The sequence below is a fragment of the Schistocerca serialis genome, chromosome 10 (assembly GCF_023864345.2).
Source record: "Schistocerca serialis cubense isolate TAMUIC-IGC-003099 chromosome 10, iqSchSeri2.2, whole genome shotgun sequence".
NCBI lineage: Eukaryota > Metazoa > Arthropoda > Insecta > Orthoptera > Acrididae > Schistocerca > Schistocerca serialis.
The window spans coordinates 176,948,020-177,020,108 of record NC_064647.1 but is presented as its reverse complement, the minus strand read 5'-3'; the positions used below and the strand labels follow the sequence as shown (position 1 = coordinate 177,020,108).

Here is a 72,089-nt window from a genome sequence, read left to right as displayed (position 1 = left end):
AGAAATGAGAAGAGTGAGAAGCTTAACATCAGGATTAATGGTCACAAAGTAGATGAAGTTAAGGAATCTTATAGCTAGTCAGTAGAATATCCAGTGACGGACGGGGCAAGGAGTACGTCAAAAGCAGGCTAGAAATGGCGAAAAGGGCATTCCTGGCCAAGAGAAGTTTACTATCAAATATTGGCCCTAATTTCAGGAAGAAATTTCTGAGAATGTATGTTTGAAATACAGCATTGTATGGCGCTGAAACATGGATTGTGGGAAAACTGGAACAGAACAGAATTGAAACATTTGAGATGTGGTGCTACAGACGAATGTTGAAAATTTGATGGACTGATAAGCCAAGGAATGAGGAGGTTCTGTGCAGAATCGGAGAGGAAAGGAATATGTGGAAAACACTGATAAGGAGAAGGGACAGGACGATAGAACATCTGTTAAGACGTGAGGGAATGTCTTCCATGGTAACAGAGGGAGCTGTAGAGGGAGAAAACCATAGACTAAGACAGAGATTGAAATACATCCAGCAAATAATTGAGGATGTAGGTTGCAAGTGCTACTCTGAAACGAAGAGGTTAACACAGGAGAGGAATCCGTGGCGGTCAGCATCAAACCACTCAGAAGACCGATAACCAGAAAACACAAAACACATACAAGTGCAGTCATGAACTTCACTTGTTTTTTATACATTTTTCCAAGAGCTGACGAAAGCAATTCACATCTCTACTTAACAAAGTGGAATGTTTTGTTGACTAATGTCATTTCAATTTACTGGAAACTTGATAATCATTACCAACTTTTTCACCACACAAAAAAATGATAATTAATTATGGGTTAATTAGCTTTTGAACTAAAGGATGTACCACTTCATGCAACAAACTTAACCATACTGGAAAAAAATAGTTCACTGACACTGAAACAGAAAACACTGGTGTATCAAACACAATATTCACACAGCTGCAGAATACAGCTATGATAAAACTGAACTGAAATTGATATTTTAAACAGCAACCATGTATGCAATTATATAAAACGTAATAGTCAGCCAACAGGTTGCTTACAACTTAGAAATACATTAACCAGGTTTCGATAGTTCCAAGACTATCTTCATCAAAATGATAAAAGTTACATGGAAGTACATAAAACTTTTAAATTTCAACAACAGTGCTCTCATCAAATGACATTTTAGTGTTCGATTAGTCAAGGATGAAAACCATAATAAAAAAGACAGACAGTTATAACAGAATGATAAAATCTTGGTTGCAAGTGGCAGCACACATTAAATGCTGTAGCTGGCTAAGTCTGGCACATAAACAGCTCAAGAGGTATTAATGTGTGATGAATTTAGGATATTAGGTAGTAAATGTTGGAATAAAAATAATTTTGGTCTTATTATGATAGATATGGCAAGAAACATTAGTGAAGGTAAATATAGAGAAAAGATCAAGAATTTTTTAAATGTTTAACACAAATATTGAGTGTAAATGTTAAACATAAACATTTAATATAACACTGACTATAAATGTTAAACATAGACATTGAACATAAACTTTAAACATAAACATGGAACAGACAGCTTAAAAAATAAATATAAGTGAAAGGATGTTAGAATTTATTAATCATATTGAAGATTGTTTTGGATCTAGACCTGTTGGACAATTTAAATTTGTTGGAAAATTATAGACAATTTAAAATTGTTGTAAAATTACCAGTAAAATTCAATGGCGATAAATTAAAACTGATGAATAAGAATATGAAAGAACAGATGGATTAATAAAACTTTTAACTAGAAACACATAACTATGGATGATTTAGGAACAAAATTTGATACATTTACAAAATGATACAAGAATTTTTTCCGATTCAAATGTTGTATATAACGAAAAAAATTCGAATAAAATAAAATCAAGCAAAGGTTTTAAATATAATACTTTGACTAGAACAATTTTTGAAGAAAATTTTCCTAGTTTTTCATAAATAAATCATGATGATTCATTTGAAGAAGTTTGTGAAAGCTTTGTAAAAAATATTCAGAAAAATCAGTCGAATATATGTGGATGAATGTTGTTAGAGATTTTATTCATAGATTAACAGTAATTCATGGTGAAGCATTAGCAGTAAATAAAAATTACCACAATGAAAAATGTTGGAAGCTGGCAAACATTAAAAAACATGTTTAGCAATTTAATTTGATTTTAGAATAATTTACCACATACATTTTGGGAAAGTTAAAAACATGTAAAAGGTTTAATTAATACTTTAATTAAGAAATTACAATTTGCAATGCATTTCTTTCTTTCTTTCTTTGACTACTGCCTTTATCTCGCTATGTGTGCAGGGTCCTCAGGGTTAAGTATGGATTTGGCATAGTTAATGTGGCTGGATGCCCTTCCTGTCGCCAACAATTTGAAATGCATTTAACTATCTATAATTATTGTATTCCAGGGACAAAAGATAAGGGAAAAATCCATTAGATGAAAAATGTGAAGACCATGATATTTTTATAGAGAATATAAAATTAAAAAAAGACATGCTACAGATAAAAAACTTCAATTGCACTGCCAAATTAAGAATGTGCGCAAATGATTCTTCATTAAGAGAAAATATTACTGCAACTGCAGTAAATATTGACATTGAAGAATTAGTAAAACAGTTAAAAATTTATCATTTTCTTTGTGTTTTAAAGAGTGATGAATTACCTAAGGAACCAAAAAATTTAGAATGTGGAATCATAAATTTAGATACCTCCAATTATTTTGTAACTCATTGGATTTCTTATTATAAAAATGAAGATATAAACTTTGTTTTTGATTCATATGCAGGAAGTATACCTCAACAACTCATTTACTATTTGGGAAAAAGTTATCTTTACTACATTATTGGGAGGACACAAAATTTCGATGACATAATCTGTGGTCATTTGTGTTTGTCTTAAAACTACTGTGTATGACTTATAAGAGTTATATTTTAAATTTATGAAGTTGACATTTTTGGAAATAAATTCATTAGCCATTCTGTAAAATTAAAAGATTTTCAATTATTTGATCCAGAAATTAATAATGATTTAATTTCAAAAATCAAACATATTAAATCCTCCTTAGCATCATAAATATTTCATATAATTGAACAACTACAGACAGAATTAAATAACGTTTTTGAAGTGCTAAATATTATACTGAACAGTTAATATTAATTGATTATTTGGATGCACTTAGAAAAGTAAGTCTTGTAGAATTTAAAAAACTACATGCAAATTTGCTAACAGTTTTTCAAAAGTATTATTCCAAGAAAGATACTGAGTAAGGTTTAAGTGATTATTACCAAAAAACTAATTTAACTCCATACTTAAATTATTTAAATATCTTAGTTATAAAAAGTATGGTAAACAAATTATTGAATTTAATTTTATGCTTGCAGGTGTACAAAAACTTCACAATTTAAGAATATGATTCTCTTCTTAAAAAAGTTCTTGTTGTTGATGATAACATAAGCAGATATTTGATATTTAATGATTTCGATACTCTGAAGAGTTTGGGTGACAAACTTTCTAAAACAGCTCCTGAAATATGAGGAAGAAATAGTTTGAAATTCAAATTTTCTAGCTGTAATATTAAAATGTTCTGTTAAAACTGTGCCAGCAGATGTAAAGGTAAATGTATCTGGTGAAATAAGTTAACTATATTTTATTCTCTATAAATGAAGAGTGAAAATCATATTTACTATTTGAAATGGAAAAATTTACTGAAACACTTCATCCTGATACATTAACGACTTAAATGGAACACAAAGAATTAAGGGAATTTGTTCAATTTGAAACACTATAACGAGTAAAATAATTAAAAAACTTTTGGAGTTGAAGGTCTAAATATCGTGAACAAATTATTATTGATTACACATTAAAATAATTAGAAAAAAATTTGAAAGAAGAAATATAATTCCTTTTTGAATGACTATCTATGGCAGTCTGATTTAATCGAAATGGGTTCTCATTATCTGAAAGGAATATCGAAAGTAAATAAGGATGTAAATATTTATTAACTGATCTGGAAGTTCTTAAAACTTTGCTTGGGAAATTCCAGTTCAAGACAAAACAGGTAAAAATATAGTTGATTCTTTCAAAAAAATTTTAATTTGAGAAAACTAAAAGAATTTAGAAACAGATAATAGTAAAGAATTTTATAATAAAGTATTAACAACAAAATTTAACATTAGTGAATATGTAACTTTTATTGAATTAAAAGCTACTGTTGCGTGATATATTAGAACATTAAAAAAATGTGGAAGAACTAATAAATTATAAATGGGTTCACTTGATTTCTAAATTAATTGATGATTATAATAACACACAACAATAAATAATAAAAATGTGAACGGAAGATGTAAATGAAGCAACAGAAAAAATATGCTGGAAGACTCTTTGTGTAACAAATTTATTACATACTAAACCGAAATAAAGGTGACAAAGTAAGAATAAGTAAAGTTACTAGATTTTCAAAAACAATACACAGCAAATAGATCAACAGAAATTTTTGAAATTGGAGTTGTTATTCATTCTAATCTGATAACATACAAATTAAAAGATTTACATGTCATACAAATATAAGAAAATTTTCATGAACAAGAACAATTGAAAGTTTTTTTCACATGTTTGTCTAGTTCAAAAAAATTAAAGAAGGAATGTAATAAATATAGTTTTAAATGGTTAGTTTTTGATAATTCACAATTGAGTAAATAAAAATAATATAATTGTATAGCTTTTTTCATTACTTAATAATTATGGTTTTTAGAAATCACCAAATCAGAGAAGTGTAAATTTTTTATTAATAAAAACTTTCTGTATAAATCGAGCTAATTCAGAACCTTTATACATGTTTATTATTAAATACAATTTTCATTGTGGTTATTGTTTTAGTAACGAAGGAAGAGTGTATTTTGATATTCAAATGAATAAAAAATGTATTTAATATAAAACTCATTTGAGGTTTTTTAAATTGAGATGATAGAATCTTATATTTTTAATATGTATGTAATACACAAAAGAATTGTGATTAATGTCATTTAAGATTTGATTGTAAATGAAACTAGGAAATTTAATTTTGTATTTAAAAAACGTTTGTTAGTTTCTTTATATCTTTACAAACCTCTCCTGATGAATATTCAATATTCATACAAATTATTCTTATAGTGCCAGTGGCAAATAATGCTTAAATTTTTTCATTCATTCATATGTCTAAACTGAAATTGGTACATAAATAATTCTTAAAAATTCTTTTCAATTTGGATGTATATTTCTGCCAATATCTATTGGACTTTGCATATTTGTAATTGTATTGAAGTATGATAAAATTCATAATGAAACTCATGCAATCTTAAAATAACTAAGTTGCGTTTAGATTTTCATCACTTAAATAAGGAAGAACATGTGGTAATAATGTATTTTTTCGTTCTTTTGTTTATTATTCCAACTTTGATTTTATTTGTCTTTTCCAACTAAGTTATTCTCTCTTTTATTTTATATTGATCATGTTTTCTAATGGATGGTAAAATTTCTTCATGAACACAATAGTGACAATTTTCTGCAAATGGCATTTTGGATTTCGTACTAAAGAACACAAGCCAGGTTCGTTAATAAATTTGCATGTGAATGATTATTTTTAAGTAGCATGATTTCAGTGGTACTAAAGTTTTATATGTTTCATAATATCTTGATTTAAAATATTTTAATGACATTTCTTGGACGTTCATATACTAAAATATCATCAACTAGATTTGCATCAACCAAAAGATTTTTTTTGTTATGATTACTACTACTTGTTTGTTATTAAATTTACGTTTATTTTTTTAAATACTTACACAGCTTCATTTATATATTAAACAATTTATTATCCTCATCATTGTTTAATTTCATTTATTTTAACATATTTCCATTTTATAATTTCATTAAATTTTTTCCATATTAATGAAAGCGAAATGAAATGATTTGCATGATTGGTCCAGTGTGCAATCAAAAAAGCGAATTCATAAACAAGTTAAAATAACAAGACATAATTTGCCTTCAAAATCTGGTTTGTAAAGTTTGTAGAAGAAAGAAACAAAAAACTTCTTCATAATTGGCATATTAAAAGATTTATTTGAGAGAAATTAAAAATTCTTCCAATTATGATCATACCTGTGATCATTGAATAGAAGTGATATTAGCTTAAAAATATAAAAAGATCATAAAATAGTAGATTTTTTTGGCAAATTTTTTGTAAATTTTATATGCAAAGACTTAAATAATCAACATAATATGGAAAAATATTAAAAATTATTTAATTTTATTGAAGCTTCTGTTAATTGTTTAATTTTCTTAAAATTTAATTTGATCTTCATTTTGATTTAATTTATAATGATGATGTATTAATTCCATTTTGTAATACAGCATGTTTATCATCACTGAAATTAACACAATTATATTACATTTGACTGAATATAATGAATTTTTAAATTATCTTATCAAATTTATTTTTCTACATTGTTTTGTTTTATCAGTTAAACAATTTTTATAATTAGTGAAAGTAATTTCGTCTTTCACACAGATTTCTGAACTGGTTTAGATGTTTTCTCTTCCTTTCTCCAACTTTCTATGCATACATTTTTAATTTTAAAAGTAAGTGATCTAACATAATTTATTACACTTTTTTTATCTTTCATTTTTCCTACAACTTTCTTAATTACTTGAATAATTTCATTTAGATTATCCTTTGGATATTCACTTGTAGTGATTTTGTTTATCATTGATTTCATATCTTCATATAAATCTTCACTTCTTATAGTGTAAATGAAAGATTCTGTGTCCATATAATGTAAATCCACCAGAACCATGGACCTTGCTGTTGGTTGCGAGGCTTGCATGGCCCAGTGATACAGATAGCCGTACCGTAGGTGGAACCACAACGGAGGGGTATCTGTTGAGACGCCAGACAAATGTGTGTTTCCTGAAGAGGGGCAGCAGCCTTTTCAGTAGTTGCAGGGGCAACAGTCTGGATGATTGACTGATCTAGCCTTGTAACGCTTTCCAAAACGGCCTTACTGTGCTGGTACTGCGAATGGCTGAAGACAAGGGGAAACTACATCCGCAATTTTGCCTGAGGGCATGCAGCTTTACTGTATGGTTAAATGATGATGGCGTCCTCTTGGGTAAAATATTCCGGAGGTAAATTAGTCCCCCATTCTGATCTCCGGGTGGGGACTATTCAGGAGGATGTCGTTATCAGGAGAAAGAAAACTGGCGTTTTACGAATCAGAGCGCGGAATATCAGATCCCTTAATCGGGCAGGTAGGTTAGAAAATTTAAAAAGGAAAATGGACAGGTTAAAGTTAGATATAGTGGGAATTAGTGAAGTTTGGTGGCAGGAGGACAAAGACTTTTGGTCAGGTGAATACAGGGTTATAAATACTAAATCAAATAGCGGTAATGCAGGAGTCGGTTTAATAATGAATAAAAAATGGGAGTGCGGGTAAGCTACTACAAACAGCATAGTGCACACATTATTGTGGCCAAGATAGATACGGAGCCGACGCCTACTACAGTAGTACAAGATTATATGCCAACCAGCTCTGCAGATGAGTAAGAATTTGAAGAAATGTATTATGAGATAAAAGAAATTAATCAGATAGTGAAGGGAGGCGAAAATTTAATAGTCATGGGTGACTGGAATTTGGTAACAGGAAAAGGGAGAGAAGGAAATGTAGTAGGTGAATATGGATTGGGGCTAAGAAATGAAAGAGGAAGCCGCCTGATACAATTTTGCACAGAGCACAACTTAATCATAGCTAACACTTGGTTCAAAAATCATAAAAGAAGGTTGTATACATGGAAGAAGCCTGGAGATACTGACAGGTTTCAGATACGCTATATAATGGTAAGACAGAGATTTATCTCACTAGGGGTAAGATAGATACTGCCTACAGGAAAATTAGAGATCTTTGGAGAAAAGAGAACCATTTGTATGAATATCAAGAGCTCAGATGGAAAATCCAGTTTTAAGCAAAGAAGGGAAAGTAGAAAGGTGGAAGGAGTATATAGAGGGTCTATACAAGGGCAATTTACTTGAGGACAACATTATGGAAATGGAAGAGGATGTAGATGAAGATGAAATGGGACATACGATACTGCGTGAAGAGTTTGACAGACCACTGAAAGACCTGAGTCGAAACAAGGCCCCGAGAGTAGACAACATTCGATTAGAACTACTGACGGCCTTGGGAGAGCCACTCCTGACAAAACTATACCATCTGGTGAGCACAATGTATGAGACAGGCGAAATACCCTCAGACTTCAAGAAGAATATAATAATTCCAATCCCAAAGAGAGCAGGTGCTGACAGATGTGAAATTTACCGAACTATCAGTTTAATTAGTCACTGCTGCAAAATACTAACGTGAATTCTGTACAGACGAATGGAAAAAGTGGTAGAAGCGATCTCGGGGAAGATCAGTTTGGATACCGTAGAAATATTGGAACGCGTGAGGCAATACTGACCCTACGACTTATCTTAGAAGAAAGATTAAGGAAAGGCAAACCTACGTTTCTAGCATTTGTAGACTTAGAGAAAGATTTTGACAATGTTGCCTGGAATACTCTCTTTCAAATTCTGAAGGTGGCACGGGTAAAATACAGGGAGCGAAAGTGTATTTACAATTTGTGCAGAAACCAGATGGCAGTTATAAGAGTCGAGGGGCATGAAAGGGAAGCCGTGGTTGGGAAGGGAGTAAGACAGGGTTGTAGCCTCTCGACGATGTTATTCAATCTGTACATTGAGCAAGCTGTAAGGGAAACAAGAGAAAAATTCGGAGTAGGTATTAAAATCCATGGAGAAGAAATAAAAACTTCGAGGTTCGCCGATGACATTGTAATTCTGTCAGAGACAGCAAAGGACTTGGAAGAGCAGTTGAACGGAATGGACAGTGTCTTGAAGGGAGGATATAAGATGAAGATCAACAAAAGCAAAACGAGGATAATGGAATGTAGTCGAATTAAGTCGGGTGACGCTGAGGGAATTAGATTAGGAAATGAGACACTTAAAGTAGTAAAGGAGTTTTGCTATTTGGGGAGCAAAATAACTGATGATGGTCGAAGCAGAGAGGATATGAAATGTAGACTGGCAATGGCAAGGAAAGTGTTTCTGAAGAAGAGAAATTTGTTAAAATCGAGTATAGATTTAAGTGTCAGGAAGTCGTTTCTTAAAGTATTTGTATGTAGCGCAGCCATGTATGGAAGTGAGACATGTACGATAACTAGTTTAGACAAGAAGATAATAGAAACTTTCGAAATGTGGTGCTACAGAAGAATGCTGAAGATTTGATGGGTAGATCATATAACTAATGAGGTAGTACTGAACAGGATTGGGGAGAAGAGAAGTTCGTGGCACAACTTGACTAGAAGAAGGGACCGGTTGGTAGGACATGTTCTAAGGCATGAAGGGATCACCAATTTAGTATTGGAGGGAAGCGTGGAGGGTAAAAATCGTAGAAGCAGACCAAGAGATTAATAAACTAAACATATTCAGAAGGATGTAGGTTGCAGTAGGTACTGGGAGATGAAGAAGCTTGCTCAGGATAGAGTAGCATGGAGAGCTGCATCAAACCAGTCTCAGGACTGAAGACCACAACAACAACAATATAATGCAAATCAATATTTTCATCATACACTGTGGTTCCTAAAATTGTAGTAAAATTAATATATTTTTATCTACAATTCTCTTTCCAATATATAGGTTTATTGGACATTATTTTAATCTTCATCACATGAAATGCTACTAAGTTTTCTGAAAACTCAGTAGTATGTTCATAATTTGGATTTAAAATATAATTCATATATTTTCCTGGATCTTGCTATTATTTTAATACTTTGTCTATCTCTAATGTTGTTCACTGTTTTTCCAAACACTGAATTATTCATTACGCTTTAGGAATCTATTTCAAGCCTGTTAGCTGTCTTTTTTCTCAAATCTGTATTGAAAATCAATATATTTTTTCAACCAATTTGATTGTTCAAATGATAAGGTTCTATAATTATTCTTTAATTTTAATGCAAGATGTAAACATTGTTTACTATTTCTATACCATAACAGGTATTTTTCTCTATTACCTATAATCGTTAGTATTATATTTCTGTATGTGAATCATGTAATTTTCTTGGATATTCTAAATCAACTTCCAAAATTAAGCCATATTTAAAATCATCTCACATTTAAAATATTTTTACAGGATTACAACATTTTGGTCCAACCTATTTTTTATTTTTAAATAGTATAAACTGAGACATTGCGCAACCCTATAAATTATTTGCATCTAAATATGCAGTATAATTTGAGTTTTATTTTGGCTCGAAAGTTTTCATAAGTTTATTATTTGATTTTGCATACATTTTAATACTTTGGGAAATTCCATCTCTAATTTCTCTTTCAAGAAATAAAATCGTATCATAATCATGTAATAAATCGAATTCAATTTTTGTCCTTTTAAAAACAGAATTCCAAGATAATCCTGGAACTGTAAAGTACCAAGATAGATGAAGTTTTTCAGATTTAATACATATATCTCTTAAATTTTCGAAAATATCTGCTAAAATTAATACTTAGTTTTATTATAAAATTTTGTACATTCATCTAAATTTTTAATGTTGAATTTATTCCAAATTGTTTTTGTTCTTTCATAATCTTCATCAGAAATATTATCTTTGTTAAATTTTAAATAAATTCATTTTTGAGGTACTTAAGTTTCTTGAAATTTTTCTTCAGAATCCATATATGCATAAGGGTAAACTCCTTTTTAATTAATAAATCTAATTATTTACCTTAAAAATATTTATCTGTTCCTCTAAATTGTTCTTATGTAAGACTGGGAGATATTTTATCGATACTTGAAGCCATAAATTTTAATGTATCAGAAACTCTTTAAGTTAATCCGTCTGCAAAGTGTTTACTACAAGAAATATATTTTTGTTTCATATTTCATATTATTATATTTTCCAATTTCTTAATAAACGAATGAACATTGTATTTTGTTAAGTTATGAATATAAGCATTTATAAATTTAGGAGTTTGGTTATTAAGAATATAGCCTTCATGTGCACTTCCTCAATGTGTTCCTGGTAAACGGCCAAGTTCTTTTTCATTCTTTTCACCAAAAGTAATTTCTTCCCAAATATAACAAGTTTCTGAATTTTTAAAATTATTTAAATCTTCTTTAGTAATTTTCATACAATTATTTCTTTTGTATATATTACCAGTTTCGCTTTATTCTTCTTTTAACATCTCAACGAATTACTTTGTTGCATCTTTACCTATATAAGCGCCTGGATTTTTAAAATATCCTTTAGGTTATTAAATATTGGTAAATGTTTTTGATATTTGGTAATACAAGATGTTTCACGATTAGGGTGACAAGTTTGAATATCTTTTAAAAAAATTCGAAATCTGCATAAATTTAGAAGCTACATGAATGAATTATTATAATTTTTAAATTCAATTTTATGACCTATTATATGTGTATCTATTTTTCTTTTGTATGTATTTACAATCGTTTTTGTGAATGGCTATTTTTCCTTCTAAATGAAAATATCTTAAGATCACAAAGATAAATTTGATGACCTTTTTTAGTTACTTGTGAACTAATTATCTGGAAAGATATTTTTATCCAATAATAATATGACGTGTTTATCTTGAATAGAAAGAAGGTTTTCTTGTTTATTTTGTGTATGGCAAAGAGGATGTACAATAATTTTTTTTTTCATCTTCATTATTTTCAAATGCATAAACATTAATTTAAATCTTTAATTCCTGTTCAAACTTTGAATATGTGTTAACTGAACAGAAAAGTTAATTTTGGCTTTTCCAAAAATTTCATCCACTTCAAATTCAATATTTTAATAATTATTTACTCATTCTACATGATTATTTGCTGAATATATAGCTGTTTTTATTGAGTAAATAAAACATTTTTATATTTGTTTTTTATTATCTACAGTCTTTTTAACTTTAATTGTCCTTGGTAATTCGATATAAGAAGAACCAATAACTGGCTTATGTTTAATAACATTTAATTCTAAACTATCTACGTAAAATAAAGACAAGCAGAGATTTTTCCTTTTATATTTCTTCCATGTCAGTTAATAGTTTATACATTGATTTTTGGTAATAATCTTGGAAACTGGTTGTTTTAATGAGACTTGACTACTTGTTGTAAAATTCAATTAATGTATTCCTTTTCAGTTTTAAAATTCAGATAAAATTTCATATCAACTTTAATTGCTCTTTTTTGTATTAAAGTAACCTTTAATTATGTTAATTATTTCTTTTTTAATTTGATTCTTGTGGTTCAACAATATTATCGTTATCATTATTATTATTATTCTCGATATGAAGGCATAAACGTTTCTATAAATTCGTTTATTTGATTTGAAAAATCATCATATTCTAGAAATTGAATTGTGGAAATTTTTTTGATAACTTTTTTGTTCAATTTCTTGACATTTACCTACTAGACATTTTTGAAAATAATTCTCAGTATCCATATTATTATTATTTTTCCTAGTGTTGATATTATAATTTTGTTGTCTCATATAGATTTTGTATTCAAATCATTACCTTATTCATTTTACCTTCAGATTATTTGATAAGATCAAATAAGTGACTGTTTTAAAGTTTAGAATACTTTTTAATTTTTTTAATTTTACAGATTTGAAGAAGTTTTTATGCAATTAATTAATGTTATCATTGTTATTAGTATTGTCAATAGGACTGAGAGCACACTGTTTTAATCAGCCAGGAAGTGTCATACCAGTGAACACTTAACTGCAAAGTGGAAATATCATTCAGGATTGTCAATAAGATTTATAATAAGATCTATTAATTGTTTTTTAAGTTTGGAATAATTCTTCAAATTTTTCTGTTTTAGTGATTGATAAAAGTTCTTTTAAAATTTTATACTTTAGTTCTTCATTTCTTTCATATCAAAAGAATCAATAAATTCCAAAAAATTTTCTCTAGTTACATTAGAATAAACATTTTCTTTGGAATAATTATCTAAATCTTCATAACTCAATTCAAACTTTCCTTTACGACAATTATCTAAGTCCTTAAATAGTTCATATTTGTTGATCATTTTTGTTTTTACAGTATTTATATAGAATGAAATTTGATTTTATATTTTATTAAAACGATTATGGTTAAAATGACCATTTGAGATTTTGGGTTTGATAGTCCTTCTTAAGGGGGCTCCAGAAAGGCTCAAAATCATGAAAAGTTCAATTTTTACTTTTTTGCGTTTTCTGAATCTGCAGACTATTACCTTTTAATAGATATATAATTTATTCAATTCCGAAGACTACAACTATTTTTAAATTTTTTTTGAAGTGTGTTCTACATGGGCGTGACCCACTGTGGCGCTGTTAAACTGCTGTCAAATGGTGTTATTATTAACATCCGTGTTCATCAGGTACATTTTAGTGATGTGAGATAAAGTATGTGTTGTGGCTAACCTGTGATGGTTCAATATATATCGCTGGTGTGATTGTCGATTGTTTCATATTTATTTACTCTGTCGTTATCTCGAAAATATTCGTAATTAATTCTGTTTCTTGAGTCTCTGTTTTGTTGAAGTATAATAATGAGCAAAAGTAAAGTTATTAGAAATCCTCTGAAGGCTTTTAAGAAAAGGAGAAATGTTGGAAAGCCAAAGGTATGTGTTATTACTGTAAACAATAAAGACGATAACCAAGTGCGTGAACCTAACCTCTCAAGTACACCTGCCCATAGCAGTCAAAGTGGGAAAGAAACTACTTCACAGAAGAAGCTTGGTTCAATGAGTGAAAACTATGAATGTTTTATGGGCGAATCGGATGTGAATGAAATATTTGATATGTCGGTTCTCAAAGGAATTTTTTCAAACTGTGTAAGATGTATTCATTGTAGTGAAGTTGCTCTGGAACTCTCCATAATAAAGCACATAGGACTTGCTAGTGAAATGCAACTGAAATGTGATAAGTGTTCATACATGACCACCTTTTGGAACAGTGTTGCAGTAACTGCAACTGAAGAAAATGGTAGCAAAATCTACGAACACAACATTAGATTTGTTTATTCCTTGCGTTCAGTTGGTAAGGGTACTACTGCAGGTGCAATTTTCTGTGGCATCATGAATGTTCCAAATCCCCCAACCAAGTTTACGACCTATAATAAATTAATAGGGTCTAAAGTAGAAGATGTCTGTATAGAATCTATGAAGAACGCTGTGGAAGAGGCAGTAATGGAAAATAATGGTAACGGAGATTTGACTGCAGTGTTCGATGGTACCTGGCATAAACGGGGACACACATCTCTTCATGGTGTAGTATCTGCCACCAGTATGTATACAGGGAAAGTTTTAGATGTAGCAGTAATATCAAAGTATTATAGATGTCCACAAAAATATAAAGGTACACATGAAAATAATTGCAAAGCTAACTATAGTGGCAGTAGTGGAGGAATGGAAGTGGCTGGTGTTGCCAGTATATTCCAGCGTTCTGAGGCGTGTGATAAAGAGTGATATGTTAATTTCCTTGGTGACGGTGATTCTAAAAGTTTCAAACATGTTCAAGGAGTGAAGCCCTATGGTGATGATGTTGTAGTGCAGAAATTTGAGTGTATTGGACACGTACAGAAGCGAATGGGAACAAGACTTTGGCGACTGAAAGTTTCGTACAAAAAACAAAAACTCAGTGATGGTAAAGGGTTGGATGGGAAGGGAAGGTTAACTGACAGTGTAATTGACAAAATACAGAACTATTATGGAATGGCTATTAGGCAAAATACACAAAGTGTCGACGAAATGAAGAAGGCTGTTTGGGCTCTTTTTTTTCATACTTCTTCAACCGATGAAAATCCCCAAAATAGTTTGTGTCCCAAAGAAGAAGACAGTTGGTGTAAATATAACAAAGGATTGCTAACTGGTGAAGTGTACACTCATAAGCATAGTCTGCCTCATGCAATAATGGAGGTGATAAAACCTATTTTCAGAGACTTAGCAGCACCTGAACTGTTAAAAAAGTGTATTCACGGAAAAACTCAAAACCCCAATGAAAGTGTAAATAGTGTTATATGATCGAGAATCCCCAAGACCGTATTTGTTGGAATGGAAACACTTCACTTTGGTGTGTATGATGCTGTTGCGACTTTCAATGATGGCAACATTGTAAGGTGCAAGGTATTTAGAAATATGGGAATGAAGATAGATTCTAATATGGTACGAGCGATGCTTGCTTTAGACAAGGAACGCCTTCGGGCTGCAGACAGGGCTGTAAAGAGTCTAGAAATACAAGCAAGAGTAAACAGGAGGAGGAACAAGAGGAAGCTGGAGGAGGAGTTTGCAGAGGATGAAGATAATCCATCCTATGGACCTGGAATGCACTAAAAAGTTAATCCAATCTTTGTCGCTCGATTCCCAAAACTTTTATTTTCTCATACTAATTACATGTTTTCTGAGGATCTTCCAAACATATTTGTTTCAAACTTTCAGTAAATGTTACACAGTACCTTCTGCATAATTTAACACAGCCTTTTTCCAAAAAACTGTATATTTTTGAATATATAAATAAAAAATGGCAAAAAAATGTTGTGAATTTTCATTACAATTGAAAAAAATCATCTTTAATAACTGAACTAAAATTTTGTAAAATCCCTGGGTTAAGTTGTAGCCCATATTCCAATATATAATCTGTAAAAAGTTCAACTTCCTACCTCAAATACTTTGCGATGAAAGATGTAATTTATAAGCGTTATTTTAACATTGCAAGCATAAGGCGTTCCGGAGCCCCTTAAAGAATAAAATTTATTAGATTTGAAAATTTTAAAATGAGAAAATGAGAGTTTGGTTCTTTTGATATCGGCAAATGAGATTTTTTGTTGTTCTTCATAAATAATACAATTTATTAGAAAATGAGAATTTGGTTTTTTCGATATAGGCAAATGAGATTTTTTTTGTTGGGTAAAACTTCAAAATTGGATTTTTGGTTTTCAACCTAGAATTTTGACTCCAAAATGCTGTTTGGTCCAGAATCAGTAACGAATATACTACTGTTTCATTTTAAGTGATTTGTAATTATAAATCCTAATTATTTTTTTTTAATTTACAGCTTTATATGCGATCGATTTGTCGTGTAACCAAAATTTAGTGTATTTCCTTTAGAAGTCGTGTGTATGGCTTCACGCTTTTGATTATTTAGAATGAATTGCCACACTTTTCACTGTACACGTATCATCTGTAAAGCCTTTTTAAATTATTTTTGATCATCTGAAGACTTTACAAGACAGGAAATGATGGCTTGATTTGCAAATAATCGAAGAGGGCTGCACAGATTATCTCCTACATCATTTATGTATTTCAGGAACAGCAGAGGACCTATCAAATTTCCATGGGAAACGCCACTATTACTTCTGTTTTGCTCAATGACTTTCCCTCACTTGCTACAAACTGCGATCTTTCTGACTCGAAATCCCGAATCCAGCGCATAACCGGGGCGATATTCCCTAGGTGTGCAATTTGCTTAGAAGTTGCTTGTGCGGAATCACATCAAAAGCCTTCTGAAAATCTAAAAATAGTGCATTTGATTTGCATGCAGATCTGTGTTGCCATGCATATCAAGTGGATAAGTAGGTGGCTCAGTTTATTAATAACAGTAAACAATGTTACATCTCTAACTGATCTAAACTCCTCTGTTAGAACATGTCATTTCATTCAAATGAATACAACTTCTGTTGGAGCGACACTGTTGTTACGTGTAGACAAAGTTAATTGCATATTGCTAGTTTATGATGATTTACCTGTCTTTATTAGCAATTCCAGAAATATGAAATGTTTTATACAATATACCATACCTCTCGTTAAATCTCTCAAGTCCATCTAAGGTGGCAGGAGCACATCTTATCACAACCATTGTAACCCATCTATTACCATGAGCAAATGTACCAGTACCATCAATACTGGAAGTTAGATGACATGTAAGTTGGTTTGAACAGTTCCTCTGGCAACTTTATTATTTATTCTTATAGAGCCAGATGTCAAATCAAGACAAGAGTTAATACGTAGCTTTAGTGACAATCATTCTTTCCAGGCGATACTCGCAGACCGAACAAGGAATGAGGATCAGATAGTGGTACTGAAAGTGCCCGCCGCAACACACCATCACCTAGCTCGCGGAGTATAGATGGAGGTCGACTATTATAGGTACAAACAAAAAAGGCAAATAATCCTAATAGACTTGAGTTCGAAAACCAATGGCTTCCAGCATACGATGTATGCACAAGTGCAGTCATGCCAATGTTACAACACATTTATTTCCACATACGGCAAGTGAGGCGTAAATTACAAAGTTATAACCTGCCATAGTTTCATTTTATCATCATTCATTCATTTTATCATCATTATCATCATCATGTAGCCATGCCTCTCCAGTATCATGACCACCCATTTTCCCTTCAACCTACTGGAAAGGAACGCATCGTGGATGAGTGTCAATTCATTTGAAACATGCCTGGAATTTTTGAACATATACAGGCATCGATGAGGAGACATGCTGAAACCCACCATCATTTGAATGGTGCCATTGTAGAACAATTGTAGTGTTTTGTTTAGCCTCAAGCGCATATGTAACTTTTCTGAACAAAAGTGTTTAGTTGTGGACTAAAGATGGTCTGATTTTCTACCTTAAACTTTGTGTATCTGTGGTGTAATTATGAAACGCTATCCGATAAATTAGTCGCCAAATTTCGGAGACTGTACAATGGTAAACTTCCATTGCAATTAAATTCACCATATTAATTAGAAAACCTAATGCTCAAAACTAAACAAACAGTCCTGTGGAACTCTGTATTGTGCAGTCCAGTGAACGGTGCTTCAATGCGTGACACCACTTTACCTGACTCGCAGTTCCAGTACACAAAAATATCATAATGAAAACTGGTACATAAAATTACAAATCGTATATTGAAAGAATAAAAAACGAAAATGTTGGTTTTAAAATGCCCTCTTAAGTTACGTGTGCAGACTGACAAGAAAATTCCGAACACTACATAATACACATACAAATGTAACACTGCATTGTAAAAAAGACTGTCTGACAATGATATGTAACCTGAACTGAATTTTATATTAACAGAATCTGATAATTCTGAAGTGCAATGCTTCACTATGAACGACCTTACTGTTTTCTGAGCGCAGCAGCAAACCACCTACATAAAAGAAAACATTGCGGCAGTAGATTACGCTTTGATTTTAGCAACTGTGTTCCGCAGAGCGCATTGTGGTGATACGCAAGGGAAGACGGGGGAGGATATTCAAACTTGCTAGATCTCAGTGATACTGAAACTCATTGTCTGACTACTACAATCATCTTTAAAAAAGTTACTTGTCATGAAAAACATCACTCCGCCATTAAATTAAATACTGAAATGGTAAAGGTGAGGCAAGTCTGTAACTTCTGAATGCACGCCATGTGAACTGATTACTTTATTACGTCTGAGCGCTGAAACTAACTAATCCAAACCAATAAAAAAATCCTACTAAAACTTTCAAATTTTCACACAGATTAGAAATTACGCATAAGCAAGCAGTGCGGCCATGCAGCAACAACAACAGTACCTGGAAAACATCACTTCTGAAATTATAATGTTCCAAACCATGATCCACAATTTGAATCCACTGTATCTTTATCTTTTCCACTTCCACGCCGCTCAGTAGGATGACCAACACACGACTCACTAGCTTCGCTTAGAATGCTACAGCAACAACAATGCTACTACCAATCAAAGATTACATTTCTTGCACTCTGACCCTCTGTGACGAGACATATCGACAACTGAAAACCTCGGTTTGAAAAATATCCAGTGTGCAGATATGAAGTCTGACACGTCGAAAGAAATAGAGCTTAAATCATCTTTCAAAAAATGGTTCTGAGCACTATGGGACTTAACATCTATGGTCATCAGTCCCCTAGAACTTAGAACTACTTAAACCTATCTAACCTAAGGACATCACACAACACCCAGTCATCACGAGGCAGAGAAAATCCCTGACGCGCCGGGAATCGAACCCGGGAACCCGGGCGTGGGAAGCGAGAACGCTATCGCACGACCACGAGCTGCGGACTAAAACATCTTTCTTGAATACGAAAAAGAAGCTAGAAACCTTACTATATCAGCATTTTGGACTGTCGGGAAGTCTGTTACAACTTAAAGGTGCTCATGTGCTCAGTCGTAATATTTGGTATTGGGCAAACCATTGGTATCCCGATCTATGTGTCTTCGCATTATTAGCTTGTTTCTTTGTAGTCTACCCGCCCCTTTCGTTTGTACCTGTAACAGGTGTACAGAACATGTATGGTACCATCTCGTGGCTGCCAGCTGGGAAGTATTAAATGCCCGATGGTTGGAGGGAAAGCCATTTTACCTGTTCCTTTGTCTATTAGAGACAGTCCATAGGTGTTCATTGTCTTCGTAACTGCTGGCTCTACGACTAGCCGCTTTGCGTCATAACAGAATGACGGATTACGAGGCGAGAGGTTTACGACCCAAGTCGCACGGTTTTTGTGACTACACTGGATTCTCCTTTCTCCAGAGCCCTCCCGTTCCGGTACTCAATCTCCTAGCTCGGCACACAATATAAAAGACGAACCCGGGTCTCCGAAGACAGCGCAGTCTCCACACAGAACACCTGCAGGGCGACCAAGAGACAGCATGAAGAGTGCAGTAAGTCAGCAATTTGGCTGAATGTTCATTACAAAGCTACTCGTTAGGTCGGTTGCATTTATTGGAGGATACTTTGCATCGTTTCGGCTCCTCATTTTACCAAAATCATTGTATCTAGTACGCCACTGTGCGAGCTGTTATCTGCACCATCTCTACGGGATAGATATTTAGAGTGTTGAAAAATGTTTTCGCTCTCTGTTCTAGAAGACGATACCTCAGGTTGTCGAAGTAGTTCTTCGCGTAATGTGTGCACAGTCTTCGTTTGTTTCGTAATAGTAGTACTGGTAGTATTATTGTTTCGAAATCAGACTGCAAATATAAGAGTCGAAGAATATGAAAGGGAAGCAGTGATTGAGAAGGGAGTGAGGCAGGGTTGTAGACAATTGCCGACGTTACTCAGTCTGGACATCGAGCAACCTGTAAAGGAAAATAAGGACTAAGGAATTAAAGATCGACGAGAAGCAAAAAATCTTTGAAGTTTGCCAATTACATTTTAAGTCTTTCACACAGCAAATGACTTGGAAGAGCAGCTGAACAGAATGCATGTTATCTAAAAAAGAGGATGTGAATGAATATTAACAAAAATAATATAATATTTGGTTGACGTCCACTTACTTAGGGAAAGATGATTATCGTGACGAAATAAGAGAAATCAGAGATCGCACGGAAAGATTTGACTGTTCATTTTGCCTCGCACTGTTTGCCAGTGGAACAGAAGTGGAATGGTCTTAACTGTGAACTGAGTTGGAGAGGCGTAATGGACAGTGATCGAATTAAATCAGGAGACGCTGAGGGAATTAGATTAAGAAATGAGACACTAAAACCAACTGCAAAGTGACTGATGATGGTTAAAGGAGAGTGGATATAAAATTCAGACTGACAGAACCACGTAGGGCACTTACGAAAAATAATAAAAAAAAAAATAAACAAGAAAAACGACGTACCACAAAAGAATTATCCGAATGGGACGGAAATCGGTAGGTATGGTGAACATATACACACAAAGACGTGATTACAACTTCCAAAAAATTGGATGATTTATTCAAGAGAAAGACCTTCACAAACTGAGCACGTCATTAGCGCGTTGGTCCATCACTGGTCCTTGCGCAGGCAGTTATTTGGCTGAGCACTGATTGATAGAATTGCTGGATGTCCTTCTAAGGAGTATCGTGCCAAATTTTGTCCAACTGGCTCATTAGATCGAGAAAATCCCGAGATAGGTGGATGGCCTTGCCTATAATGCTCCAACTGTTCTCAGTTGGGTAGGCATGCGGCGACTTTGTTGGCGAAGGTAGGGTTTGGCTAGCACGAAGAAAAGCAGCGGAAACTCTCGCCATGTGCGTGATGGCGGGAGGGGGGGGGGGGCGGGGGAGGGTTCCGTTATCTTGTTGAAATATCAGCCCAGGATGGCTTGCCATGAAGGGCAACAAAACGGGGCGTAGAATGTAGTCGACGTACCGCTGTGCTTTAAGGTGCCGCGGATGACAACCATAGAGGTCCTGCAATGAAATAAAATGGCACCCTATACCATCACTCTTGGTTGTCGACCTGTATGGTAGGTGACAATGTCCCACCGTTATCCAGGGCGTCTCCTGGGCTGAATTCGAAGCGCGACTCATTATTGGAGACAATTCTACTCAATTCAATGAGATTCCAGGCCGAATGTGCCCGACAATACTTCAAAAGGGGTTGCTGATGTGCAGAGGTCAATGACAGTCGGCGCAAAGGGCGCCGTGGGCTCAGTCCCCTTTCTGTGGTCTTTGTGATCACTGAAGCCACATTTGCACGGCGGATCGATGACATGATGAATCGGGGCTCCGACTGCCTCTCTGACGATTTCTCGGTCCTCTCGTTCAGTCGTCTCAGTACTTCGACCACCTTCTTCTTGACACTACTCAATCCTGCGAACATAGTGGCATCGCTCCTATTCAAATATCGAGCGATTCGCCGAGTATTCCAACTGGCTTTGAGCCAACTACACGTCGGCTCTCAAATGCTGAGATCTGCGTATATTCTTGACGCGCCTCTCTGCGAGGCATAGTTACTGTCCAACTGACCACTGGAATGAAATTAGGACAGACTTTATGTCCCTATATAACCATGTTCCATATTTACTACACTTGACAGCTGCGCGGTGAAATTGCACTGCAGCGTCACACACTCATCCCCTGGTCGCCAAAGTTTACAGTTTTCCACGTTGCATCCACATCTGTATGAATGTCAGTTTGTGAACTTTTCCATAACTCCTTCGTGGCGTGCCTTTTTTTTCTGAGAGTAACTTACACAAATTCAAGTGCTAGGATGTCTTTTATCTAGACATTTGTATGGGATGCACCCTTGTGGAAAACTGGTACTAAGCGATAAACAGTTCAGACAAGAGGATAATAGAACCTTTCGAAATGTGGCGCTACAAAAGAATGTTGAAGATTAAGTGGGTAAATGGAATAATTAATGTGGATGTACCGAACTAAATTGTGGAAAAAAGATATTTATGGCACAACTTGATTTATAGAAGGTATCAGTTAACAGAACATATTCTGAAGCTTCAAAGAAAAGTCAGTTTGGTACTGGAGGCAGAAGTGTGTGTGTGTGTGTGGTTGGCAGAAAAGGCGACAAAGTGAAGAATAAAGTAAACCGGTTCAAACGGCTGAATGTTACAGTGGTTATTCAAAGACGAAGATGCGTACACAGGATAGAATATCGTGGAGAGTTGCATCAAGCCATCCTTGAACTGAAGACCACAACAGCAATATTCTATCTTGTCTTCGATGGGACGTTAAACCCTAACCTACGTTCCTTTTTTCTTCGGAACTGCCACAATCAGCCCTACAACTTCTAGAACTACGCATTAGATACTGATATAGTTCGTGTTCAATTATTATTATTATTATTTAGCTCCCAAATACTTATTCTTTCTTGCTGTTCGTTGTTCCCTTCTTTCTTCTGTCGCTGTCTCTCCTCTTTCCTTTCCTGTTTTCTTCTGGAAACGCTTGTTTTTCTTTTTTTAACATTCCCGCGAATTCAGATCTGTTTCCCATGTTTTTGTCTGTTATTCTCAACTCCTGTAGATCTTTCTTAGCTTCTATAAACCATGAAATTTGGATTTTTGTCAAAGAATTTGAATCTTTCTCTCAATTGCAGTACTTTTTCCAGCTTTTTGTTTCCATTATTTGAAACGGTCGCAATATGTAACTGTGCGCTTTCTCATCGTATCTATTACATTCTCAATTTTTTCATCCTTGTTACTTCTCAATTTTCAAATACAATTTTCTTACTTTGAACGGAAGATTGTTCGAATGATTCTTCTTTCTTTCCTTCTCAAAATTATGTAGCCGTTTGGCTGTGTTTAAAAAGAAGCATCTTCAACTACTTTGTCATCACCCTTTAAGATCACCTCTCCACTCCTTAGTATTCTACGGATGGCTTACAACAACAGCACACTTCTTAAGATACTGAGCCACGCATGTACCAAGTTCAGTTGAACTTGGCTTGGTTGTTACAGACTTCCATTTTTATTTCACTGTTTTCCCACCGTCACAACAGCCTTGGTATGGGTGTCTCATTCCGATGGTAATATTCTCCTGGTACGAAGTCGTAGGAATGATTTGAGTGAAATCACTCTACACTTACAGATCTGTTTTGGAGCTGTCATATATGTATTTTTGTATGCGTACACTGTTTGACTGACAATGCTCTTCCGACTGTGTTCACAGAGTGTGTGGTTAGTTGTGGCTGCCTCCGTGGTCGGTGCATTGGGAACTGGAGAAACTGTACCGCAACCCGTGGATAACAAAAAGAACGAGAAGCGGGGACTCTACGGCTTGGGGTGAGTGAAAGAAGATTGTTTAATTCAGCTCTCTAGATGCGACGCTCGAACGGTTAATTTCGCTCTCCTCCGACTATCAACTTCATTAAATAAGAAGTGTCGAGACAATGGCGTTCTCTTCAGCCTTCTACCACTCACTGCACTGTAGTGTCGTTTGTGACCAGCGCATGCGTTACTGTGTTCAAAATAATGTAGGCAATCAAAATTTTCGATTTGCACTCGACTATAATTTGGTCCAGTAATGTCGAGTTAGTCATTTAAGTTATTCATTGCTAATGGTCTTCAGCATGGCAACACACGAGTGGTAGTGTAGCGTAAATGGTTTCGACTTTCAGGCTAGTTAGCTTCGGATGATTTGTTTTAAAAATAAGAAAAAGATGGATAATGAAGTACCAAACAACTAAATTAGAAAATAAAACTAACTTCTGAACGCAATTACACGTCAAAGAACAAGTAGAAGGCCAGGACAGGAGCCATCACTGTAAACATATCTGATGTCTGATTAGTGGAACTGGAGGCTACTAAACGGCTAGCCCGGTGCACGGTGTACTGTACCAGTTGGAGGTTCTTTATCTAACGGCTTCAGGGTAACGAAAATTAGATTTTCAATATCTCGTTGAATGTAAAAATTTAAAACGCTATCATAATCTACTCCTTAAGAGATACAATCTCGTATTAAAGGTTTGACACAGTAAGACGATTACAGCAATTAGACACTCTGCAAATGTCTTGAGCCACCGTAGCTCATGGCGCGCAAATTACCCAGTCAATATTCACCCAGTATTTGTAAGTAGAACAGTTAGCGACTTTAAACAATCTTTACACATCATTTCAGAACTTTACGAAACTTTTTCTCACTAACAACCGCCTCATCCCTTCCCCTCCCCCCTTACTTCCAGCAACCCCCTCCCCCCCCCCCCCCCCCAAACACACACACAAAGACAGATACGCGGATACAAAATGATGAAAGGAAAAAAGTTTACCGGGTGTAGAAAAATTTTCGCTACCATTCACAGTAAAAGATTATCTATTCGTCACACGACCGGTTTCGGGCTTGTGCCTGTCCTCAGGTGTTTATACATTGATGCTCATGTTTATATTGTTGGAGATCAATAATGACGAAGCATCTGCATTATAATTATGCTGTGGTGACAATTTTTCCACTCAGTTGCACATCTGTTATCATTTGCCTACATAGCCTAGATGTTTGTATGTAAACGCAGTGCACATCACGAGTGCACGACGCATTATAGAAATATGGAGCTAAATATCGTAAAACTGAAACATGGACGTGAAAGTGATAACAAATGTGCAACTGAGAGGACAAACTGTCACCACGACATAATTACAATAAATATGCTTCATCTTTATTGACCTCCAGCAATATAAACATGTACATCAATGCATTAAACATCCGACGATGGGCACAGGCCCGAAACCGGTAGTGTGACGAATTAACAAACTTTTATTGTGACTGGTAGCGCAAATTTTTCTGCACCCTATAAACGAGCAGTCATGGAGTTCAACAGCAGCCACTATGGATAAAATTCACAAAAAGTTCACCACCTATAACATTTTGGCCGTTCATTCAATAGAACTTCTGCATGGGATATGCCATTTTAATATATTACTTCTTTACGACACGACTGGCCAATTAAAATTGCTACACCACGAAGATGACGCACTACAGACGCGAAATTTAACCGACAGGAAGAAGATGCAGTCATATGCAAATGATTAGCTTTTCAGAGCACTCACACAAGGTTGGCGCCGGTGACGACACCTACAACGTGCTGACATGAGGAAATTTTCCAACCGATTTCTCATACACAAACAGCAGTTGACCGGCGTTGCCTCATGGTTTAAATGGCTCTGAGCACTATGGGAATTAACATCTGAGGTCATCAGTCCCCTATAACTTAGAGCTACTTAAACCTAACCAACCTAAGGACAGCACACACATCCATGCCCGAGGCAGGATTCGAACCTGCGACCGTAGCGGTCGCGCGGTTACAGACTGAAGCACCTAGAACCGCTCGGCCACACCGGCCGGCCGTTGATTGATGAAACATTGTTGTGATGCCTCGTGTAAGGAGGAGAAATGCGTACCATCACGTTTCCGACTAAGCTAAAGTTCGGATTGTAGCCTATCGCGATTGCGGTTTATCGTATCGCGACATTGCTGCTCGCGTTGGTCGAGACCCAATGACTGTTAGCAGAATATGGAATCGGTTCAGGAGGGTAATACGGGACGCCGTGCTGGACCCCAACGGCCTCGTATCACTAGCAGTCGAGATGACAGGCATCTTATCCGCATGTCTGTAACGGATTGTGCAGCCACGTCTCGATCTCTGAGTCAGCAGATAGGGACGGTTGCAAGACAGCAACGATCTGCTCAGTTCGACGACGTTTGCAGCAGCATGGACTATCAGCTCGGAGACCATGGCTGCAGTTACCCTTGACGCTGCACCACAGACAGGAGCGCCTGCGCCTGTGCCTGCGATGGTGTACTCAACGGCGAACCTGGGTGCACGAATGGCAAAACGTCATTTTTTCGGACGAATCCAGGTTCTGTTTACAGCATCATGATGCTCTCATTCGAGTTTGGCGACATCGCGGTTAACGCGCATTGGAAGCGTGTATCCGTCATCGCCATACTGGCGTATCACCCGGCGTGATGGTATGGGGTGCCGTTGGCTACACGTCTCGGTCACCTCTTGTTCGCATTGACGGCACTTTGAACAGTGGACGTTACATTTCAGATGTGTTACGACACGTGGCTCTACCCTTCATTCGATCTCAGCAGGAAAATGCACGACCGCATGTTGCAGGTACTGTACGGGTCATTCTGGATACAGAAAAAGTTCGACTGCTGCCCTGGCCAGCACATTCTCCAGATATCTCACCAATTGAAAACGCCTGGTCAATGATTAGCCGAGCAACTGGCTCGTCACAATAAGCCAGTCACTACTCTTGATGAACTGTGGTACCGTGTTGAAGCTGCATGGGCAGCTGTACCTGTACACGCCATCCAAGCTCTGTTTGACTCAATGCCCAGGCGTATCAAGGCTGTTATTACAGCCAGAGGTGGTTGTTCTAGGTACTGATTTCTCAGGATTTATGTACCCAAATTGCGTGAATAATGTAATTACATGTCAGTTCTAGTATAATATATTTGTCCAATGAATACCCGTTTATCTGCATTTCTTCTTGGTGTAGGAATTTTAATGGCCGGTAGTGTACTAACTCCCATCTAAACACATTTTGCTGATGGTAGCGACATGTACACTGGATGTTCAGGAATTGGACAAAAATTTGGAGAAACGCATTCTTGATCATATAAATGCAGTTGCCAGCCACGCCTGGAGTTGTGCTGCTGTATTTGGCTATGAGTGGCACCTGTCTAATGTCCTCAATTCGTTGCAAGATTCTGTCGTGGTGAGAACGGCGTTCTCTGTAATTGTGTGTGCATTAAGCCGGGGCTATGTGGCTAAATTGTTGGTGGGTGCTTCCGTAACCAACGCTGCTGAGGCTGTCAAAGAGATATACCCCATAGGAGCAACATCATCCGATAAGGCACAACGCGGAAGGAAGTGCTTGTTGAGTGGTCGTGACATATGGTCATTGAAGAGGATTCCGATGAAGAATGAGAGGGTATTTGGTGGGCCCCATGGTTACCTATTTCATCGTTCCGCGACCATGTCTCTTTTTTGCAGGAAGAGTAGTATAACTGTTGTGTACATAGTTCCACGTAGTCAGCGCGTACACAACTTTCCCACTAGAGCGCGCCCCGCTAAGCACAACAGCGCAGGTGCAGCGCTCGTCTGTCTCCGCACTACGAGATGGCGCTGCCATAGAGACGGACCAAATTCTGCTTCCGCCGATCAGCGTATTAATATGTAACGCAGCCAGTGAGATTGCTGCTAATGCAGAACCTTATCTCCTCGCGGATCACACTCGCGCGGTGATACATGAACACGCAAGGTATTATGACGAGTGTACAGACCTCCGATTACCAGTCTACATTAGTCTGTACCAGTCCGTACAAGTTCTACATTTGTCTGTACCAGTCTATAGTCAAGTTTCAGTCTGCGCCTAATAAGATTACCATATTCCTATACATAGCCATGAAGATAAATGTATAGACACTTTTGTCAAGTATCAGAGATATATGTGAGAATAAGATTAACGTACCAATACCAAAGAAACACCAGATTATCAATTGTAAATAGCCTCCAGAACCAAGTTAAGTAATTTTTGTGCTTGTTATTATTTTAATAAATGTGTGTGAAAACTACTCAAGTTCTGTTTAAAGTTGGTCACCGTCAATCTGCTACTCTAAGTGTGCGCGTGGCCTTTCTATCGTCTGACCTAACAGCAAAAGATAAACGCGCCACGATAAGACCACGAGACATATTGCTGACACTCGCCTACTTCGTTAGAGCGACACGTCAAATTATCTGATGGTGTGTGTACCGAAGGTCTTACAGTACACACACCACAATAACATTCCCTTGAAACCAGACAGGTCCTGTATTTACCAATTCCGAAACGACTAAAAGCCATTTTGAACGCAAACGGTTTTCCTGCTGCGTAATTAGACATGGTTGGTAAACGCGATGTTCCGAAATCCCTTTACTGAGGAAGGCGAGTCGCGTGGGATTAGCCGAGCGGTCTGAGGCGCTGCAGTCATGGACAGTGCGGCTGGTCCCGGCGGAGGTTCGAGTCCTCCCTCGGGCATGGGTGTGTTTGTTTGTCCTTAGGATAATTTAGGTTCAGTAGTGTGTAAGCTCAGGGACGATAACCTTAGCAGTTAAGTCCCATAAGATTTCACATACATTTGAACATCTGAGGAAGGAGAAGTAAATATCTCAGACTTCGAATCAAGAATAACTGCCAACACCACTAATTTAGAAGTTGATACGCTCGGTGTAGCGAAGCAGCTTAAATCAATAAAGGCGAGACCTCTAGTCCACATACTATACCAGACAGGTTCCTTTCAGAGTATGCTGATGCATTTAGCTGAGCACTTAAATCAGATACAACCGCTCACTCGTCGAAAGATCGAGACGTAAAGGCATGTTGCACATGCCACACCAGTACTCAAGCAAGGCAACAGGATCAATCCGTTGAATTGAGAGCCATACCACGAACATCAATTTGCGACTGTATTTTGAAATATATACTGCGTTCAAACAACACGAATTACCTCGGAGAAAACTAGGCGCTTCAGTCCAGAACCGCGCTGCTGCTACGGTGGCAGGTTCGAATCCTGCCTCGGGCATGGATGTGTGTGATGTCCTTAGGTTAGATAGCTTTAACTAGTTCTAAGTCTAGGGGACTCATGACCTCAGATGTGAAGTCCCATAGTGCTTACAAGGGGAGGCCGCCAATTGTGAAATTCAGATTCGATTCATACTGCACATAATAAAAACTCATGGCCAGAGGTGTAATGTGGCAAAGCACCAAGATGCACTTTTCAGCCGTTGTCGAGAAAATCGACAGTTAAAAGAAACCGTTGCCGTGAAATATTCCCTACGATTTATAATTTTCTACAGCATTGTGGCGCAGCGGTAAGCTCTCGGGTTCGTAATCCGAAGGTCGCCGCATCGAATCTCGCGCCATGCAATCCTTTTTTTGTATTTGTTTTTTGTAATTCAAATATATATATATATATATATATATATATATATATATATATATATATATATATATATAATTCCCGGCCATCAGTTGCAACAATTATGAATATAATAAGTTGTTGAAAGTCGTTTGTCGTGCAAAAACTGGCGACTTCGAACATCATTATGTTTTCCGCAAACAAAGTTCTATTTCACAAATGTTATTAATTGTCTTCATAATGTTAACCACGTATAGTTAACGGAAGACGTAGAAACGGTATTCCGAAACGAATACGTGTAGCGTAAGTCAAACGTTCGAATTAGAATAGAGACCCCACGAACACAAATTTGCTGCGCCATGTATGAAATATAAACTCCGTTACTCGCTCGTTACACTTGAAGGACAGACGTTGAATGGGCCGAAACGAGCCGCCGCATAACAGCGTAGTTGCCTGCTAACTTCGAAAGAAGGTAGATGCGGTGCCTAGCGCAACTTATAGCATCGTCGAAAATCAGTGCGGACGGGAGAGCTTTGGTACACCCTGTTAAAAAAACGGAAAAATGGAGGCGGTACAATTGGAGAGCGATCAGCCTTCACCAACATGCGTAAGCAATTCATTAATAGTTTATATATATTTGAATTACAAAAAACTAATAATAAAAAGAAATTGCATGGCGCGAGATTCGATCCGGCGATCTTCGGATTACGAACCCGAGCGTTTACCGCTGCGCCACGACGCTGTAGAAAATTATTAATCGTAGAGAGTATTTCACGGCAACGGTTTCTTTCAACTGTCGATTTTCTCGACAACGCCTGAGAAGTGCATCTTGGTGCTTTGCCACAGTACACCTCTGGCCATGAGCTTTTTTTATGCGCAGTATGAATCGAATCTGAATTTCACAATTGGCGGCCTCCCCTTGTTAGAGCCAAACTCATTTACTGACAAATAGCCAACACGAATTCAGGTGGTGGTGGTGGTTAGTGTTTTTTAACGTCCCGCCGACAACGAGGTCATTAGAGACGGAGCGCAAGCTCGGGTGAGGGAAGGGTGGGGAAGGAAATCGGCCGTGCCCTTTTCAAAGGAACCATCCCGGCATTTGCCTGAAACGATTTAGGGAAATCACGGAAAACCAAAATCAGGATGGTTGGAGACGGGATTGAACCGTCGTCCTCCCGAATGCGAGTCCAGTGTGCAAACCACTGCGCCACCTCGCTAGGTCGAATTCAGAAAATAACGTTCTTGTGAAACACAACTAGCTCTTTATTCTCGCGAAGTGCTGAGTGCTACCGACTGGGGATGTCGAATGGGTTCCATAATTTTAGACTTCTAGAAAGCTTCTGACATCGTTCCTCACAAGCGACTTCTAGTCAGGTTCCGTTCCTACGGAATACCGCCTTGGTTGTACGACTCGATATGTGATTTCCTGTCGGAAAAGTCACAGTTCGTAATAACTGAAGGAAAGTCATCGAATAAACTGGAAGTGATGTCTAGCGTTCGCCAGATAGGTGTTACCGGCCCCCTGTCGTTCCTGAGCTGTGTGGACGATTTAGAATGCGATCTGAGCAGCCCTCGTAGATTGCCTGCAGATGATGCTGTCATTTATAGTCTTGCAAACTCATCAGATGATCAAAACAAATTTCAAAATGACTTAGACAAGATATCTGTGCATTGCATAAAGTAGCAGTTAACTTTAAACAATGAAAAGTGTGAAGTCATCCACGTGAATACTAAAAGGAATCCGTTAAATTTCGTTTACACGATAGTAATAAAAATGTCGTGTGACTAGGGCCTCCCGTCGGGTAGACCGTTCGCCGGATGCAAGTCTTTCGATTTGATGCCACTTCGGCGACTTGCGCGTCGATGGGGGTGAAATGATGATGATTAGGACAACACAAAACCCAGTCCCTGAGCGGGGAAAATCTCCGACCCAGACGGGAATCGACCCCGGGCCATTGCGATTGACATTCTGTCGCACTGACCACTCAGCTACCGGGGGTGGACGTTTACACTATAAAACACACAAATCTAAAGGGTGTGAATCCAAGTAGGGATTGCAGTCACAAACCATTTAAATTGGAAAGAATACATAGATAATGTTGTGGGGAAAGCAAGTCAAAGACAGCGATTTATTGGTAGAACACTTAGAAGATGCAAGAGGGCTTCCAAAGAGACAGCAAACATAATTCTAGCCCGTCCTCTTTCGGAGTACGGTTGAAGGGTATGGGATGCGCATCAGATAGAACTGACTGAGGACGTCGAAAAAGTTAAAAGAAGGGCAGCTCGTTTTGCTTTATAGCGAAACAGAGGAGAGAGTGCCACGAATATGACAAGCGGGTTCGATAACAGCCATTAAAACAAAGGCGTTTGGCGTTGCGGTAGGATCTTCTCGTTGTTGTTGTTGTTGTTGTGGTCTTCAGTCCTGAGACTGGTTTGATGCAGCTCTCCATGCTACTCTATCCTGTGCAAGCTTCTTCATCTCCCAGTACCTACTGCAACCTACATCCTTCTGAATCTGTTTAGTGTATTCATCTCTTGGTCTCCCTCTACGATTTTTACCCTCTACGCTTCCCTCCAATACTAAATTGGTGATCCCTTGATGCATCAGAACATGTCATACCAACCGATCCCTTCTTCTACTCAAGTTGTGTCACAAACATCTCTTGTCCCCAATCCTATTCAATACCTCCTCATTAGTTATATGATCTACCCATCTAATCTTCAGCATTCTTTTGTAGCACCACATTTCGAAAGCTTCTATTCTCATCTCGTCCAAACTATTTACCGTCCATGTTTCACTTCCATACATGGCTAAACTCCATACAAATACTTTCAGAAATGACTTCCTGACACTTACATCTATACTCGATGTTAACAAATTTCTCTTCTTCTGAAACGCTTTCCTTGCCATTGCCGGTCTACATTTTATATCCTCTCTACTTCGAACATCATCAGTTATTTTGCTCCCCAAATAGCAAAACTCCTTTACTACTTTAAGTGTCTCATTTCCCCTATTTAATTCCCTCAGCATCACCCGACTTAATTAGACTACATTCCATTATCCTCGTTTTGCTTTTGTTGATGTTCATCTTATATCCTCCTTTCAAGACACTGTCCATTCCGTTCAACTGCTCTTCCAAGTTCTTTGCTGTCTCTTATACAATTACAATGTCATCGGTAAACCTCAAAGTTTTTATTTCTTCTCCATGGATTTTAATACCTACTCCGAATTTTTCTTTTGTATCCTTTACTGCTTGCTCAATATACAGATTGAATAACATTGGAGAGAGGCTACAACCCTGTCTCACTCCCTTCCCAACCACTGCTTCCCTTTCATGCCCCTCGACTCTTATAACTGCCATCTGGTTTCTGTACAATTTGTAAATAGCCTTTCGCTTCCTGTGTTTTACCCCTGCCACCTTCAGAATTTGAAAGAGAGTATTCCAGTCAACATTGTCAAAAGCTTTCTCTAAGTCTACAAATGCTAGAAACGTAGGTTTGCCTTTTCTTAATCTAGCTTCTAAAATAAGTCGTAGGGTCAGTATTGCCTCACGTGTTCCAACATTTCTACGGATTTAAGTATTCTTTTTTCCCCGCATCTGTTGGAGAGTGTATTGGTGAAAAAATAGCTTGAATGTGGTTCGATGAACCCTCTGCCAGGTACTTAATTGTGAATTGGAGATTAATCATGCAGATGTAGATGTAATGTTCTATGTTTATTGATGTTCCCATATTTTTGTCCACTGCCTGTACGTGCTAAATTACATCCCTGTAGAGCAGATAGGTCAGGATATAAAGCGTCAGAGACAGTGCGAAGCGAAAAAGATCAGCTTTTGATTAAAACGGAGCTCTAATTACCCGGGCTACACTCACCCAGTGTTTGACAATAAGAGCACTTACTGCCTTCCAGCAAACTTCAAACATAGTCCCAAACCTACTCCAAACTTTCTCCCGCTTACTTTCTTAACGTCGAATATTTAACGCAGTAACTCATTCCTTAAATAATCAGAGGTCTGAAGCTTTTTTACACATATGAGATGGATTCTATAGAGTATCGGAGGTGTGGTATTAATTAGCTAACAGTTCAAAGCTGGTATGGCTTTGATAACAGATGTGAGGTTAACAACATTCATAAAATAAACCCGACTATGAATATACACTATATTATAGTTTAAAGAAGCGACGTCCTTAACGAAACGTGTCTCGAAGTACTTTCTGTTCCCTTAGAATGTCTCTTCTGACGTCTCGCAATCGTCACACCTGCCACCTACAGCTACTGGTTTGGTACTCGCAGATCGAGCCTGGCCTGCAGCATCTTATCCGCTGGGGGAGAAAATATTGGGTGAGCCAAAAAGGACTTTACAGCTTTGGAATGATACAGAAATTTTTCGAGATAACTTATAGAATTGGTAGATGTGTCATTTTGTGGCAAACAGTCTCAAGTTTCACATACAAGCGTCAAGTGCCCTATTTGACTACAATATGTGAATCGCCAAACAACCCACCGGTGATCAGTTTATTCGCAAACTCGTTGCAGCAGATCGGGTATAACTTGTGCAGCCGCAGAGTAAATTAGATTTTTTCAGGTCGGCTAAATTCTTTTGTTGGTGAGGAACATACCTGCTGTCTTAGATGAAACCCCAGAGGAAAAAATCCACTGGTGTCGAGTCTGGGGAGCGAGGTGGCCATGCGATTGGCTCTTCACAGACAATGCACCGACCTGTGAAGCGATTATCGAGGAAACCTCGAAGTTCTCGAGAAAATGGGGTCGTGCAACCGTCTTGCTGACAGTAAACCATCCCATCCCGCCCGGTTAGCCGTGCGGTCTAACGCACGGCTTTCCAGATTGGGAAGGAGCGCCCGCTCCCCGGCAGGAATCCGCCTGGCGGACTTGTGTCGAGGTCCGGTGAGCCGGCCAGCCTGTGGATGGTTTTTAGGCGCTTTTCCATCTACCTCGGCGAATGCGGGCTGGTTCCCCTTATTCCGCCTCAGCTACACTATGTCGGCGATTGCTGCGCAAACAAGTTCTCCACGTACGCGTACACCACCATTACCACTCAAACATAGGGGCTACACTCGTCTGGTGTGAGACGTTCCCTGGGGGGACCACCGGGGGCCGAACCGCACAGTAACCCTGAAAGAGTGGTTGGGTGTAGGACGGCGGAGGGGTGAAGTGGACTGCGGTAGTCGTCATGGGGTTGTGGACCACTGCGGCTGCAGTGGGACGGAGCCTCTCCGTCGTTTCTAGGCCGCCGGTTAACATACAGTACAATACAATACAATACAAACCATCCGAGCTCGGTCATCTCCATCGATCTGTGGAATTAAAAGGTTTCACGCATATGCATCTGCACAATACCAGTGACAGTTCTTTCCATGAAGAAGAAAAGGCCGTTCACTTTCAATTTGCAGTGAACAATAAGTCACCAGAAAGACCTTGCGCCAAGAGTACATTATATGCCAGCTTGGAGGTTCTGTAGCGTATTCGGTTCGACATGTACGCCGAACAGTTGTTGCAGAGTTCGTTCCATGAAATCAAAACACACAGCGAGCACTCTTCTAACCAGTGAAAGTAGCCATTTTAGTTGTGCAGTACGCTGGCGCTCCTGGTGGCTGATTGTGGTACTGTTTCACTACGTGAGTCAAACCTGATGCTGTTTGCTGTAAAATGACACCTCTACTGGTTCTGTAGTTATCTCAATAAATTTCTATGTCATTCCAAAGTTGTAGAGTCCTTTTTGACAACCCATGTACAATACAAAACAATCGTTTACCAGACAGTCACTTGTCTGTGTGAGTTATTCTGTACTATTCACTCAAACACAAGCACACTCAATGTATCGGAAGGGAGGTGATTGAAACATAAGGTAGATCTCAAAAATCGAACACACACACGCACACACACTATGACAAGACTACAGCTGCACAGTCGTTTAGGCTAAAAGACCAAAAATGTGGTATAGGAACATTCCCAACAAGAACACAGTATAGCATTAGTTCCAGTATTGATGGTTCAAATGGCTCTGAGCACTAAGGGACTTAACATCTGAGGTCATCAGTCCCCTACAACTCAGAACTACTTAAACCTAACTAAGGACATCACACACATCCATGCCCGAGACAGGATTGGAACCTGCGACCGTAGCGGTCGCGCGGTTCCAGATTGAAGCGCCAGTCGGATTCCAGTATTGATGTTAACAAGTAAACAACCCAGGGACAACCACTAGGTATATACATTATGTGATCAAACTTATCCGGAGACCCGAATGTAATGCGGATTTGAGTACTAGAAATCACGAGAGGCGGACACGCCAGTATAAAAGGAGATGGGGAGTATTGTGCTGTCGGCAGAAAAACTGTCACAGCAGAATGGGTCAGTCGGGAGACCTCAGTAACTTCGAATGTGATTTAATCGTTGAATGTCACCTGAGTGACAAATCCATCATGGACAGTTCAATCTTCCCGAAGATGCCCAAATCGATTGAGGAAACAGAGGTGTGCACATGCTGACTGCACTGTAAATCTTATAAAACGATTATAAAGAAACAACTTGCTAAACAAAAAAGTGGATTGTCTTTAGTCTCGTAACCTCATTCTTGAGCTTCACGACGAACTGGTGATCATTTCGTTAGTGGTCTTAGTTATTACATCTATATTAATTAAGGTGCTGTGCGAATTCGGGTAGTTTGCAATGAAAAATGCGGGTCGCTATAACTTTTCGTGGATGTTAGATCATACATTGTTGTGTATCAAATGTACATAACATACTGAATTTTTCTTTGAACTTGAGATGATATTTATATGTATCTTCAGTTTCGAGAAAATTGATTGTATGTAATGGACTCACTTTCGATTGCAAAAAATGGCTCTGAGCACTATGGGACTTAACTTCTGAGGTCATCAGTCCCCTAGAACTGAGAACTACTTAAACCTAAGGACATCACACACATCCATGCCCGAGGGCAGGATTCGAACCTGCGACCGTAGCGGTCGCGCGGATCCAGACTGTAGCGCCTAGAACCGCTCGGCCACTCTGGCCGGCCTTTAGATTGCATTTGCAGACGTTCATGTGTTTTTGGAAACTGACAGTGTGGAAAGCGGAGAGTTTTTTCCACACTATCAACATCTGAGACTTTTTAATCTACTGAAAGATACAAATAACTACAGATTTTTTCAGTGAGCTAATGTAGTTACTTTAAAGGTCATAGATAGTTGATGAAATGAGAAATAGTACAGGTTTGTAATAACGCAGGTGAAGGAACCACGCACATTGTATTAAAGCGAGCACAAGCTTTTCGTAAGTTATTGATCTGACTTGTTCTGAATTGTTTGTTTAATAATGCAGTAATTCTGTCTGTTCAATCAGTCGACTACAGAATACAGCGAGCAAATCGAAAAGCACATGGATATATTGTATACAGTGATGAGCCAAAACTTCATGAACACCTGCTTAATAGCTTGTTTGTCTGTCTTTGAAACATAATACATCACTGATTCTGTATATCAGCGATCCGACAGTTTATTGGTGTGTTTGTGGAGGTATGCGGCATTAGATGTCTACGCACAGGTCATGTAGTTCGCGTAAATGTCGGGCCGCTGAACTGCGAATGAGATGATGGCGTCCGACAGCGACCCAGATGGGTTCCATAGGATTTACTTTGGACGAATTTGTTCGCTGAGACATCAAACCACTGTGGCACGGTTCTGGCTCCGAGACACGGACCATTATACAGCTGAAAGATGACACAGCCGTCGGGGGAGACATCAAGCATCAAGGGATCCAGGTGGTTCGCATCTGTCAGCTTGTTGTCGGTTACTACCCACAGGTCCCATGCAAGCGCAGGAGAATGTCTCCCATAGCATAGAATACAGCCCCCACTAGCTTGCGTCCGAGCCGCCGTTCACCTCGATGACGGCGTTTGCGGAGACGACCATCGACCTAGAGTAGCAAAACTGTGAGTCAACCGAAGAGCCGACACATTTCCATTGATAAACGGTCGAAACCCGATTGTCCCGTGCCCAATGCAATCGTAACTGACGATGTCGTTGGGTCAACGTATGAAAACGTAGGGGTGGTCTGCTGCAGAGCTCCATGTTCAACAATTTACGATGAACGGTGTGCTCCGAAACACCTGTGTGTGCACCAGCATTGTGCTCTTTCGGCAGAGATGCCATATATCACTACCTGTCATATTTTACAGAACAGACAAGTTGCTGACCCCCATGTTCTATGAAGAGTCGTTCACTGTCCTTCTACCTCTTTCCATAGATTCTCACGATAGTAGCACGTGAACATTAGACCAGCTTCGCCGTTTTCGAGATCCTCTTTCACAGGCTCTGAGTAATAATAATCTGCCCTGTGTCAAAGTCGCTTATCTAGTGGATTTCCCATTTGCTGCTCATATCTTCGCTAGTTTGATCCCTCGTCCGTGTCTGCTCCACTTACATACTTTGATTACCGCGTCACGTGTTTGCAGCCGCGCAGAGTGGCCGCGCGGTCAGGGGCGTCATGTCACGGACTGCGCGGTCCCTCCCGCCGGAGGTTCGGGTCCTCCCTCGGGCATGGGTGTGGGTGTTGTTCTTAGCATAAGTTAGTTTAAGAGTGTAAGTAGTGTGTTAAGTCTAGGGACCGATGACCTAAGCTGTTTGGTCCCTTAGGAATTCACAAAAAAATGGTTCAAATGGCTCTGAGCACTATGGGACTTAACATCTGAGTTCATCAGTCCCCTAGAAATTAGAACTACTTAAACCTGACTAACCGAAGGACATCGCACACATCCATGCCCGAGGCAGGATTCGAACCAGCGACCGTAGCAGTCGCGCGATTCCGGACTGAAGCGCCTAGAACCGCTCGGCCACCGCAGCCGGCTAGTAATTCACACACGTGTTCGCAAAGCCACCAGGCGGCATCCAACTTCGAGGTTGACAGTGGTCATAATGTTTTGGTTGATCAGCGTAAATCCACTTTACTTGCGATTATGTATATAGGGGAGGGTACCTGGAGGATAGTGTACCTAGGAACACATGACGTTTGCTGTTTGGTCTCCCTGTCTAGTGACCCATTTTAGAATCATATTAAGAAGTACCCAGTAGAGACCACCATAAGCAGTGTCCGCCATCTTCTGCTCTTTTGTTGTTGTGAGACATGTGATTGTGTTCTGTGCAGAGATTGTAAACATCACGAGTTCTAAATATTTAGAATATGTAGAATATATTAAAACTGTTTTGAGTATATTGTTAATTATTCAATTACAGAATTTTATAGTGACTATAATTATCTATATTTTTAAAAATAATTACATAACGTGTCAATGGTTAAATCATGCTTCGCCAGTCATGCACCATCTCCTGCCTTGAAACGGATATTTGGAAATGAAATGAGTTTCTCTAAAGTCTCAACAATTTTCTCTGTCTCAGACGTGGAAATTGGCTTTAGTTGCCAACAATTCCTGTTTCAGAATCTTCGTGACTCGTAACTGGTTGTTGATAGTACCCTTTCTTAATTTGATTTCACTGACTTGTTCTTGGGTGTGTAATAGTGTAATAATGTAACACATAGACTGTTTTCTTGGTTCCAAACACTTTTAAATCAGGACATAATATTTATTCCTACGTACACCTTCTAACAGGTTGTCGCAGTTGGTTCAAATGCCCTAAGCACTATCGGACTTATCATCTGAGGTCATCAGACTCCTAGACTTAGAACTACTTAAACCTAGCTAACCTAAGGACATCACACACATCCATTCCAGAGGCAGGATTCGAACCTGCGACCGTAGCAGCAGCGCGGTTCGGGACTGAAGCGCCTAGAACCCCTCGGCCACAACGGCCAGCTTTCACACTTGGAAAATATTACTTTTCCAGAGCAATGTTTGTGCTTTCAGAAAAAGACTGGAGAACAGATTAAATGAATGCTCGTTTCAAAATGAAACGAGAAAATATTTTAAACTTCAATCACAGGGCGACAGTCTAAAACACATTCCGACCTACAAGTATCTCTCTCTCCTGACGATGTCGACATACATATGACTGTCTGACAAACTGGTAGTGTTAGGTGGTATGCGAGTCAAGACATTAGATGCCTGATAGACGTACTGGCATTAAGATTCGAGCAGTTGTCTCATAACCCGACCACATCAATTAACCACACCTATGTGATAGCACGGCCAGTCTGTGATAGACATCTGTATCTCGACTTTATTATACCGACTGGTAATGTCTTCTTTACCTACATGCACGTAAAGAAGAATTGAACAGTATATTTATTTGTCATTTTATTTTGTCGCTGCATGTCATAGTCGTTTGATTAGACAAATGGATATTTAAAAATGGATTTGGATTTATGTAGATTTCACACCCATAACACAATGTAAATACAAATTGCAAAAACAAATACAGCTGACTGTAAACGTCAAACGAACATCTCTATACATATTAGGTCTACAACTTTGCTTTTCCTCGAAGTTCGAAGCTTTATTGTGAAAAACTTACAAAAAATTTTCATTCAGAGTGTTGGCTATCGCTGGCGACTACTTTCTCCTATCTTTCGGGCAGCATATAAAAACCACGGCGGAAGAACTGGGCATCTTTCGATGACATCCACGAATCGATCCAATTTTGCACTTGTTCGTATGGCCAGAGATGCTGGTCAGCTCGACAGTGCGCCATTAATCGAAAAAGGTGCCACTCAAAGGGAGAAAACGGTGAGTGAGGTAGGACTTTCCCCTTCAACGTTTCCAAGTCTGTTCTGATTCGATTTTCGACATAGGATCGAGCATTTTCATGCTGAAAAATGATCTTATCGTGTCTATCACTGTACTAGGCTGTTTGTCTCAGTGATCGGCTCGGAAGCAACAGCTGCTTGCAGTGACAATCTCCCATGATAGTTTCCGTCTGAGTAGCTACGAAAAACTTCTCTCTTACACCGCCATGCAGGTCTTCGATGTCGAAGTCACCGTTCTTGAAGAGTTGAAATCATTCTCAGAATGTTCTTTCACTAATAAGTGCCTCTCCATAGGCCTTACCCAGCATTTTAAGAGCTTTAGCCGCAGATTTCTTCATACTAAAGCAGAAAATTATAACTTCGTGCAAATCACGAGAACTGGACCTGCAAGTTGACATATTCAATCGAGAATCACTTTATAAAGTAATGAAAAATCGACTAATATTTTGATGGCGTTATCTTTACAAATGTCTGAGCTTACGGTATGGCACTTACCAGACACACCACCGATTGCTGCTACTACTATCTATTGCAAAACGGCGGTAGCAAAATTATAGACTTAATATTATACCGTATGGCTTTTTTCCTGTCTCTATGTTATAGCTAATCTCAGGAACTACTGTAAGGATTCTAATATAGTTTTCAGTAATAGATAGATAGATTCACAAGGAAGGTTTGTGTACATCACTAAATAATATAAACAAGTCGTCTGGCCATTGAGATTTAGTGCAGCAGTCCAAAGCTATGACAGTCGTTAATTCTTTATTCGGCAACTTGCAACACGGACAAAACAAACCGCTAACAGTTTTTTGTCAGTGCAAAATGAATATTGCAACGCCAGTAAACTGAGATCCTCATAAATGTCAGAGTAATATGCCTAGGTGTGCAAGATTGTAACGTACCTACAACAAATAAAGCCTATGTTCGTCTGTGAAAAATGGACTCGAAAAGCAACCCGAGCTACCAGTAATCGCAATCTAACTTGCGTAACAGTGTGTGCGTGTTGTATGAGTGTTAGTTTCAGTGGCATTTAAGCCCTCAACAGATCATTACATGAAAAACTTAAAACTAACATTTGGATGAGGTATCTGACTGCGGTTTTCAATATGAAAAACTGCGGGAACATATGAACCTATAACAATGAATACCGCAGCTATCTGACTGGGTCTTTCAATAAGAATTAACAAGTGCTACAGAATTTGGCTTGTGCAACAGAATTTACTGGTTTAGAGTACATGACATGTTGTGGTGTCTCAGCTTCTCTGTTTTGGCCGTACGTTTTGCACTCACCTCTTCAGATGACTGTCTTTTTCCAAGTGGTTTACAGCAATTCGCTGCAGCATGCAGCAGCAGCTGCTAAAGCTTAGCCCGCCTCTGTGGCCGAGCGGTTCTAGGCGCAATAGTCCAGAACCGCGCTGCTGCTACGGTCGCAGGGGTTCGAATCCTGCCCCGGGCGTGGATGTGATGGCCTTAGGTTAGTTAGGTTTAAGTAGTTCTAAGTCTAGGGGACTGATGACCTCAGATGTTAAGTCCCATGGTGCTTAGAATGAATTTAATAAAAAGGAGTTTGTTTGGGTCCTGTTAACTACTAAATAACTTGTAAGAAGGGATTTCGTAAATTAAGCCTATTTAAAAACTTGTCCTGTTCGTGTTCCAGAGGTTCCCCTCAGTCTACAAGACCCGGGCGGTCGCAGAGGGTGGGCTTACTGGTAGTTGGGAGCTCCAACGTCAGGCGCGTAATGGGGCCCCTTAGGGAAATGGCAGCAAGAGAGGGGAAGAAAACCAATGTGCACTCCGTGTGCATACCGTGGGGAGTCATTCCAGGTGTGGAAAGGGTCCTTCCGGATGCCATGAAGGGTACAGGGTGCACCCATCTGCAGGTGGTCGCTCATGTCGGCACCAATGATGTGTGTCGCTATGGATCGGAGGAAATCCTCTCTGGCTTCCGGCGGCTATCTGATTTGGTGAAGACTGCCAGTCTCGCTAGCGGGATGAAAGCAGAGCTCACCATCTGCAGCATCGTCGACAGGACTGACTGCGGACCTTTGGTACAGAGCCGGGTGGAGGGTCTGAATCAGAGGCTGAGACGGTTCTGCGACCGTGTGGGCTGCAGATTCCTCGACTTGCGCCATAGGGTGGTGGGGTTTCGGGTTCCGTTGGATAGGTCAGGAGTCCACTACACGCAGCAAGCGGCTACACGGGTAGCAGGGGTTGTGTGGCGTGGACTGGGCGGTTTTTTAGGTTAGATGGCCTCGGGCAAGTACAGAAAGGGCAGCAGCCTCAAAGGGTGCGGGGCAAAGTCAGGACATGCGGGGGCCAAACAGCAATCGGTATTGTAATTGTAAACTGTCGAAGCTGCATTGGTAAAGTACCGGAACTTCAAGCGCTGATAGAAAGCACCGAAGCTGAAATCGTTATTGGTACAGAAAGCTGGCTGAAGCCAGAGATAAACTCAGCCGAAATTTTTACAAAGGCACAGACGGTGTTTAGAAACGATAGATTGCATGCAACCGGTGGTGGCGTGTTTGTCGCTGTTAGTAGTAGTTTATCCTGCAGGGAAGTAAAAGTGGATAGTTCCTGTGAATTATTATGGGTGGAGGTTACACTCAACAACCGAGCTAGGTTAATAGTTGGCTCCTTTTACCGACCTCCCGACTCAACAGCATTAGTGGCAGAACAACTGAGAGAAAATTTGGAATACATTTCACATAAATTTTCTCAGCATGTTATAGTCTTAGGTGGAGATTTCAATTTACTAGATATAGACTGGGACACTCAGATGTTTAGGACGGGTGGTAGGGACAGAGCATCGAGTAACATTATACTGAGTGCACTATCCGAAAATTACCTCGAGCAATAAAACAGAGAACCGACTCGTGGAGATGACATCTTGGACCTACTGATAACAAACAGACCCGAACTTTTCGACTCTGTAAGTGCAGAACAGGAAATCAGTGATCATAAAGCCGCTGTCGCATCCATGAATATGGAAGTTAATAGGAGTATAAAAAAAGGGAGGAAGGTTTATTTGTTTAGCAAGAGTAATAGAAGGCAGATTCCAGACTACCTAACAGGTCAAAACTAAAATTTCTGTTCCGACACTGACAATGTTGAGTGTTTATGGAAAAAGTTCAAGGCAATCGTAAAATGCGTTTTAGACAGGTACGTTCCGAGTAAAACTGTGATGGACGGCAAAAATCCCACAATGGTTCAACAACATAGGAAACTACTGCGAAAGCAAAGAGAGCTTCACTCCAAGTGTAAATGCAGCCAAAACCTCTCAGACAAACAGAAGCTAAACGATGTCAAAGTTAGCGTTCAGTGAATTCGAAAGTAAAATTCTATGTACCGACTTGACAGAAAATCGTAGGAAGTTCTGGTCTTACGTTAAATCAGTAAGTGGATCGAAACAGCATATCCAGACACTCTGGGATGATAATGGCATTGAAACAGAGGATGACACGCGTAAAGCTGAAATACTAAACATCTTTTTCCAAAACTGTTTCACAGAGGAAGACCGCACTGCTGTTTCTTCTCTACATCCTCGCACGAACGAAAAAATGGCTGACATAGAAATAAGTGTCCATGGAATAGAAAAGCAACTGAAATCACTCAACAGAGGAAAGTCCACTGGACCTGACGGGATACCAATTCGATTCTACACAGAGTACGCGAAAGAATTTGCCCCCCTTCTAACAGCCGTGTACCGCAAGTCTCTAGAGGAACGGAAGGTTCCAAATGATTGGAAAAGATCACAGGAAGTTCCAGTTTTCAACAAGGGTCGTCGAGCAGATGCGCAAAACTATAGACCTATATCTCTGACATCGATCTGTTGTAGAATTTTAGAACATGTTTTTTGCTCCCGTATCATGTCATTTCTGGAAACCCAGAATCTACTCTAGGAATCAACATAGATTCCGGAAACAGAGATCGTGTGACGCCCAACTCCCTTTATTTGTTCATGAGACCCAGAAAATATTAGATACAGGCTCCCAGGTAGATGCCATTTTCCTTGACTTCCGGAAGGCGTTCGATGCAGTTCCGCACTGTCGCCTGATAAACAAAGTAAGAGCCTATGGAATATCAGACCAGCTGTGTGTCTGGATTGAAGAGTTTTTAGCAAACAGAACACAGCATGTTGTTCTCAATGAAGAGACGTCTACAGACGTTAAAGTAACCTCTGGCGTGCCATATGGGAGTGTTATGAGACCATTGCTTTTCACAATATATGTAAATGACCGAGCCAGTCAGAGTGGCCGTGCAGTTCTACGCGCTACAGTCTGGAACCGAGCGACCGCTACGGTCGCAGGTTCGAATCCTGTCTCGGGCATGGATGTGTGTGATGTTCTTAGGTTAGTTAGGTTTAATTAGTTCTAAGTTCTAGGCGACTGATGACCTCAGAAGTTAAGCGGCATAGTGCTCAGAGCCATTTGAACCTAGTAGATACTGCCGGAAGTTCCATGTGGTTATTCGCGGATGATGCTGTAGTATACAGAGAAGTTACAGCATTAGAAAATTGCAGCGAAATGCAGGAAGATCTGCAGCGGATACGCACTTGGTGCAGGGGGTGGAAACTGACCCTTAACATAGACAAATGTAATGTATTGCGAATACATAGAAAGAAGGATCCTTTATTGTATGATTATATGATAGTGGAACAAACACTGGCAGCAGTTGCGTCTGTAAAATATCTGGGAGTATGCGTGCGGAACGATTTGAAGTAGAACGATCATATAAAATTAATTGTTGGTAAAGCGGGTACCAGGTTGAGATTCATTGGGAGAGTCCTTAGAAAATGTAGTCCATCAACAAAGGAGGTGGCTTACAAAACACTCGTTCGACCTATACTTGAGTATTGCTCATCAGTGTGGGATCCGTACCAGATCGGGTTGACGGAGGAGATAGAGAAGATCCAAAGAAGAGCGGCGCGTTTCGTCACAGGGTTATTTGGTAACCGTGATAGCGTTACGGAGATGTTTAGCAAACTCAAGTGGCAGACTCTGCAAGAGAGGCGCTCTCATCGCGGTGCAGCTTGTTGTCCAGGTTTTCGGAAGGGTGCGTTTCTGGATAAGGCATCGAATATATTGCTTCCCCCTAGTTATACCTCCCGAGGAGATCACGAATGTAAAATTAGAGAGATTCGAGCACGCACGGAGGCTTTCTGGCAGTCATTCTTCCCGCGAACCATACGCGACCTGAACAAGAAAGGGAGTATGAAACGTTCCCTTAGAAAAATTAATGAATTACTGTGCTGATAAACCTCTACGTTATTTGATTTTCAAACAGCTGAGCAGAACTGAACGTACTCAGACATTTGTCTCTTTGCTTATTCTGATTAACACTAAACTGACACACAATATTCTTAGCGCAACGCAGTCTCACTTTCAATAATGCATACAAAAGAATGCCCCTGACTAACATTAATCTATACCTCTCACGAATCACTTACCTCACACAAATCTTCGTTACTCGAACTACTGCAATACAGAGAGCGCCACTACTGCCAGGTAAATAAGATTCTAACTACTGAAGGCACTAACTACTGATAGGCATAGTTAGCAAATGAAAGATTTTGATAGAGAACAAACAATGTATTTACCTTAATACTGTTCAAAAGTCGTAATATATATATATATATATATATATATATATATATATATATATATATATATATCAGTTCATGATATCCAGTATTACAAATTTACTCTTTTTGCCGGACACACGTCCAGATCGTCCGCTCTTAAAATTCTGCCATCTCTCTCCCCACATCCACCATTGCTGGCGGCTCACCTCCAACTGCGCAACGCTACGCGATGTTAACAGCCAACTGTCCAATACTACAATAGCAAATTCCAACAATGCAAACCAGGCACAGACTGCACACAGCACAGTCAGTGATTTTCATACAGAGCGCTACGTGATTTTCAACATTCGTCCATAGCACCACATCTCAAATGCTTCGATTCTCTTCTGTTCCGGTTTTCCGACAGTCCATGTTTCACTACCATACAATGTTATACTCCAGACGTACATCCTCAGAAATTTCTTCCTCAAATTAAGGCCGGTATTTGATATTAGTAGACTTCTCTTGGCCAGAAATGTCTTTTTTGCCATAGCGAGTCTGCTTTTGATGTCCTCCTTGCTCCGTCCGTCGTTGGTTATTTTACTGCCTAGATAGCAGAATTCCTTAACTTCATTGACTTCGTGACTACGTACCCGTGGTCTAGGGGTAGCGTCCTTGATTCACAATCAAAACGTCTTCGATCCTCGCCACTGCCTAAATTTTGATAAATAATCAGCATTGGCGGCCAAAGACTTCCGGCATAAGAAGTCAGCCTCATTCTGCCAACGGCCTTGTCAAAGAGGGCGGAGGAGCGGACAGAGGTTCGGGGCACTCTCTTGTCCTAGGGGTGGGAAATTGCCCCTAAAGGCGGAAGAATCAGCAATGATCAACGACATGAGGATGCAGAAGGCAATGGAAACCACTGCATTAAAGACACGTAACGTGTATCTACAGGACATGTGGCCTGTAATTGAAAAAGTGTCATGATGATCTCTGCATTGGCAAAAGATTCCGGAATAGTCCCCCATTCGGATCTCCGGGAGGGGACTGCCAAGGGGGAGGTTACCATGAAAAAAAGATTGAACAATCAACGAAAGGATAACGTTCCACGAGTCGGGGCGTGGAATGTCAGAAGCTTGAACGTGGTAGGGAAACTAGAAAATCTGAAAAGGGAAATGCAAAGGCTCAATCTAGATGTAGCAGGGGTCAGTGAAGTGAAGTGGAAGGATGACAAAGATTTCTGGTCAGATGAGTATCGGGTAATATCAACAGCAACAGAAAATGGTATAACAGGTGTAGGATTCGTTATGAATAGGATGGTAGGGAAGAGGGTGTGTTACTGTGAACAGTTCAGTGACCGGGTTGTTCTAATCAGAATCGACAGCAGACCAACACCGACAACGATAGTTCAGGTTAACATGCCGACGTCGCAAACTGAAGATGAACAGATAGAGAAAGTGTATGAGGATATTGAAAGGGTAATGCAGTATGTAAAGGGGGACGAAAATGTAATAGTCATGGGCGACTGGAATGCAGTTGTAGGGGAAGGAGTAGAAGAAAAGGTTACAGGAGAATATGGGCTTGGGACAAGGAATGAAAGAGGAGAAAGACTAATTGAGTTCTGTCACAAGTTTCAGCTAGTAATAGCGAATACCCTGTTCAAGAATCACAAGAGGAGGAGGTATACTTGGAAAAGGCCGGGAGATACGGGAAGATTTCAATTAGATTACATCATGGTCAGACAGAGATTCCGAAATCAGATACTGGATTGTAAGGCGTATCCAGGAGCAGATATAGACTCAGATCACAATATAGTAGTGATGAAGAGTAGGCTGAAGTTCAAGACATTAGTCAGGAAGAATCAATACGCAAAGAAGTGGGATACGGAAGTACTAAGGAATGACGAGATACGTTTGAAGTTCTCTGACGCTATAGATACAGCAATAAGGAATAGCGCATTAGGCAGTACAGTTGAAGAGGACTAGACGTCTCTAAAAAGGGCCATCATAGAATTTGGAAAGGAAAATATAGGTACAAAGAAGGTAGCTGCGAAGAAACCATGGGTAACAGAAGAAATACTTCAGTTGATTGATGAACGGAAGAGGTACAAACATGTTCCGGGAAAATCAGGAACACAGAAATACAAGTCGCTGAGGAATGAAATAAATAGGAAGTGCAGGGAAGCTAAGACGAAACGGCTGCAGGAAAAATGTGAAGACATCGAAAAACATATGATTGTCGGAAGGACAGACTCAGCATACAGGAAAGTCGAAACAACCTTTGGTGACATTAAAAGCAGCGGTGGGAACATTAAGAGTGCAACGGGAATTCCACTGTTAAATGCAGAGAAGAGAGCAGATAGGTGGAAGGAATACATTGAAAGCCTCTATGAGGGTGAAGATTTGTCTGATGTGATAGAAGAAGAAACAGGAGTCGATTTAGAAGAGATAGGGGATCCAGTATTAGAATCGGAATTTAAAGGAGCTTTGGAGGACTTACGGTCAAATAAGGCAGAAGGGATAGATAACTTTCCATCAGAATTTCTAAAATCATTGGGGGAAGTGGCAACAAAACGACTACTCACGTTGGTGTGTAGAATATATGAGTCTGGCGATATACCATCTGACTTTCGGAAAAGCATCATCCACACAGTTCCGAAAAGTAGGGGTAAGCTATAGGGAGAGACGGGTCATATACAATATGTACAACAACCAAGAGGGAATAATAAGAGTGGACGATCAAGAACGAAGTGCTCGTATTAAGAAGGGTGTAAGACAAGGCTGTAGCCTTTCGCCCCTACTCTTCAATCTGTACATCGAGGAAGCAATGATGGAAATAAAGGAAAGGTTCAGGAGTGGAATTAAAATACAAGGTGAAAGGATATCAATCATACGATTCGCTGATGACATTGCTATCCTGAGTGAAAGTGAAGAAGAATTAAATGATCTGCTGAACGGAATGAACAGTCTAATGGGTACACAGTATGGTTTGAGAGTAAATCGGAGAAAGACGAAGGTAATGAGAAGTAGTAGAAACGAGAACAGCGAGAAACTTAACATCAGGATTGATGGTCACGTGATGTTACCAACATAGAAACCTAAACAACCTACTTACAGGAGGTAAAGACAGTGGCACGTAAAGTGCTCTCCGCCACACACCGTTGGGTGGCTTGCGGAGTATAAATGTAGATGAAGATGCAGAAATTTTACTTCCGCTTACAGCAATGCTCAGATTGTTTCTATCTACACTACCGGCCATTAAAATTGCTACACCTAGAAGAAATGCAGATGATAAACGGGTATTCATTGGACAAATATATTATGGTAGAACTGACATGTGATTACATTTTCACGCAGTTTGGGTGCATAGATCCTGAGAAATCAGTACCCAGAACAACCACTTCTGGCCGTAATAACGGCCTCGATACGCCTGGGCATTGAGTCAAACGGAGCTTGGATGGTGTGTACAGGTACAGCTGCCCATGCAGCTTCAACACAATACCACAGTTCATCAAGAGTAGTGACTGGCGTATTGTGACGAGCCAGTTGCTCGGCCACCATTGACCAGTCGTTTTCAGTTGGTAAGAGATCTGGAAAATGTGCTGGCCAGGGCAGCAGTCGAACATTTTATGTATCCAGAAAGGCCCGTACAGGACCTGCAACATGCGGTCCTGCATTATCCTGCTGAAACTTAGGGTTTCGCATGGATCGAATGTAGAGTAGAGGCACGGGTCGTAACACATCTGAAATGTAACGTCCACTGTTCAATGTGCCGTCAGTGCGAACAAGAGGTGACCGAGACGTGTAACCAATGGCACCCCATACCATCACACCTTGTGATACGCCAGTATGGCAATGACGAATACACGCTTCCAATGTGCGTTCACCGCGATGTCGCCAAACACGGATGCGACCATCATGATGCTGTAAACAGAACCGGGACTCATCCACGAAAATGACGTTTTGCCATTGGTGCACCCAGGTTCGTCGTTGAGTACATCATCGTAGGCGTTCCTGTCTGTGATGCAGCGTCAAGGGTAACCGCAGCCATGGTCTCCGAGCTGATAGCCCATGCTGCTGCAAACGTCGTCGAACTGTTCGTGCAGATGGTTGTTGTCTTGCAAACTCCCCATCTGTTGACTCAGGGATCGAGACGTGGCTGCACGATCCGTTACAGCCATGCGGACAAGATGCCTGTCATCTCGACTCATACGAGGCCGTTGGGATCCAGCACGGCGTTCCGTATTACCCTCCTGAACCCACCGATTCCATATTCCGCTAACTGTCATTGGATCTCGACCAACGCGAGCAGCAATGTCGCGATATGATAAACCGCAATCGCGATACGCTACAATCCGACCTTTATCAAAGTAGGAAACGTGATGGTACGCATTTCTCCTCGTTACATGAGGCATCACAACAACGTTTCACCAGGCAACCACTGCTGTTTGTGTATGAGATATCGGTTGGAAACTTTCCTCATGTCAGCCCGTTGTAGGTGTCGCCACCGGCGCCAACTTTGTGTGAATGCTCTCAAAAGCTAATCATTTGCATAAGACAGCATTTTCTTCCTGTCGGTTAAATTTCGCGTCTGTAGCACGCCATCTTCGTGGTGTAGCAATTTTAATGGCCAGTAGTGTATATCTGAGTGCTTGCTTTATTTCCATAGAGAATCGCAGAATCCTACACAATGTAAAGAATAGCCTGTATTGTTTTCGATAGTGTAATATTTAACCAATGTAATGGAGAGTTCTGACACACTCCTTAAAATGTCTGCACACGTCTTTATTTGCAGGTATGGAGGAGGAGGTGCCTTAGGAGGAGGCGGCTTCGCTGGTTACGGAGGCCTCAGTAGCTATGCCAGTGGATACGGAGGAGGTGCCGGCATCGGTGCATATGGAGGTGGAGGATACGGAGGAGCTGGTCTCGGCATTGGCGGTGTTGCAGCTGGTGGAGCAGGAGGTGGGGCTGGTGGCGCCGGAGGTGCATCTGGAGTCAGCGTCGGGACTGCACTGGTGGTCCGGCAGACGGTGCCGTATCCCGTTCCCTACGCAGTCACACGTGACGTCCACGTGCCCGTATTTGTGCCGCGGCCTGTGCCCGTCCTAGTGGCCAGAGGAGGGGCTGTTGGTGCAGCTGGTCTAGGAGGAGGCGCTGGGTTCGGTCTAGGAGGAGGCGCTGGGTTCGGTCTAGGAGGCGGCATCGGAGGTTACGGGGGCGGCATCGGAGGTTACGGAGGCGGCTACGGTCTCACAGGCGGCTTTGGCGCGGGCAGCTATGGCATCGGTGGTGGTGGTGGCTTTGGAGGTGCCTTTGGCGTCGGTGGTGGCTACGGAGGCGGCTTTGGTGGTGGTGCTCATCACATCAAAGGATAAACCAGCAACGACACACGTATTACGAAGTTGGCAGGGCGACGTACGTCTGCAATGGCTTACACATACATTACCTGTTTCTCTCTTTAAGACACATGACGCGTTCTGAAGCATTGTGGCTGTAGCGGCTTCCCAATCCTACCTTGAAAATAGAAGATACATCAGAGTGAACCAGCCGTTTCATAGTCTGTCCCTAAACTTAAATAAGCAGGCTGGTATTTTTTTCCTTTTTAACATGCACTTTCAATCAAATCTTGGCGTCAGAACTGTTATGCTAGCAAAGTTGTATTCTGTAAATGATTAAATATAACAGCATCTACGGTGCTGTCAACACAGCAGCCTCGATACCTTGAGGGCTATACATTCATACCCCATCAGCTCTTAGACACATGTGAGAATTTTCTGACAGAGCTGGGGCACATAATATTCCAAATTACATACTTCACTCCATCGCACTGTTTCTTCATATCAGCCAGTCATACAGAAAAAATTGTCGTAATTTAAGACACGACACTAGTGGGTATAAATTGCAGTCAACATTGGGTAAAGTCCAACTTCAGTCAAATGCCAGTACAGAACAATACTGTAACGTCTACTTTGTCACAGAATAAATGAATTGAAATAAAATTTTCTCTCTGTCTTCTTATTTCCCTATATGACAGCTGTTCGTTAAACTGTTTGAGGAAAAACAACAAGTGCTAAACAAAAGGAATGGTGAATAGAATGAATGATGATGAAGCCCTGCTGTATAACAGATGCAACAGGTTTGGAGTTGCGACACCAAATTATCATATATGTGCATAAAATCATTACACGAGGTTAATGAGACTGTTGTCAGTGTCAGTGAACTGTCGATCCCAATGTATTAGTGCACAATTCTTTCCTGTCCTTACGATAAATTTCATACGAAGTAAATAAAATTAGGTACAGGCATAGTGTGCACATCCATAAGGTATGGAACACGTGAGAAAAGCCAAAATAACATAACACATATTTATAGCTGAAGTGATAATACAGGCAATCCTTCCATAGATATTAATTGTGATGGTCCTCCAAAATACAAAAGAAGTAAAAAATTACGTACATTTTTCATTTACTCATTAATTAAAAGGCTTACCACGAACATTTAAATGTATACACAATAAAGTGCGTGAAATATTTCCTATCCATTGTAGCTTAGCATTTCAAAACCAAAATGGTTCTCAAGGTTTATATAAACACATCGCTTCACTTCACTGAAGCTGCGGCAAAGTCAGATATGACATGATATTCATGTTATATGGTTAATAATATTTATCAAAAGTAAAAATCATGACAGAACTACAAAATTACAAGGAAATAGAATGGCTGGACAGTACTTAGTTTCATGGGCGAAATCCCATTACCGCCGACTGTTAATGCCCTAGCTTCTGGCAGTAGTTTATCGTAGGTTGCTACAATAACAAAGACGCACTGGTCATTGCTATATTCAAGTAGAGTCGCCGAAATGATGGATATAATTATAGGCCCACATGGCTGACTTCAGTTTGTTGTAGAATTACGGAACGTGTTCTATGCTCATATTCTATGACATTTCTGGAGAACGGAGATCAATATGTGTCCTATAAACAGAGGTCCTACCAAACACATCTCGTTATGTTCCCCCATGACTACCAGATCACCGAAGACAAGTTCGTGCAGGTTAAAACTACTAGAAGGTGTAAACATGATTCTCTGGGGAGACATCGGATGTAGTTCTGAAAATTCCTCAGTATTTCGAAGACGCAAGTGGCCGACATCTTCAGGTGCGGCGAACACACGTTGAAGTGGCCAGCGCTGGATCACATGCCGTGCTGAGTTGGTATCCTACGTCCCTGTTACCCAAGTTAGTTGAGCTGCGAATTCCCACAGTTTATGTAACAACGCTGTCCCCAAACTAAGACGTCGATGACGGAATTTTATATTCCATACAGTGTCCTGTACTGAGGCAATGCTCGGCCACTGCAGATTTCTCTGGCTGGTCCTGACGCGTGTGTCGTCGATGGACGATACATCTATCCTCCACAGTGCGACAGGTTTGTCCGATGTATGACATCCCGCAAGCTACAGGACATCTTATCCGATACTTAAACTGTGACCATCTTTCACTGAGCCTATAAGAGTTCTGTGTTTCTTTGGCGGATGAAAGACGCATTTAACTGTGTGTTTCTCCAACAATCTTCCTATTTCCGAAGAAACGCCGCCAACATATGGCAAGACGATCATTCCTCTTTGCTCTTCACGTTCTTCCAGTTCATCACTTCATCTAGAACGCGCCGGCGAATATCCCGTTCAGAATATCTGTTCTCTAAAAATCGGCGTGGAGATGGCTGCCAGTATCCGATATGGCTCGTGCTCCATGGACCAACGTCCTAAGCACGCCATTTCATTGTGCTGGATGGTGACAGCTGGTGGTCTGTAAGGCGGTGTAAATAGGTTTACAGTAACTAGCGTGATCAAGAAGCCATCCTGTTTTGTACGCACCAATACGTCCAGGAACGGTAGTTCGCCGTTCTTGTTCTTCTTTTTCATCTCGATCGTAAACTTGGAGATGGAATGAAGGTAATTTAGGTGTTATAAAAATGAATCTAGTGACACAGTGCCGTGGGGCAGATGAAAAAGGTGTCATCTACATATAGCAAAAAGCACATACGTATTAACTCCTCGAAGTATTCCATATTAAGATTGATGATGACTGATATCAGTCGAAATCGATTTCCAACAAGATAACTAAATTGTGTTTCTGCGACTCGCTGCATTCTTTATAATTGATTTGTCCATATTTTATGGAATCTACAGTGACAGGGCACATCTATCTCGATATGGCGAACTATTCAGTTCCACAGGTGCCTCCCGACGTCATTTTCCAGCAGGTTGGCTCCCCATACCACTAGTGTGGCACAGTTATTGCATTTCTCCATGAGACGTGTTCTGAGCGCTGGATCGGAACGATGAAGGGGGAGCGATAAGTCACATAGTGCTCAGAGCCATTTGAACCATTTGAGCACTATGGGACTTAACATCTGAGGTCATCAGTCCCCTAGAACTTAAACTACTTAAACCTAACTAACCTAAGGACATCACACGCATCCATGCCTGACGCAGGATTCGAACCTGCGACCGTAGTGGTCGCGCGGTTCCAGACTGAAGCGCCTAGAACCGCTCGGCCACACCGGCCGGGCGTAGCACAGGTCACACACCAATATCCAAGAAAGGAAATAGGAGTAATCCACTGAATTACAGACCCATATCACTGACCTCAATTTGCAGTAGGATTTTGGAGCATATACTGTACTCGAACATTATGAATCACCTTGATGAAAATGACTTATTGATACATAACAACCACGGATTCAGAAAATATTGTTCTTGTGCAACACAGCTAGCTCTTTATTTCCACGAAGTGATGAGTGCTGTCGACAAGGGATCTCAGATCGATTCCATATTCCTAGATTTCCAGAAGGCTTTTGATACCGTTCCTCACAAGCGACTATAAATCAAATTGCTTGCATATGGAGTATCGTCTCAGTTGTGTGATGGATTCATGATTTCCTCTGAGGGAGGATACAGTTCGTAGTGACAGACGGTAAGTCATCGAGTAGAACAGAAGTGATACCTGGCGTTCCGCAAGGTAGTGTCATAGCCCTCTGCTGTTCCTATTTACATAAATGATGTAAGTGATAATCTGAGCAGCCGCCTTAGACTGTTTGCAGATGACCCTGTAATTTACTGTCTAGTAAAATCATCAGACGATCAATTCCATTTACAAAATGGTCTAGAGAGAATTTCTGTATGGTGTGAAAAGTGGCAATTGGCACTAAACAAAGAAAAGTGCGAGGTCATCCACATGGTTACTAAAAGAAATCCGATAAATTTTGGGTATACGATAAGGCACAAACCTAAGGGCTGCCAATTCGACTAAATATCTAGGAATTACAAGTAGGAGCAACTTAAATTGGAAAGACCACATAGATAATATTGTGGAGAAGGCGAAACAAAGACTGCGCTTTGTTGGCAGAACACTTAGAAGATGCGACAAACCCACTAAAAAGACAGCCTACATTACACTTGTCCGTCCTCTGCTGGAATATTGCTGCGCGGTATGGGATCCTTACCAGGTAGGATTGACGGAGGGCATCGAAAAAGTGCAAAGAAGCGCAGCTCGTTTCGTGTTATCGCGTAGTAGGGGTGAGAGTGTCACTGATATGATAGCGAGTTTGGGTGGCAGTCACTGAAACAAAGGCGGTTTTTTTGCGGCGAGATCTATTTGCGAAATTTCAGTCACCAACTTTCTCTAACGAATGCGAAAATATTTTGTTGACACCAATCTATGTAGGGAGAAACAATCATCATAAAAAATAAGAGAAATCAGAGCTCGAACGGAAAGATTTAGGTGTCATTTTTCCCCTGCGCCATTCGATAGTGGAATGGTAGAGAAGTAGTATGAAAATGGTTCGATGAACCCACTTCCAGGCACTTAAGTGCGAACTGCAGAGTAACCATGCAGATTTAGATGTAGATGTAGTCGTGGGCGTATGTTATCTTGTTGGTAAACACCCCCTAGAAATGTAGCACAACATATAGGATCACCAGACTGACGTACAAATTTGCAGTCAGGTTGCGTGGGACAACTACGAGATTGGTCCTGCTGTCATACGAAATCGCACCCCAGGCCATAACTCCAGGTGTAAGTCCAGTGTGTCTAGGATGCAGACAGGATGATGGCAGGCCCTCAACTGTCCTCTTTCTAACCAATAAACGGCCGTCACTAGCACCGAGCCAGAACCAGCTTCCATCAGAAAACACAACAGACCTTTCACCCTGCCCTCCAATGAGCTCCCGTTTTACACCACTGCAGTCGTTAATGCCCGTAGTTTGAGGTCAGTGGAATGCACGCTGCAAGGCATCTGCCTTGGAGGTGTCCTTGAAGTAACCTATTTGTATGTAACAGTTCGTTGTGTCTCTGTGGTGCCAACGACAGCTCAAATTGTCGCTGCAGGTGCAGCACAGTGCTCCACAGCCATACACCGAACGGGATGGTCCTCCCTCTCGATGACGTCATTTGGCCGCCCGGAGTCCGGTCATCTTCCGAGCGTACATTCTCGTGACCACAGCTGCCAGCAATCATGTACAGTGGATACATTCCTGCCAAGTCTTTCTGCAGTAACGCAGAAGGTACATCCAGCTTGTCGTAGCCCTATTACACGATCTCGTTCAAACTTAGTTAGGTGTTGATAAAGGCGTCTTTGTCGCCTTAAAGGCATTCTTGCATCGTCACACCACGTTGTCTCAAAGGTAACCAACGCTCACGACCGTTACACAGTGCAATAAAACAAACCTAATTTGCATCCTCATAGCGGCACTACTAGCGCCTCTCTTTCGCAACTGTAGAGTAATTTGAATAGACATTATCTATCACACGTAGATACAACCTACCAATTTTCGTTTATGTCGCACAACTCCTTCTTGGTGTTGTGACTTTTTTTCCGGTCACTGTAGTTAGCTGTAGGACGAATAGTCGCAATGGATTGGTGGAACTTGCAGTAGCAGTCGAGTTTGGGTACTTCTAGATCAGAGTAATTACTGACGCCATGTAGTTGATTTGTTTAGCTCCGCGAGTTTCCACCTGTTAGTTACTGCCTACTGGTCCCCACTGTTAACCTTTGATTTGCTATCGAGGGGGGTAAAACTAAGTAATGGTGTAAAGAGCGGTCTTAAATAATTCGTTAGATGACACAAATATTTCATTCTGAGGACTGTACTGAGACCAAGCACTTATTATTGATACGTAGATCCATGTTTTATAGCTAGTGTTTCTGGTTAGAAAAGTCCGCAGCTCGTGGTCTCGCGGTAGCGTTCTCGCTTCCCGAGCACGGGGTCCCGGGTTCGATTCCCGGCGGGGTCAGGGATTTTCTCTGCCTCGTGATGACTGGGTGTCGTGTGATGTCCTTAGGTTAGTTAGGTTTAAGTAGTTCTAAGTTCTAGGGGACTGATGACCATAGATGTTAAGTCCCATAGTGCTCAGAGCCGTCTGAACCATTTTTTTTTTGTTAGAAAATTGGTAAGTTAACTGAGTGTTGCTGTGTTCTTGTAGCCCTATATGTGCTTAGCGCACTCTGAGGGAGTTGAGAGTTCGCCGTCTTGATTAGGAGGATGATCACACGCCAAGACGGTAAGTGGTTCATTATTGGTGTAAAGGAGTGATCTGTGATTTTTCGTTGAGTGGTAGACTTAATTTGCAACAATTCCGATTGAACAGGCAATAGAGAATTTCGGAATGAAACTGTACATGTTGGTAGTACACTGTTGATTGCTCATAAATTGTCAATATCTTTCCCATAAAGGTTGATGGTAACCTACTGGAACCACTTAGGCAGACTCGTCATAGTCAAATCATTGTTTACAGCTTTGAACTACGGAGTAACCATTAAATTAGATAAATATAGTGGGTCGCAATTTGCCAACATCTGAAAAGGAATAATTTTTGTTTCAGTTGTATAACTTCAGGGCTAGTGGTGGTGGCGGATAGGTTTTTTTGTATGCATTTTTTTTTATAAATTTTAAGTCACTGCACGGGGGAAAGAGAATTGCTGCCATTCATCTGTGGGGATGGGAGAAATGGCGCGTTCCACAGTGCATCATCGCTAAGTTACGTCAAAGAAGTTCGAGAGCTCGCTGCCTGGGGCGCTGACTTGTCCGCTTACTTCGTGGCTAAGAGGAGACACTATTAAACTCTGTAGTTTTAGTTTTCAATAAGTATTCCTGTTCTCAATGTACATGAGTGACTTTCTCTTACGTAGTTGAGAATGGAGCGTTATATATATATTTGTGTGTGTATTAGGAAGAAACAATAACGCCCGCATTTGCAGCGTGCTGTACACCCACGTATCACATGCAGTTTAGTGACTGTTTGCAACTTTATAAGCTCCACATCAACAGCCGTCGATTTCTGATGTACTAGATAAATCAAGTAAAGCTTCGACACATTAACCTGGAAAAGATTATTTGAAATATGAAATGGTCCAAAAAGCAACTTGTATCACAAGAAGATAAGATTCAATAAAATTAAATTAAAGAAACGAAACTTCAGAAAGTTCGTAAGAGGAAAGATGTAAATGCAAAGATATTCTTAGTTGGCTGTCAGTTGGCTGAAAAAAAAAGAAACAAAGTTCAGAGATGCACTTATTTAGTAATATGTCCAGTTTGACGATATTACTTGAATAGAAATTATTTGCACAAAGATAAACAGGAAGGAAATATTCTATCCTTATAGATGCTTAATATTTACAAAAATAACTCGTAGTAAATATTTTGGAAAAGAAAGGAAAGAAGATATAAATGACATTTACTTTATATTGAAACAAAACAGAGATAAAACAGTCGTGGCTAAACTTGTATCGCTGACTCAGTGTTAAATTATCTCTTTGGTTTAAGTGGTCGACCATATTCCACAATTGAAGAAGATGCTTTACCATGTGCATTGTAAAATACCATAAGTAAAAGAAATTTCTTAAGCAATAGGTTTACCCCAAACTAATTTACATTGTTTGATAGGTGGTTGTTGTGTTTTAGGTCCACCTAGGAGATTAATCATTTCGTAATATGAGCCTACTCAAGAATGGGATACAATCCATTGACTTTAACCAACGATGTCAGAATTTGCCAGAGATGATTTATTACACTGATTTGACAGCAAAGACGAGTGTGCATAAACAAGGAATGCAGGAGAGAAAACATGGTAGACATATATGACATCCATTAATATTTCGAACAGAATGTCAAGGATATCCCTTGTTTCAGTCCTGTACTTCCATAAAAACATAAAGAAAAAAAGGAATAGAAATAACAATAGCATGGAATACCGCAGTTGCATGTATATGAGTTGTATCTCGAACTTCAGTCGATTTGTATAGGTTAACTGCAGTATGGGATACAAATTTACCACACGTCGATTTCTTCGTTTTCATTAGTATTAGTATCTTATTCTTCAGTTGATCTGTATATGTCAACTGAAGTGCAGGATACAAATTTTACGTATTTCGGCCTTTTCGCCGTCAATAGTGCTAGTACAGACTCGAAAAAAGCGTAGTGATACTTGAACTAGAAAAGGGAAAAAGAGCAACAACTTCAAAATTTGTTTTCTGTACTGCAGACGAACCCATACTTAACACAGAACAGTGTAATATGACAAAGAAACACATCAAAATAGACAAATTCAGTACAACATAAAAAGTAGAAAACTAAACTTACCATACACAAACTCCACCATAAAAAATCAAAGCTTGCCTTGAAGGATGTCAAGAAAAATAACATACACAAGGACACAAAATCACGAAAAAACACACATACTTACAAAAATATAAACCCAGAAGTTCACATCAACGAAATGAAGTGAAATAATAGGAATAAAATAAACAGAAGTAAATTACCTAACAAAAGAAAATGAAGATCGATGGATCAACTGCAGAAAAATCCAAATCGATATTTAACCAAACAGATCAAATCCACCTTTTCCCCTTAATCATCAGTTACCCACCCCACCTGCCATCCCAACCTGTAATTAACATACAAACTTTGGACTATACATTTGCCTAACAGTTTTAAGGAAACACTTAAATGGACAATATGTATTGGGTGCACTATGTCTCCATGAGTATTCGTCTAAATTGCTCTGTAGAGTCAAAATGCGTCGTTTCTCCCTCCCTACAACAGATTTTATGGCTGACCAATAACCTTCTATGCTAATGGTACAGCAGGCCGCTGTGGCCGAGCGGTTTTAGACGCTTCAGTTCGGAATGGCGCTGCTGCTATGGTCGCAGGTTCGAATCCTGCCTTGGGCATGGATGTATTTGATGTCCATAGGTTAGGTAGGCTTAAGTAGTTCTACGTCTAGGGTACTGATGACCTCAGATGTTAAGTCCCATAGTACGTAGAGCCATTTGAACATTTGAACTAATGGTGCAAATCCCAGTTAATGAAGATCTAAATTCAATGTTATGATTGATGACTAGATGCTGAAAACCCCTATTCCCTAAATGCCTGTATGAAGAAAAACTATGGGAAATAACTACAGAACCCTCTGCAACATGATCTTCAATTAATTTCACCAAAACTTCCTTCATTCAACTAGGAACTGCCTTAAAAACTACATCATCACATTGTGGACCTGAAATTACAGGCTCCCAGATGCATAATCTCACCACAGGTTATCTCCTGTTGTACATTGTTTTGCCAAAAGGAGACTCATCGATTTTGACTATAACACCCGCCCTCCTAAAGGCCTTTTGTACTTTATATATCCCCATAAACTTCCCTACTAAAAGAATACTTTCTGAGACAGTACACTCACATTTTTTTTTATATTCTAATATTTATATAATCTAACATAATATTTTCACCATATTTTGGTTTCATTATGTTGTAATGAAAATTGTACACTTTCATTATATAAATACCTAGAATACTCCTTCCAATATTAATTGGTTAATTGAAGATTATTTTAATTTTCTTCATATCAACTGCTACTACATTTTTTTAAAATACCATTGTATGTTCATAATTTGGTTTAGGAATAGCATGTATATATTTCCTTGGATCTGTTATGATTTTCCATTGTTTTTCCAAACACTGAATTATTCATTAATTTGTAGAAGTCTTTTTCAAAATCGTAGCTGCCATCTTACTCATTTCTCTATTAAAATTAATATATTTTTTCAACCAATCTGATTGTTCAAATGATAAGACTCTATGAATTTTCTTTAATTTTGAACCCAGCCTTAAATATTGTTTAAGATTTCTATAATACACATACTTCTGTTTATTATTTTAAGTTGTTTATAATTTATTTCCTCATTCTGATGCTAATGGTAAGTCTTAACATAAATCATATAATTTTCTTGGATATTCTAAATTAAATTCGAAAATATAACCATATTTGCATTAATTTGGTATTTTAAGTATTTTTGAGCATTAAATTGTTTTTGACCTCTCCACTCGATTTTTTTAAAGGTAAATATTGAGACACTTCCCACCAACATTAGTTATTTTCATCTAAATATGCTATATAATTTGATTCATTTGATAGCTTGTAACTTTCCATATATTTGTTATTTGATTTAGCATATCTTTTAATACTTTGTGAAATTAAACCTAGAATTCCCTTTTCACGAAAAAAACATATCATAAACATGTAATAGTCCAATTTTTGTTATTTTTTACTTAGAATCCCATGCTAATCCTGGAACTGTAAAATACCAAGATTATTGAGGTATACAAGATTTAATACATGTGTTTCTAAAATTTTCGAAAATTCAGCTAAAATTAAAATATTGTATTTATTACATAATTTTGAATATTCATCTAAATTTTAATATTGAATTTTTTCCAACCGGTTTTCGCTCTTTCATAATCATCATCATCATAATCATTCTCAAATAAAAAATTCTTATTTTGGGTAATTTGGTTTCTTGTAATTTTTCTTCAGTGTCCACATATTCATAAGGATAAACTCCTTTTTTAATTACTGAATCTAATTGTTAGCCTTCAAATTATTTTACTATTTCTCTGAAGTATTGTTCTGCAAGATTAGAAAATAATTTACCAATACTTAACGCCATAAATATTAATGTATCTAAAATTTTAAAGTTAATCCATCATCAACTTATTTGCTAAAAGAAATAAATTTTTGTTCATTATTTTGAACTGCATCAGTATCTCAATTATCAGTTGCTATTTCTTGAAGACACAGATTTACATAGTAATTTGTTAAATTATGAATATAAACTGGAATAAATTTATAATTTTGGCAATTAAGATTGCAATCTTCATGCACAAATGCTCTATATTTTCCTGTTAAGTGACAATGATCTCTTACTATCTTTTTTCCAAATTAAAAATCTTTTTCACAAATGTGACAAGTTTCTCTATTTTTATGATTAATTACGTATTCTTTAGTCAATTTCATTGGAACATACCGAATATACATTCTAGAAATTTCTCTTCACTCTATTTCCAACATTTCAACGAATTTTTGTGCTGTATCATTACCTGTGTAAGTAACATGGTTTTTATAATCACCACTAGAATATTTAATGTAGTAACTGAATGAAACTGGAAAATGTTTTTACTATTTTTAATAGAAGATTTTCAGGGTTTGGTTGACACGTTTGAACATCTTTCAATAAACATTCGAAATCTGAATCAATTACGAAAGTAACTCAATGAATGATTATAATTTTTACATTCAATGTTTGTCCCTTAAAAGGCATATCTATTTTTACTTCTATATATTCTTTACAATCGTTTTCATGGATGTCTAATTTTTCTTGTGAATCAAAATATCTTGAACATCTATCACAAAGATAATTTCTACCATTGTGTTTGCTTGTTTGTTTACTGATTAATCTAGATAAATCTTTTAAACAACAATAATGTAAATTATTTTCATTTCGAAGTAAAAGATGATTAACATGTCTTTGTTGATTAATTTGTTTATAATACAGAGGATAAATATTTTCTTCTTATTCAGTAACCCCATCTGCATAGACATTAACTGAAATATTTTATTTCTTTTCAAATTTTGGAATATCTTTTATCTGAAATGAAAAATTAATTTTCTAATTTTCAAAAGTATCATATAATTCTAATCCAATATTTTTATATTTACTAACTCTTTCTGTAGCACATTCTACAGGATATAATGCTGGTATTATTGAATAAAGAAAGTCCTTTTTTCGTTGTTTTTTACATTAAGTACAGATTTTATATGTTTAATTACTTTTGGTACATCGATATGAAAAGAACCAAAAATTAGATTGTGTTTATCATCATTTAAGACTAAATTATCTATATAAAATCAAGACCAATCAGTTTTTTCTTTTACACTTCTTCCATTGAAGTTAGTAGCTTATTTGTTAATGTTTGGTAATAATCTTCTAAATCTGTTGTTCTTAATAAATTTTAATTACATGCCTCAATATCAATACTTATACTTCATTTTGTCTTTTAAAATTACAATAAAATTTTCAGTTAACTTTTAATGGTCTTCTTTGAGTCAAGATATTCTTTAATTTGTTGATTATTTCTTCTTTAATTTGATTTAAAAATTCTTGTGGTTCCACAATATTATCAGATTTACTAATTTCACAAGTTATTATTCTTTATGTGAAAGCAGAACCTTTTCTATAACTTTGTTTAATTGATTTGAAAAAACTTTCATCACCTAGAAAACTAAAATCTGGTAAATTTTTCTGACAACTTTTTGGTTTAATTTCTTGATTTTACCTGGAAGAATGTTTCTAAAATAATAGTCGTTATCGATATTAACACATTTACCAACAGATCTGTTGATAAATGCATTCAATTATTTTTTCAAAGATTAGGATATTTTTTAAATATTTATGTTTACAGATTTTATGAAGATCATTCAAAGATTTTTACTCAAATCTTTATTGTTACTAATTTTAACTTCAGTTCCTTCGATAAGATAAATTATTTCCCTTTTTTAAATTTAGAATAATTTTTATTTTTCGGCTTTTTGATAAACTTCTTTTACAGTTGTCTCGCTTAATTCATTATTTCATTGTTATTACTAATGCCAAGAGAATTTACAATAAATTCAATTGATTGACTTCATCTAAGTTTAGAATAATTCTTCAACTTTTCTTCTTTTCATTGATCAAACTTCATTAATAAATTATAGATTTTAGTTTGCTGTTCTTTATTTCTTTATTCATTTCTTTCCTATTAAAATAATCAATAAAGTCAAATGGATAGTCACATCTGAATAACCATTTTCTTGACATAAATTTTCTAAACCATTTAAACTGAGTCCATACTTTCCGGTGCAATAATTTTCTAAGCTATTTAATAGCTCAGATTTGGTCACCGTTTTTTACACTGTATTTATAGAGAACAAAATTTGTTTTTGTTTATTTAAATGTTTTCAGTTAAATGTACCTTTTGAGATTTTCGGTTTGATGTTTGTTATTTATAAAGAATAAAATTTATTAGATTTGAATTTTTTATAAGAAAATGAGAATTTGGTTTTTTAGATAAAGGGCTAATGAGATTTTTTGGTTCTTACTTATAAGGAATAAAATTAATTAGATTTAAAAATTATTAACTTATGAAATGAGAATTTGATTTTTTGAACATGACAAAACGAGATTCTTTGGTTCTTATTTATAAAGAATCAAACTCATTAGATTTAAAAAAAAATTATTGTGCAAAAGAGAATTTTTTTTTTAATACAGCAAAATGAGACTTTTTGGTTCTTATTTATAAATAATCAAATTTATTAGATTTGAAAATTTTTAAGTGAGGAAATGAGAATTTGGTTATTTGAATATAGGTAAATGAGATTTTTTGGTTCTTATTTATAGAGAATAAAATTTATTAAATTTGAAAATTTTTAAATGAGGTAGTGAGAATTTTGTTTTTCCAGTATGGGCAAATGAGATTTTCTATAATTTTCTATTCTTCTTTTAATTAAATCAAATTTCCTTTTCTATAATTTTCTAAATTGTTTCAAATAGAACAGCTTTGATCGCCATTTTTGTTCCCATTTATTTACGTCGAATTTAATTTTTGGATGTAGGGAAATGAGACTTTTTGGTTGGGAAGCTGCAAAATTGGATTCTTGGTTGACATCCTGCAAATTTGACTCGTAAATCCTCTTTGTGCCAGCCTCTCTTAGACATACTCGCACACCACATGGCTTGGTGACCAGAAGTGATAGTCTATGATGCCTTTTCTTTTCATATCATGACCCTTTTGGTTGTCACCCTCAGCACACTCATGGAACAGCATCGAATATATTCTACATCCTGTTCACTTTTTCTTAATTGCAGGCCACCCTTACATTTCAACAAGAAAACGCCCACCTGCTCATGATGAGAGTTTCTACTGCATTTCTTCATGCTTGCCAAACATCAACTTGGCCAGAAGGAAATCAGATCTCTTTCCAATTGAGAACGTTGGGAGCATGGGATTTTGACATTCTATCGTGCCAGTTTGATAGTTGAGTATGTCATCGCCCAGGAGAACGTCCAACAACTCTTTCAGTCAATGTCAATCCGAATAAATGCTTGCCCGAGGGCCCGAGGAGGACCAATGCATTATTTACTTGTGAAGCTCTTTCTCTTGAATGAACCATCCAATTTTACTGAAATTATAATCACTTATTAGTCTGTACATGCATATCACATTTAGCGATCCATCCCATTCCTATAATTCCTCCATAGTGCGTTGATTTTTCCTTTTGTTTCTTTTTTGTCTTAGTATGTACGTGTAACTAGTCATTAGTGATTGGAAGCAGTTACACACACCAGAAGATTACATAAAGTTTTATCAAGGTAGTCCAAATAACCTTTCACGATATGCTTGCATCAGTTATCTCTTCGATATCTAATTTTTAAACCTCGATTGGTGTCACAGCGTGCAAGACTTCAATCCTTGCTCACAACAGCTTCTGTCTCTCGGGAGAAATTTTTTAACATTGGAGTACAAACTAATCTAATGCTATTACATATGATATACATAATTATTGTATTCATGTCAAGGTACATACTATACATAATATTTTCTGGTTAAATGTAAAGATTATCAATTCTTTTTAGGGTTATAATTGCTGGAGTCGGACACAATGCCGACATCTTCCTCTCCTGTATTTCGTAACAAACGGTGTCTTAATGTTGATACCACTTACCATGCATTGTAGTGCACATGATTTATGGTGTGTTGATCATCTAAGTAAATATCAGCACAACTGTCATATGACAATGCATTGATGCAGTACCCTTCCACCAACTCAGAATGGATTCTTACGGCATTGTTGCCCTTCAAATGCAAAAAACTAGTTTAGCACAAAAAAGTTTATTTTATCAATAGGCAGGGCCATTTTGCTTCTGTACTCCTAGCGGCGTGCAGCGAGACTGGGCATGAAAGAATCCAATGTGTACCAGGTCCATAGACAAGAACCTGCAAACAATTAAAAAATTAATTACATAAATAAATTTTTCATAGGCACAATCAACAACTCTTGATGCCGCCTCGTATATAGACATTTCTTCTATCTTTTAATGCTGGTATGTCCCACAAATGCACTAGCAGTCTTCTCAAACATGGAGCCAGGCCCAAATGATACGAGGCACTCCTTGGGGCACAAAGCTGACAAGTGAGACATGCGCCAGAGATGGCACAACACTAAGATCTCCGCACAGGACGTCTCACAATTATATACCGTCCAGTCAGATTAATGTGAGCAACTGCCAGTGGCCTGAATAACGACTTTCCGGAGCACCACTGAGAGATGTGCAGGAAGAGTGTCAGTGAGGTTCTGGAAGGTAGCGATAGAGATGTGGAGCCATGTGTCCAGTGCTGTTGTAAGTAGGCTGTTTAGGTTTTTATGTTGGTAACGTCATGTAGCGCTCTGTATGAAAATCACTGGCTGTGCTGTGTGCAGTCTGGGGCTGGTTGGCATTGTTGGAATATTCGCTATTGTAGTGTTGGGCAGTTAGATGTGAACTGTACGTAGCGTTGCGCAGTTGGAGGTGAGCCGCCAGCAGTGGTGGATGTGGGGAGAGAGATGGCGGAGTTTTGAGAACGGATGACCTGGACGTGTGTTCATCAGAGACAGTAAATTTGTAAGACTGGATGTCATGGACTGATATATATATTATATATATATTATATATTATATATATATTATGACTTTTAAACACTATTAAGGTAAATACATTGTTTGTTCTCTAACAAAATCTTTCATTTGCTAACTGTGCCTAATAGTAGTTGGTGCCTTCAGTAGTTTGAATCTTTTATTTAGCTGGCAGTATTGGCGCTCGCTGTATTGCAGTAGTTCGAGTAACGAACATTTTTATGAGGTAAGTGATTCATGAAAGGGATAGGGCCATTCTTTTGTAGGGATTATTGAAAGTCAGATTGCGTTGCGCTAAAAAATTGTGTGTCAGTTTAGTGTTGATCTGAATAAGTAAAGAGCGAAATGTCAGAGTACGTTCAGTTCTGCTCAGCTGTTTGAAAATCAAATAACGTAAGAGTTTTATCAGCACAGACATTCATAAATTTTTCTAAGGGGAGGTTTCACTGTTGCCAACTGAGTTACATTTCGCAGGGGAGGATCCGTGGCGCCAACATCCCGATTGAAGTGGTCCCACACGTTGCCGACTGGGATTGAATCAGGGGTGTTTGGTGGCGATAGGGAGGATGCTAAACTCGCCCTGGCGCTCTCCAAATCACGCACGAAACAACACAGCCGGTGACAGGATTCACGAGACCCCTCTCGACGTTGTGCTGAACCCCAAACCTTTACTGTCTGTTAACACAGCATAACATGCAAGGAGATGAAGTGCTACGAACATATTGTCTATTGGCATGAAGTCGAAAAAATATCTGGACACGGTCAGACTGTTATAGGCAATGTGGGATACTCTTCTGCTGCTGATTAATTGATCTCTTTATTTTTCTGCTGTGTTCAGTGAACTAAAGAAACACACTATTTAGAAATGCACTATGCAATAGGAATGAACTACAACTTATCATATTAACTTTTAGGAAAAAAAATATTTTTTAATAGAACAGCGTATCACAAACTGTCATCCATTAGCAGGATGATACACACATTCGGCTTCGAAACGTTCTGTGTCTACTTTCAGTCTACAGAAATAGCGTTACAGAATGGACTACCACGAAATTATCGAAGTGTAGCAGTAGGTATAGGTACGTAACAAGATCCAGTTAATAAAAAAATTTCGTGACACAATGAAGTCAGTACAATCGAAAGAAGCAGAAAAATCAGGCCTTAACAAGTGTGTAAATCTGCAAGTTCTTCACCTTTGGATCTACTGAGTACAGAATTAACATAGCAACAAAACGCATGGAGCAGAAGTTGTCTTAGAATTTGTTTCCTGATTTTCGATGTGCCTGCAAGTGACTCTTTCACAGAAGAGGTAAAAATACTGTCTATAGCGAGATGTATATGTAGTTGTTGACAGAGTGTATCTCCTGCATCCAGTCAAGGGAGTGCTGTCTTGGTTCGATATTTGGCCATTGGGACGGTTGTAGGCATAACTCTAATAAACACCGTCCAGGGCACCAGATGGCAAGATTCCATGAAACGTTTTGACAGTAAATATTAAAAATTGTCTGTAATATCCACAAGCACATTCATAGAGAGTACATGCTACTTTAGTGGGCACATAAATTCTAGCAAGGCAGCGAGGTTTTTTTTTTTTTCATAGTAGAATTTCTACCAACTGCCTGTTTTTAATTTCTGATAATTTGGTTCAGTGATTTAGAACAAGAGGTAATGGTAGTAAACATTCACCCCATTTGTCCCATGCCCGGATGATCATTGTCGGTGACTATATTTGTGACCTGTGGAGAGGTGTCGTTCTCCCAGTGCATGGAAAGGCATGGCGATGGCACACCTGGTGTGGGGAACCGTCTCGGTGTGACTTCAACTCACGCCTGGTGGTGACTGAGGGAACTCTGCTGACACAACGGTACGTCACGGACGTCATGCATCCTCACGTGTCACCTCTAATGATGTAGTAGAGCAGTGCAATTTTTCCTCAGAACAATGCTCGTCCACCCATGGCAAATGTCTGTTTGAAGTGCCTCCGCGATATTGAGGTACTCACGTGTCCAGTGAACTCCCGAGATCTGTTCCCCGATGCAATGTATGTGGGACGAGGTCAGATGTCAACCCACTCCCAATGTCAGCATCCAGGATATGAAGGATCATTTACAACATCTGTTGTCCAGTTTGCCTTAGGAGAGGATACAATCGGCCTTGTAATAAACTTCCCAATCATGTCAGTGCACGTTTCCAATGTCATACGGATAACTGTCTGGATTATTGGCTGATCTGTCCTTGTAACACTAACCAAAACGGCCTTGCTGTGTGGTACTGCGAACAGCTGAAAGCAAAGGGAAACTACAGCCGTAATTTTTCCCGAGGGCATGCAGCTTTACTGTATGGTTAAATGATGATGGCGTCCTCTTGGGCAAAATAATCCGGAGGTAAAGTAGTCCCCCATTCGCATCTCCGGGTGGGGACTACTCAGAAGGACGTCGTTATCAGGAGATACTAAATTGGCGTTCTGCAGATCTGAGCGTGGAATGTCAGATCCCTTAATCGGGCAGGTAGGTTAGAAAATTTTAAAAGGGGAATGGATAGATTTAAGTTAGATATAGTGGGAATTAGTGAAGTTCGGTGGCAGAAGGACCAAGACTTTTGGTCAGGTGAATACAGGATTATGAATACAAAATCATATAGGGGTAATGCAGGAGTAGGTTTAATAATGAGAAAAAAATAGGAGTGCAGGTAGGAAACTACAAACAGCATAGTGCAACGCATTATTGTAGCCAAGATAGACACGAAGTCCACACCTACTAATGTAGTACAAGTATATATGCCAACCAGCTCTGCAGATGACACAGAGATTGATGAAATGTATGATGAGATTAAAAAAAGGTGGGGATTTAAGCAGATGGGACCTGGATAAACTGACAGAACGAGAGGTTGTAGAGAGTTTCAGAGAGAGCATTAGGGAACAATTGACAAGAATGAGGGAAAGAAATACAGTAGAAGAAGAATGGGTAGCCCTGAGAGATAAAATAGTGAAGACAGCAGGCGATCAAGTAGGTAAAAGGACGAGAGCTGGTAGAAATCCTTGGGCACCAGAAGAGATATTGAATTTAACTGATTAAAAGAGAAAATATAAAAATGCAGTAAATGAAGCAGGTAAAAAGAAATACAAACGTCTCAAAAATGAGATCTACAGGAAGTGCAAAATGGCTAAGCAGGGATGGCTAGAGTACAAATGTAAGGAAGTAGAGGCGTATATCACTAGGGGTAAGATAGATACTGCCTACAGGAAAATTAAAGAGACCTTTGGAAAAAAGAGAGCCACTTGTATGAATATCAAGAGCTCAGATGCAAACCCAGTTCTAAGCAAAGAAGGGAAAGCAGAAAGGTGGAAAGAGTATATAGAGGGTGTATACAAAGGCGATATACTTGAGGACAATATTATGGAAATGAAAGAGCATGTAGATGAAGATGAAATAGTAGGTATGATACTGCGTGAAGAGTTTCTCAGAGCACTGAAAGATCTAAGTCGGAACAAGCCCCTGGGAGTAGACTACATTCCATTAGAACTACTGATAGGCTTGGGAGAGCCAGCCCTGAGGAAACTCTACCATCTGGTGAGCAGGATATATAAGACCGGCGAAATACTCTCAGACTTTAGGAAGAATATTATAATTCCAGTCCCAAAGAATGCAGGTGTTGACAGATGTGAAAATTGCTGAACTATCAGGTTAATAAGTCATGGATGCAAAATACTAATACAAATTCTTTAGAGACGAATGGAAAAACTGGTAGAAGCCGACCTCAGGGAAGATCAGTTTGGATTCCGTAGAAATGTTGGAACACGTGAGGCAATATTGACCCTACGACTTATCTTAGAAAATAGATTAAGGAAAGGCAAACCTACGTTTCTGGCACTTGTAGACTTAGAGAAAGCTTTTGACACTGTTGACTGGAATACTCTTTCCAAATTCTTAAGGTGGCAGGGGTAAAATACAGGGAGAGAAAGGCTATTTACAATTTGTACAGAAAGCAGATAGCAATTATAAGAGTCGAGGGACATGAAAGGGAAGCAGTGGTTGGGACAGGAGTGAGACAGGGTTGTAGCCTCTCCCCGATGCTATTCAATCTGTATATTGAGCAAGCAGTAAAGGAAACAAAAGAATAATTCGGAGTAGGTATTACAATTCATGGAGAAGAAATAAAAACTTTTGAGGTTGGCCGATGATAGTGTAATTCTGTCAGAGACAGCAAAGGCCCTGGAAGAGCAGTTGCACGGAATGGACACTGTCTTGACAGGAGGATAAAGACGAACATCAACAAAAGCAAAACGAAGTTAATGGACTGTAGTCGAATTAAGTCGGGTGATGCTGAGGGAATTGGATTAGGAAATGAGACACTTGAAGTAGTAAATGAGTTTTGCTATTTGGGGAGCAAAATAAGTGATGATGGTCGAAGTAGAGAGGATATAAAATGTAGACTGGCAATGTCAAGGATAGCGTTTCTGAAGAAGAGAAGTTTGTTAACATTGAGTATAGATTTAAGTGTCAGGAAGTCGTTTCTTAAAGTATTTGTATGGAGTGTAGCCATGTACGGAAGTGAAACGTGGACGATAAATAGTTCAGACATGAAGAGAATAGAAGCTTTCGAAATGTGGTCCTACAGAAGAATGCTGAAGATTAGATGGGTAGATCACATAACTAATGAGGAGGTACTGAATAGAATTAGGGAAGAGAAATTTGTGGCACAACGTGACTAGAAGAAGGGGTCGGTTAGTAGGACATATTCTGAGGCATCAAGGGATCACCAATTTAGTATTGGAGGGCAGCGTGGAGGGTAAAAATCGTAGAGGGAGGCCAAGAGATGAATACGCTAAACAGATTCAGAAGGATGTAGGCTGCAGTAGGTACTGGGAGATGAAGACGCTTGCACAGGATAGAGTAGCATGGAGAGCTGCATCAAACCAGTCTCAGGACTGAAGACCACAACAACAACAACAAGTAGTGTGTAAGCTTAGGGACCGATGACCTCAGCAGTTTGCTCCAATAAGACCTTACCACAAATTTCCAAAATTCATGCTTCTTTCAGGTCGTCTTTCAGTGGCGTGGTCCATTTATTGTCTCAGTTTTAATATCATTCCTAATACATTTAGGCTCACTCATTTTTCATGTTATTGATATAATGATAAGGCTTTATACAAGAATTTATTATTATGGTAAATATGTTCTCAAAGAACTGGACGACGTGTTCTGCAGGTGTTCAGTGCAGCTACGTTCTGTACACGACAAAAGTGTGCAGGATGCTGTTTCTTTTTTTTTCACAGCCTGCATGATCTTCGCAGTTCGTGTTGGGAGCATGTTGGTATTATTGAAACGTTACGTCAATAACCTGCGCATTCACGAAATTTTGAATTTTTATATTCTGCAACAGTGAGACGATCATATCTGTGGTAAGGAAGAAAACCTTTCAGTAACTGACACCACTGTGCTACCACCTGCTGGATTATCAACATTTCTATTCCTTTGGTGCAAGTTCTTTACATCGAGATGCATTCTACTATATCTACACCTATACTCCACAAACCAGCTCATGACGTGT

General features: G+C 38.9%; 1 protein-coding gene across 1 annotated transcript; it reads left to right on the top strand.

Moving 5' to 3' along the window:
* The first annotated feature begins 19,751 nt into the window (after positions 1-19,751).
* On the top strand, positions 19,752-65,510 carry LOC126424641 (uncharacterized). Its single transcript, XM_050087374.1, has 4 exons — positions 19,752-19,763; positions 23,477-23,589; positions 50,290-50,801; positions 65,503-65,510. Exons 1-4 carry the CDS (start codon positions 19,752-19,754, stop codon positions 65,508-65,510), a joined length of 645 nt encoding a protein of 214 aa, XP_049943331.1.
* Positions 65,511-72,089: the final 6,579 nt, after the last annotated feature.

Coding starts and splice junctions, on each gene's coding strand:
- LOC126424641 (XM_050087374.1), top strand. Junction 23,590..50,289: donor CGGGGACTCTACGGCTTGGG/GTGAGTGAAAGA, acceptor CTTTATTTGCAG/GTATGGAGGAGGAGGTGCCT.